This window comes from Silene latifolia, unplaced genomic scaffold (assembly GCF_048544455.1).
Source record: "Silene latifolia isolate original U9 population unplaced genomic scaffold, ASM4854445v1 scaffold_124, whole genome shotgun sequence".
Classification (NCBI taxonomy): domain Eukaryota; kingdom Viridiplantae; phylum Streptophyta; class Magnoliopsida; order Caryophyllales; family Caryophyllaceae; genus Silene; species Silene latifolia.
In genome coordinates, this window is record NW_027413129.1 from 108,877 (window position 1) to 171,817 (window position 62,941).

The 62,941-nt window shown below is 37.0% G+C and overlaps 1 protein-coding gene across 1 annotated transcript; it reads right to left on the reverse strand.

Annotated features, from left to right (window-relative positions):
- Window positions 1-39,018: 39,018 nt before the first annotated feature.
- On the reverse strand, window positions 39,019-39,819 carry LOC141637621 (protein FAR1-RELATED SEQUENCE 4-like). Its single transcript, XM_074447095.1, has one exon. It carries the CDS (start codon window positions 39,817-39,819, stop codon window positions 39,019-39,021), a length of 801 nt encoding a protein of 266 aa, XP_074303196.1.
- Between the last annotated feature and the right edge of the window lie 23,122 nt (window positions 39,820-62,941).

Genomic DNA, 62,941 nt, shown 5'->3' on the forward strand with positions numbered 1-62,941 from the left:
GAGGTGACTATAACTAGACCTTTATTTAAACTATCCTACTAATATAACCGATATGAGATAATTAGCGGGTCTCACTCCGCCCCTTCAACTCACAACAAGACAACCATGAGGTAGGATGCCTTCTTGCAAGGCAAGGTGGGTCTTGCCAAAATGGCAACATATTCAAACATTAAAGCACACAAAATCAAATAATGGATGCATCTACAAAAGAATAGCCACTTTCCTCATCTAAGTGGCGGAAATTATCTAAAGGGGAAGCAATTCAAGGGTACACACTCCTTCATAGATGCAATTTCTTCAAACTACTAAGCCTAGAAGGATACCAATAAATCACCTCCAAATTGTGTCAAGCTAGGGTACCTTTGTCCTCAATCGTTAAATGCTTTTGTCAAGAATAGACTCCCTATAGTGTTAGAAACACTGGAGGATCGTGGAATTCCCCCTCTTGCCTAGACAAGAAGAAGGGTCGTCCCCTCTCTACCATGCACAAAAATGGATACGATGGATAAAGGGATCGATAGAATTCGATTTTCACTTTGGGAGTTTGCTTTGTTGTTTTTCCCCCCAATTTCTTGTGGCATATAACATTTGAGAACACTTTCTTGCCATTTCTTTTGATTTTTGGCAATTCATCACTTGACAACTTTCAAATTTTGCATTTCTTTTGAACATTTTCAAAGTCACCCCATATGAAGTGAGGGTGGCTTATATTTGAAGCTTTAGGAGTCTATTTTTGCTCCTCTTTTCATTTGATGCATTTTGCAAACTTTCTTTCACTTTTTATTTCATTGAACTCAAATTGATTTCTTTTTGTGCACATTACCTTTGATGACAAAAATATGGTAGAACATGGATGATGGATGGATGCATGGTTTCAAGGGTCACCTTGGAATAAACGGTAGCCAAGGAGTTATCACACCACAAGGTACTCTTGACTAGGCCTTAATCCATGGGTCAAAGGATACTAGCATGACACATCCTAGGGTGTTTTACAAGTATTCTAACAAGCAAAGTCTTAAGAAGAAAAAGCATCTACTAGGGCCTATATACACTTGTCAAGCTTCCCAAGTAGACGGTTTCACAAAATTTTTCTAACATGCAACTACATGCCATGATGCAACTAGCATATAAACATCCTAATATAAGTGATTCTACCAACTAATATGACATATAAACTAAATGCAAGTCCTAAGTTCACATTGTTATACCGCATCAATCAAAATAAAGCCACATAGTCATTAACATAAAGAGGAAAAAAGAGATTGGAAAGATCATACCATGCGGTCTTCAATATCCTCATGTCTCGGATGTGGCGTAGTCAATAAATGTGAATAAGGATAGAACAAACCCAATATATACAAAACAATATATACAAGACTACACTACAAAGGAAATGAACTTGTTTTAGGTTTTTCAATTTTTCAATTTTTATGATTTTTTTTTTGTTTTTATGAAATTAAAAGACATATTTTTGTGATTTTTCGAAATTTTTCAATTTTTATGTGTTTTTGGAATATAAATTCCCATCCCCCAATTTATTTTGGACATTGTCCTCAATGTACATGTAGGAGTAGGAATAAAAAAAGGGAATACATGTTTTTGGATTTTTGAATTTTTGAAATAAAGTACAAATGCAATGATATGATATGAATGAATGTATGCTCTAACTAAATGCAATTTCTATATGACATATATAACAAATGAATGCAATCTAAACTATACTATATGATGAATGTTTTCTAGTAAGCTATGGTCACCTATGATCAAACCTCCCCAAATCGAATTAAACACTATTTCTAGTGTAGAAATGAATAGGTTTGGTCATTAGTAACTATGCATGAATTCTAATCTATATGCAATTAACTACATGAATCATGTGAGATATATTACAATGCAACTATACTATATGAACTAGCTAATGCAAATGAGATATGATACAAATGCATGCGAAAGCTATACTAAATGCAATGTATGTACAAAAGAGAGAGAGGAAGAGATAGGGGTATCATACAAATGGAGGTGGTGATGGAGGCCTCTTTCACTCGTCATCCTCCTCATCTTGGTAGCCATATTGGTGAGAGCTCCCGGCTTGGTCATACCCTCTTGGTTGGCCCCAATACCGTCCTTGGTCGAATTCTCCTCCTTGACCCGAGTACCCTCCACCTTGGCTAGAATGGCCTCCGACGTCGCGATCCCAAGCTTGGTTCCCTTGATTAGGGAACAAGTGTTGTGGTTGTGCCCAAGAGGGCTTAGGACCATTGTGGTCAACATACCCTTGTTGAGCCATGTTATAGTATTGGGGATAAAGGGCCAAGTAGTTGTCGACCCTCCCTTCATATACCCCGAGGTCCACTCTATTCATGAGCGCCATCAAATCATTAATGCCCGGGGTATTGGGGATTGCCGGTTCAAATTCGGTATATGGGGTAGGGTATGGTGGGACGGGTACATAGGAGGGTGGGCGAATAGGCCTTCCCGTTACTCCACGAGGTACTTGGCGGGGTGGCTCTTCCCTTTGAGGAGGATTGTCAAGAATTTGGATATCAAGGAGGTAGCTTGGTGGAGGCGAATATGGGCTCAATCTTGGGTCAATGCCCGGTATCCTCCAACCCTCAAGGATGATTGAGGTGCATCCTTTGGTGTACCATTCTACACTCCCATCTTGAGTGTAGTTGCACCACCGGTGATGGGTGAAGACGGTGTGCTCATCAATCAAAGTCCTCCCCTCAAGAGGAGTATAGGTCCCTTGGGCATTGAACCCGGGACAAAGGTTGTTGGCCAAAATAGTAATTAGACCTCCCATTACGAAGGTCTTGAGTTGGGTGGTCCCTCCAATTGATTGTACCGGCCACAAAACGCTCGGTGATTCGAATCACCGGATGTTGGATGGCGAAAGTATAGCATTGCTTTAGACCGGTAAAATTCCTCCCGGAAATAGCCCTCCAAAGTTGGTCCACATCGAAATTATCGGGTTTTTCGGTAAAGTTGGTGGGCACTTCAAGACCGAAAATGTAGGCAAATTGATCTAGAGTAAGACTATGGTCTAGGTTGCACAACCTAAACTCCATGCCCACATTGGTACGGGTATTCGTTACAATGCGAAGGCTACTCAAAAATTCAAGGGTGAAACTAAGGTACGTCTCCTCATGGGCATGGAAAAGTTTTCCAATCCCAAGGCCATCAAAGAACATCTCGGTAGGGTACCTTATCTTAAGGATTTCCAACACCCTAGTATCTATGAATTAAGTGGGTTCATAGTTCTTACCTAGCAATTTGATAAAGTTCTCGCGGTGGTCATCGGATTCAAAAAGCACCTCTTGGTAGTACTCAAGTTGTTCAATTCCTCCCCTCATTATGGGGTGGAAGTTCCTTGGTAGCGCTACCTCTCGCGGAGTTGATGAGGATGATCCCTTGCGCTTCCTTCCGATGGATTCAACCAACTTCTTGGCCTTGCCTTTGAGGTTCATCATCTTGAAGTTGAGGAAATGGGGGTTTTGTTGGCTTTTGATGTGAGGGGGGTGTTTTGGAGGATGGAGATGAGTGTTTTAGGGTTTGATAAGGTGAAGAAATGAGGAAGAAAGGGGGTGATTTTATAGAAGAAAGAAGAGAATGCGGGTGGATAGGGGTGGGGCCTGTCCGGTTTATCCGAGAAAAAGGGGACAATCCGAGCGTCTTTACTGCGGGACGGGCGTCTTCTGATAATAGGAGACGGGCGTCTTCTGATAATAGGAGACGGGCGTCTTCCTACAAATCCGGGCGAATTCTAATACAGGGATTCTGCTAAGTTGAGAGCAGGAAGAAGACGGGCGTCTTCTGTGCTGAGACGGGCGTCTTGGTCGGGACGGACGGATTTTCAAAAATCCGCTCGTATTTTCTGGCAGCTCAAAATCTTGTTTCAGATGACGTTCAGGACGGGCGTCCCGTGAAGAATACGAGCGTCTTTTCTCAGGACGGGCGTTTTGGGTTGAATCCGCCCGTCTTCTGAGACAGCGTTAACCAGTTATGTGACGGGGGTCCTGGACGGGCGTCCAAACCAAGAAACGGGCGTCTTTTGCTCCTTTTCTTCTTTTTCTTTCTTTTCCTTGCAATACCATACCCCTTCACCGATTTGCTATTCCTCCTTATCTTTTTCTGAAATTTGCTCATTAAAAGTGTAAGATGACTCTCTCTCTCACCACTCTCATGTAAGAAATTAAATGCAATTGCAATAATGTACAATATTATACAAAGTAAAGGGTCCAAGAAATATCTTACAAATGGTGGTTTGAGGTAGGACTCCACCAAACTAGTTCAAATTGTAGAAATTCTTATCCATAGAGCTCAAGGCTCTTAATAAGAGATCAAAAGCTTGTGAACAAGCTCCAAATAGACACAAGTATGGGTTGCTCCACTTGAATATGAAATTTGGCCAAGGAAGCTTGTAAAATGTTCTTTCTTTTGCTTCGTCCTTGGCATTAGAGCTTTCCCAATGCTTCCAACAAACAAGCCCATGATTCTTGTCAACACTGAAGGAAAAGTAGATCTATATACTTACATATTCATATATGTTATGATTTAATTTGTCATAAAATTAAAGAATGATCTTATGCATGCAAACTTTTAAACAAAAATAAAGAAGAAACATTGTTCTTATATTGGATTTTCGGTTTATAGGGCACAAGAGAAATCACCTTTCTCTCTTGTTCTTGAGCTTTCCTTTTGGATGAACAAAGACCCAAGTGTAAGATCTCTCCCAAGGATTTATACCCAAAGCACACTCTTAATTAAAATTAATACTATGAATACTAGACAATATTAATTTTGTAGAAAAATGACCCAAAATAATTTGGTTTTTAATCTCCCAAAACCGGTTGAGAGAGGAGAGATGATACGTGCATTTTATATAGTCCTTTTAGGCCTTTTTATGCACGTATTTCTATGCTATTATCGTAGTTTTATGCTACGAAATGCCTCGAATATGCTACTTTGGTGTATTTTGTCTTAATTGCAGGAATGGACCATAAAGTAGTGAAATCAAGCCTTTTACCGTCCATTTAGCATGCATTTGGAGGAAGAGTGAATTTGGAGCGGGAATTATAGCTGTCTTGGGATGCGTGAAGCTATTTCGGGAGCTAAAAGGACAAGTCAAAGTCAACTAACGTGAATTAATGAGCTGCTGAAGTTAGTTTCCACTCGATCGAGTGCTTTTCTAGTCGATCGAGTGGTTTAGGATTTAATAATTAGTCGATCGAGTAACTTATTCAGTCGATCGACCATTTCAATAATAGCCTTTAGTCGATCGAGTAACTATCTTGGTCGATCGAGCGGTTTTTATTTGAGTTTGCTCGATCGAGTGGTTTTATTCCACTCGATCGAGTGGATTTTGCTACGGGTTGGGCTTTTTAGGTTTAATTCCGTCATTAGGTTTAATAAACCCTATTTTCTTATAAATAGGAGTCGGGATGTCGATGTAACTCTCTCGGACTCTCTTCTTTTCATCCGGTGATCACATTACTTTTCTTCTGTCACTTTTACACTGTTACTTTGTTCTTATTTCCGGATCATTAATTTCAGTAATTCCTTCTTCCCTTTTCTCTCTTTAATTTAATGCTTTCTTCTTCTTTATTTCTCGTTTCCTCTTTAATCATGTCTAGCTAATTACCTTAATATGTTAGGATTAGGGAAGCCGTGGTAGCAATGTGTTATAATTGACTTGAATAGATTAGCCTTGCGATAAGAATTGTATTAGGCAATTTAATTGTTATCAGGTCGAATGAATGCATGCAGGAGACCATTTATCTAGTTAACCCCGACCTGGATCGAAAGATTGGAAGGGAAGGCTTGCTTAATTACAATAGGTGATACCTAATTAGGCGAAGGCTAAGTTAGGAGACCCTAGGGCAGTTTAAGGACCGAAAGGTGACGACCATAGCTCTTCTTATCAATAGTTTAATCGTCTCAGTAGACCCGATAGTATAGCTGCCACGGTAGACCGACTCCTAGCATATTCCCTTCTCTTACTGTTAATTTCTCGCATTCTTTTCTCTCTTGCCTTAGTCTCTTTAGTTTAATCAAATCAATCAAAACTCCCATTAGTGACATTCCGACAGATAGAATAGACAAGTAGATAGTACACCGCCTCCCTGTGGAGATCGACCCTACTTACCGCTGACTTCTGTTAGTTGTACTTAGGTATTTTATTTTTGGTACGAAACGACAGTATCAAATTTTGGCGCCGTTGCCGGGGAGGCAAATAATTATTTACTTGTTTAATTTTTTTGTTTTTAGCCTCGGGGATTTTTCCTTGAGGTCGTTCTAATCTTTCCTTTAGTGTTGTTTTGATAGGCCTTACAGGTACTACCTAGATAGTTCTAGGTGAAAGATCGTCAAAGGGAAGGCTTGAGTACCTTTGACCCATCACCGATGTCCCATTATATAGAACAGTAGGTGATTTCTTCGGGAGATGTGGTTCTCACGAACACAATGCAGCTGTAATTGTGCCGCCACATCCACCCTATCAATGGCCACCGCAACAAGATCCTCCCGATATACAAGAAGAAGAGATTGCGGAGCTGAAATCCTTGATGGAGACACTTGCATTCCAAGCGCAAGAATATGATAGACAATTCTTCTCGCGAGTTGATAAGCTCGAGTCGTAATTACTCGATTAGCAAAGTGAGATACGAGATAGAAGAGATCGCGGAGAGTGACATATTTAATGGGGACGCTTGTATCCAAAATACAAGAGAGTGATAGACATATGGACGCTCGAATCCTTGAGCTGGAGTCACAAATAGCTCGGTTAGCAAGTGAGTCGGATAATGGGCAACAGGAGAAGAGGTATACCTTCGAGAGCGATTTTTCCCATGAAGAAACCGTGTTGGCCAATGCTGAGGATGACTTTTATGACTCGGACGACGAGTTTCTATCACATTTCACCGCCCCACACGAGGATTTCAGCGCTGTGCAGAAGGAATCACTCGATCGAGTGACTAATATTGGTCGATCGAGTGATTTGCCAGGAGAAAGTGCTCGATCCAGTAATGTTTCTACTCGATCGAGTGGAAATCAGGAGGAAACTGCTCGATCGATTGACAATTCTACTCGATCGAGTAGTCTGGCCATTGGGAGCTTGGATTCGTCATTTGGGTTTGATTTAGATGACGATTTTGATGACAATAATCGATACGGTGAGTCTCCCCTATTCAAAGCCGAGTTGGATGCGCTTGAGGCTGAGATTTACGGGACGAATTCCACTGAGGGCGATGGAAGGACAGCTGAGTCGGTATATGCTCCTAGCACGGATGAGGTAATAAATTCCTCTGTCAGTGATTCCGACGTTGAGAGGAACCTACCTGAGGTAATTAGCGGTAATTTTATTATTGTTAATATTCAAAGTATGCTACCTCCTTTGACTCGTGCTAATTCTTATAATGATATACCCCCTCCCATGTGGACGTATAATTTGACGAATTTTCACCGTACTTGTCATGTCAAAATTTCTAATCTGAATCGGGACCTTAATTTATCAACAATTGCTCCCGCGCTCCTTTATTTTGTGGATAAATTTAGGAGCTCTCATAGGAAATTTGTTAGAATTAAATGTTTATATACTTTTATTTCCTATGCTTGTATTCCACTTTGGTGCTACTTATGCTTTTGTGTAGCACATGCGCAGATTTACGATCTCATGTTGCGCGCTTTGAGCTGTTTTGATTGTGATTAATTAGAGAGCCTCGAAGAAAAAGAAGGTCGAGCTGGGACCTGACTGAAGCTAGCGCTACCCGGGAGGCAACCCGGAGAATTTTATTTTGCATTTTATTTAATTTCAGTTGTAATAAATGGTTTTTATACCATAGACTATCTCAGTATGCGTGTCTAGTTAGTTTGCGGGTTGTTTTTAATTGCATTTTGCAGGAATACATTGAGAGTTACTCGATCGAGTAGTTTTTCTACTCGATCGAGCACTTTAGCTGATGGATTCACTCGATCGAGTGATTAATTTACTCGATCGACCACCTGCAGATAGAGAACTACTCGATCGACTGCTTTTCTCTTCGATCGAGCAGTTTTGGATGCCCATTTTACTCGATCAGCCACTGTACGACTGCTATCGAGTGTTATTGACTTGGATTAGCTTCCTGAGACGGTTTTCCAGGCCTTTAGCAACCTCCCATGTTCATGGTCGGTTTGGGGGGGTCCCTTTATTCGCGCTATCTTGTGAGTTTTTCCGCCTTTACTCTCCTTCTCTTTTAGTTTGCATTTCCTTTCCATGTTTTGGTACAATGGGGGCATTGTACGGTTTGGTTTGGGGAGGTTATGCATCCATATCTGTGTCTGCATATTGTTTTTATTGCATTTCTGTTATCACGTTTAATTTATGTTTGCATTGTTGTTTATTTTTTGTTTAAATTTAAAATCTCAAAAGATTGTAAAATTGATAAAATTCAAAAATTTGCACGTTTATTTTAGCATATAGGTTGAGTCGGAACGGTAGATTTCAATGATGAAATTGCACTATAAATTGTCTTTTTGCTTAAGCCTTGCATGAACTATTATCTTTTAGCTTTGTCTTTTGCATATCTACGAGTTAATGTTAAAATTTAGCTGAACATATAGACTTGACCTGAAATTTTGGCAACCTACTTATATATTCTAAGGATTAGAGCCGTATAAACTGGTGTCATTTGTGACCAGTTTAATGTAGGATTGTGAGTAGTTACTCCTTGCATAGCATGTTCATCAATTTGCACATATATGAAATTCAATTGCTTTTTGCCTTCATACATTCGGGTTAGTGGTTGGTGTCACATGCAGGGAGGTGCTTACAATTCCCTTTCTTTCATTTTTACCCATTTAACTCCACATTAGCCAAATTTGCCTGTTGACCCTTAACTACATCCAAATTTAGCCTGCCTTGTCAAGCTAGTTTAGATTGTTCTGCGGTATACTGTCTATTGTATCAAATTTTGGCGCGTATTCTGTTGATTCGGAGTTGGTATCATATGAAGAAAAGGAGGTTGATGAAAAAACGTGAAAAAGAAAAAAGATTTGAAAAATGAAAAAAAAAACAGAAAAAAAAAGAAAAAAAAAACATGAAGAAAGAAACCGAAAGGAATGAGAAAAAAATAGAAAAATGAAAAAAAAAAAAGAAAAATTCGAAAAAGAGCTTGTTTAGTTGACGGTTTCTACTCCTATGCTTTACTTATATCATTTGAGGAGTATTTTCAGTTCGGTTTGGTAAGTTTTGTGCCAAATGAAGGGCATGTGTTTAAATTCATAATTGAGTTGGAAATGGAAATTGTCATATGGTTTTGTTTAGGTACTAGCTTGATCACCTATACCTCCACATTCCCATAAATGTTTTGCCTTTTCTTACCCATTGCCTCACTTTACCATATTTTTGTAAGCCCTCTTTGTGTGGGACCTTGTTTGGTTGGAATGTATGTTTGGTAGCTAGAATTGTCTATCATATTAGTTACATGCATGTTTATGTGGGTCGTAGTTTAGGTGAGCGACTATTTTTCTTTCTCTCTTACATATATATGTTCGCCCTTTGCTTCATGAGAGAAGAGTGACCCGTGAGAGTCCATCATTAAAGGTCTTGCAAGGTCGACGGTTCAGCTTTATTATAAACATCTTACAACTCGTTTGCATTTGACTATTTGCTATAGGTGTTAGTTTGCTGCATTAAATTGGTTTAAGTGGGCATTTGTAGCTAGCTCTGAGTTATCTTTTCTGTTCCATTAGTTTGCATTTAGTTTACTCGAGGACGAGTAAAGGTTTGGTTTGGGGAGATTTGATACGTGCATTTTATATAGTCCTTTTAGGCCTTTTTATGCACGTATTTCTATGCTATTATCGTAGTTTTATTCTACGAAATGCCTCGAATATGCTACTTTGGTGTATTTTGTCTTAATTGCAGGAATGGACCATAAAGTAGTGAAATCAAGCCTTTTACCGTCCATTTAGCATGCATTTGGAGGAAGAGTGAATTTGGAGCGGGAATTATAGCTGTGTTGGGATGCGTGAAGCTATTTCGGGAGCTAAAAGGACAAGTCAAAATCAACTAAGGTGAATTAATGAGCTGCTGAAGTTAGTTTCCACTCGATCGAGTGCTTTTCTAGTCGATCGAGTGGTTTAGGATTTAATAATTAGTCGATCGAGTAACTTATTCAGTCGATCGACCAGTTCAATAATAGCCTTTAGTCGATCGAGTAACTATCTTGGTCGATCGAGCGGTTTTTGGCTGAGTTTGCTCGATCGAGTGGTTTTATTCCACTCGATCGAGTGGATTTTGCTACGGGTTGGGCTTTTTAGGTTTAATTCCGTCATTAGGTTTAATAAACCCTATTTTCTTATAAATAGGGAGTCAGGATGTCGATGTAACTCTCTCGGACTCTCTTCTTTTCATCCGGTTATCACGTTACTTTTCTTCTGTCACTTTTACACTGTTACTTTGTTCTTATTTCCGGATCATTAATTTTAGTAATTCCTTCTTCCCTTTTCTCTCTTTAATTTAATGCTTTCTTCTTCTTTATTTCTCGTTTCCTCTTTAATCATGTCTAGCTAATTACCTTAATATGTTAGGATTAGGGAAGCCGTGGTAGCAATGTGTTATAATTGACTTGAATAGATTAGCCTTGCGATAAGAATTGTATTAGGCAATTTAATTGTTGTCGAGTCGAATGAATGCATGCGGGAGACCATTTATCTAGTTAACCCCGACCTGGATCGAAAGATTGGAAGGGAAGGCTTGCTTAATTACAATAGGTGATATCTAATTAGGGCGAAAGCTAAGTTAGGAGACCCTAGGGCGGTTTAAGGACCGAAAGGTGACGACCATAGCTCTTCTTATCAATAGTTTAATCGTCTCGAGAGACCCGATAGTATAGGCGCCACGGTAGACCGACTCTAGCATATTCCCTTCTCTTCTGTTAATTTCTCGCATTCTTTTCTCTCTTGCCTTAGTCTCTTTAGTTTAATCAAATCAATCAAAACTCCCATTAGTGACATTCCAACAGATAGAATAGACAAGTAGATAGTACACCGCCTCCCCGTGGAGATCGACCTACTTACCGACTTGTTAGTTGTACTTAGGTATTTTATTTTGGTACGAAACGACAGTATCAAGAGAAGAGGAAGTATTTTTATCTTTCTAAAATTCTTAATTTTTGATGAATGAATAATACAACAACAACTAAAATGTTATGTATATGATAATGAATAATATAAGGCAAAAACCACTTGTTTTTCCTTGAAGAAAATCCGGACAAGAGGAGGGGGAGGGGAGCCAATGCATGCACTTATTTGTCTTCACAATGCACAATAGGGTTGCATGGCTAGATTAGTAGGTAATCATCATGCCCTCCACTAATACAATCAACATAATATTAGCTTAATCTTCCTCTAATTTTTGGCACATTAGATAACATGGATTCCATATTATTTTTGTCAATTTGTCAATATGTTACATGTCACATGTCACATAAAATTGCCATGTATTTTTAACCTATTAAAAATCAACGTATTAAAAAATACGTCATATACAAAAATCGACTTAGTAATTCATAATTACTTGTACCAAAATATTTTACCAATTATAAATCACAACAATTTGTATTTATAATAATTCATTCAATTTCAATTGTTTCATTAAACAATAATTTCATCTGAGTAATGATACAATTCGATTACTCGGACCGTATCTCATTTAATTAAATTCCAATGCGATACGTAAATTTTACTTCCAAAATCGTCCGTCAATTTTCAAGTAATTTAATTAACTCGTAACGTTCTACGATTAATTAAATGATCAATTAAGAGTGTTGCCCTATAGGTATGACCTAGGGGATCAATTGATCACCACCGTCGCCGCATGACGTAATGTCAAACTCTAGTCAGCCAATCATTACCGATATATGTTGATCAGTTGACAGTAAAAATATTACTTCCCAATTGTATTCTTTATAATGAGACTTAAACATGTGATCATCATGATCAACAGTCGTGATCGCATTATTGTCGGAGGACACATATTCCAACAATCACCCACTTGTCCTCGACAAGTGTGCGTCACCAATTCTCTTGTCCTATTACTATCTCCCACTCAATGCAAAGTGTCTTTCAGGTCGTACTTGCAAGTGATCATATCGAGAGTGGTTTCCTCGATCTGGAGAATAACTGATTGACCGGATTTATCTATCATAGATACCTTCCGAGCGTGGCCACGCATTTCCAGTTCATTACTCCTCGAGTGGCCCTGAGATATTTTTATAACCCTGACTAGGGATGGACAATTCCTATCGCACTCATTCCCTTCGACTAGCCACAGCCATCATAACCCAAAATATGCCCATTTGACCCCATTTACGAAGGTCGTAGTAACACAAATCAAAGTTAATCTGAAACTGTGCCATCTTAGGCGAATAGTCTTTAGTCAAAAGAATCGACTCATTTGAATACTATAGCAGCTCTTGCCACGACCAGGCTATATAAATTTGCCAGAACTCTATAAGGGGTCATTAGGCCCGACAAAAAGTTCCTAACAGTCTGCCTATGTGATCGACTAATCATTCTCATATGACTCTATGGCACTTGAACTTGCCATCAATCGCATCACACTCTAGTCACTTCGAGACGTCACCTCATACAAGTGACTATGGGCAAATACTATGTTAATCCGTCTTCACTTTAACGGGGTTCAATTGTCTCCACAACCCGTTTGGATGTAACAAAGTATAAGGTGAGTTAATAATAACTCAAACGACAAATGTCGACATCACACTCGGGTAGTCAATACCATATTACAACCTTGTGATGCATATCGTAAGTGTAAACACTTATTGATTGCAATAGAAGTTTAACATGCCATGTGTCCATGTGTTCAAACTTCTTATACTTGCATTTTCCTTTACATTCATGTGTTGGGAAATGTGTCCTCAACAATAGTGCGATCACATGATTTAAATATCATTATTAAATCTCATTTTAAGAATACATGTGGGATGTAATATTTTACAGTCAACTGGTCCACACATATCGGTAATGATTGGCTGACTAGAGTTTGACATTACTGTCGTGCGACGGTGGTGATCAGTTGATCCCCTTAGGTCATACCTATAGGGAAATACTCTTAATTGATTATTTAATTAATCGTATACCGATACGAGTTAATTAAATTGCTTAAAATTGACGGATAATTTTGTGAGTATAATTTACGTATCTTATTGTAAATATGATTAAATGAGACACGGTCTAAGTAATCGAATTGTTTTATTACTTAGATGAAATCATTGTTTACAGAAACAATTGGAACGGAATGAATAAATCATTATAAATACAGAATGTTGTAATTTATAATTTGGAAACATTTTTTGGCACGAGTAATTACGAATTACTAGTCAATTTTGTAAATGACATATTTTATGAGTATGTTGATTTTTAATATGTTAAAAATACATTACATTGTGACATGTCATGTAACATGTTACATGTGACAAAATTGACAAATGACAAAATAAAATGGACCATCCATTTTATTATGAAAGTGCCGAAATTAGAGGGAGTATTGGGTTAATATTGTGTTTTCATATTAGTGGAAAACATGATGATTAAAGACTACCTACTAGCCTTGCAAGCCTAAGCTTTTGAGAAGAGCAAAAACAAAAGGCATTGGGCATACTACCCAATGCTCTTTTTTTCGGCCATCCCACAAGAAAGAGAGAAGAGCTTTTCTCTTTCATATCATTATTCATTCTTCCCATCTAATTTTCTAGAGTAAGAAAATGCAAAAAAAAACTCTCTACAATTTATGATAAATCTAGAGAAATAAACTCACATATACTCCCTCTTGACCGAGATTTTCAAGAGTAAAATGCAATTTATTTTGTGTCAATTTTATAGTAAAACTAATATTATTACTAGATCTAAATAATATTAGTTATTAAGAGATTTCCTTGGGTATATGCTTTTGGGAGGGATTCTATACTTGAATCCTTGTTCTTCCATTTGGAGAGCTCAAGAACAAGTGAGTAGGTGAACTCACTTGTGCCCATAAATCCGAAAATCACAATGTAAGATGATGGTTTCTTCTTTATATTGTTTATTAGTTTGCATGCATAAGATCACTCATTAATTTTATGACAAATTAAATTAAAACATATATGAATATGTTAGTATATAGATCTACTTTTCCTTCATCATGTTCTCTCTCATAGCATGAATCTTACCAAGTACACATCAAGGTTCCCGACCTTGGTTTCTGTTCTTTATCTTGAAAGAACTTCCTTATCGATTATCACATAACGAACGAATTTGTGGTGAACGATACAACTTGTACTGAACAAGTGCTCCATTCACACACAATGCACTAGGTATATGTTTTGCAGAGTCTTGCAACAATTTGTCAAGATGATTGACCTAGTACTTCTCACAAGTCCTAGTATATTAGGAAAGATTAGTTTTGAGCAACTTCTTATTCAACTAAGTATCTTTCCAAAACTTCTTATTTCTCTTTCTAGCTTAAAAGGTTTGGGATTCTCATAAATCCTTACATGTGTTCGGATTTTCATTAATATGTGCAACCTCTTGACACATATAAGAGTATTCTGACAAACAATGAAATCGCTCATGGGATTCTCCTCGAGAATTCATGACGTTTCTATTATGGTTTACCAATGAATCATCATGCTCTTATGCATATGATTCACCATTGGACATGTGCATGATTATTCTAATGGCGGAAACATTAGTTACTAATAATCATGAGATCAACCGTTCATAGGTTCAATGAATGACCATGACTGCTAATGGCAATTCCATTTTCATCTATATGAATAACCTATGTGTATGTTGATATGATGTGTATCTCTTAATACTAATCCAATGTTTCTTGACGTAATTGGATTCATCATAGTCCAAATTCATCCAGAATTGAAAACTCAAATACTTCTTTGTGAAAGAAGATATTAGCTCGTCATTCCTAATGAGTAATGAGTTGTAAACATTCAAAGGATGATAGCTCCCACTAAATTCCATGTCTTCACATGATAATTTCTAAACTCCCACTTAATTCCACATGTTTCAAAATTTATTACTTAATCGAAAGCATTTCAAAATTGGAATGTATGTTGCTTTGCAAAGTTATTAAGATGAAGCCATATATGTTCCCATCATATCCTTTCAAAATTCCTATTTCGAAGAGGTCTCATCTTAACCTTATGGAAAGAGATTTTAAATCTCTAACACATTCATGTCATAATGATGTGTGGCAATGTCATTTATTAAATATGAGTAATATCTAATACACATCCCCTTTTAGAAGGAAGTTTACCAATTCATTTTCATAATGAGGTTAAGTAATGACATCTGCGTGGTTTAAAACTTTGGTTATTGAAGATATCGGTATATCAATCCTTGCAACCTCTAGTCATAAATATCGCTTATTACTAGGATGTTACATTGATTCATTTAGGCTCTTAAATAAATCTCAAGGTTGAAACTATTGGTCAAAATTTTTCATAAACTTAGTCAAAAACTCTTGTTAAGACTTTATATTAGTCATTTTGTTCCAAAACTTTCTTTTGGTCTCCTCGTGTAGTTATCTTGACAACATACTCTAATAATTACATCACTTGGTCTCTTAAGTCATATAGGACTTACTTGAGACCATAGATCTCATCTATTTGGGTATACTATGTGAATAGATATACCTTCATTCAAATCATTCTTTCTTGCGTAGATTTCATTTACACAAGTACGCAAACTTATCTTGGTTGTGTCCTCATTCTTCTCCCACTCTATCTTTAGAATAAATACACTATAGATTCAAAGATAGCATATGAGACACAAATAATGATGTTGAAGTATAAGGAGAACTATCTCATATATTGACTAATAGTTTTAGATTTCGTAAGTGTACTTGGTGATTGACATTCTTTTGATAGAGTTCATAGACTCAAAATCACTTTATAAATGATCATACACAAGCCTTAAGCATGTGGACATATAATGAATCCCGTCATTATATTTGTCTATTAGATCACTTTAAGTGAATAATCATATGTTTCTAAGAGCAAGCATTTAAATACGGATTTTAGAACAAAAGGATAAAATGATAAACGGGTGACTTGGGTTGCAAACCAAGTCACCATTATCCAAAATACAACCAATTATCCAAAATACCTTTCCATGTCGAACACGGAAACTTAAGGTTCTAAAATCCAAAACATAACTTAAAATAAGACAATAAAAAGCGAAGCTCCATGAAAGCTATTCCTAGCTCCTTGATGGTTTCTTAAGCTTGCTTTTCTTTTCCTTTGTCTTTGATTGGTGGAGGCCCTATTTACAATAAAAAGGGAGATACATTATCACAACTTTGTATCACAATACCATAGTTGAATTAGAAACATAAAAGAAAGGATAGTCATTTACCTACTGGAGTAATCTTTCCAGCCTTAATATCACCAAGGTATTTGGAATAATTTCTTTTCCAATGTCCCATACCATTACAATAATGGCATTTATCAAGAGGACCCTTCTTGATTTTTGAAGTGCTAGCATCATTAGGCTTAGCTTTGATGAAAGTGGGAGCTTGCTTCTTACCCTTCCTCCTATTCTTCTTGAACTTCCCCTTACTCTTAGTGCTTATGTTAAGCACATCCTTCGGTGGGCTCACATTTAACCCCATGTCCCTCTCGGCTTGCACAAGTAACTTGTGCAATTCTTCAAGAGACACATCCTTGTCTTGCATGTTAAAATTCACCCGGAATTGAACATACGCTTTGACTTTGGACAAGGAGGGTAGAATCCTATCTACAATGAGTTCTTTGGGGATTTCAACCTTTTGAATTTTCAAGGTCTCGACAAGCTCCATAAGTTTGAGCACATGAGGGCTAACCTTTTGGCCCTCTTTGAAGTCGAGATCAAAGAATGTCGCGGCCGCCTCATATTGGACGATCCGCGGAGTTTGTGAAAACATTGTCACAAGCTTGGAGTAAATCTCATTAGCATTGCCCATTTTAAAGGCTCTCCTTTGGAGGTCCGCCTCCATAGCAAATATCAAGACGTTTTTCATTGCGGCGGACTCCTTTTGGTAAGCATCATATGCTTCCCTAGTGGCGGCGGTCGACCTAGTAGTAGGTTCGGGTGGAGAGGCCTCGGTAAGGTAACGAAGCTTGTCGTCACCTTGGGCGGCTAGTTTGAGTTGGGCATCTCAATCGGAGAAATTTGACCCATTCTTTTCAAGTTTACATCGATCCATGAAGGATCGGAGCCACGATGAATTAGCGAGAGGCGTGGCGTTAGGGGTTGGTGTTGCCATTTGTTATGAGAAAAAGAAGTGGTCTACAAAACAAAATAGAAGGAGTAAAACAAATGTCGTTTTAAAAATAATACTCGTAAAAATGTATAATTTAAACAAGTTTTATGCATTTTTCTAGTGACCTCTACCCAACTAGATAAATTATTCCAAGACCAAAATTCATATTAACTTGGGCATGGTGTGGCCGATACATCCCTTATTAATATAACTCGGTGGATTAACGTTTTAATCGATTCTACTTTTAGAACTCTTGGTCGATAACATTACATTAACATTTATCTTTAGCCCAAAACACATTCAACAAGGGGACGGTGTGGCCGATAAAACCCTTATCGAAAAACTTTTGTTGAGTTCAATCCAAATTTCGAATAAATGTGTCCATTATCCAAACCCATATTAACTTAGGCACGGTGTGGCCGATTCATCCCTTATCAACATGAATTCGGTGGATAGACATTTATCACCCACTTCCCCTACGTAACAAGGTTTGTACCGGCCGAGTGCACTCCCTCACGAAATAGGTTTTCATGGTTTCTACTATTTGGTAAGGCTATGTCTCAATTAATTGTTTTAGCGAGAGGTCATGTCAATATATTATCTATCACGTTTTAAGTGAACTAAAGCGGTGAACTACGATAATTTTAATTGACATGGTCGATAAACTCGATGAAAAAAGATGCATGTTTTAGTTATGGCGATTTAGCGATGCATGCGACATATAAATAAAATGCAAACATAAAATAAATCCTAGTATGGCCTTCCTAAAAATAGAAAACTATTTAACTATTACATATTCGGAAACCAACTCCATTGGTCCCTTGAACTTCGGTTGTGGCACGCATCTCGAGGTAACACCGTCTTTATGTATCGCCATCTTGAAGAAATCCGTCTTTGGGAACTCCGGAATAGATTAAATTACATAGCAAATTACATAATTTCCTATTATACATTTGTAACTAAAATAAAATAAATCTATTAAATTACAAAACGGTGATACGAGATCACAATAAATTACAACCGAATCGATATTCCCATACATTTCGGGAAATACCAATTAAAATCTAAGGCCATACTAAGTAAAATTACATAATTCAAAAATTACATAAATTAAATTATGACAATCATAAAGAAAATGCAGCATTATAATATGTATGAACATGCCCAATTTTATGCTAAATCGCCTTTAATTAGCCAATATCGTATATTACTCGGTTTTCACGGATTTGCGTGATTTCAACATTTTACAATCACAAAAATTACATAAATTCATATTTATGCATAAGTTAATTACCCTAACCTCTTAGGACTCAAAATTTAGTCTTCACTAATTATTTGACCATAATTAACTCATATTTCTAAAATTGTTCATTAATGGACCAAAAATTACAAAAATAAGATATAAACTTCAAATAAATCACAAAATTTCAAATAAATTCAAAATTTGAAATTTAAACTCATGAACATTCTGGAAAAATACCATGACACTCATAATGTTCAAAAAACTTAGGTTAAAAATTTCGAAAATTTTTTCGGAAAAACAATGTTGCGGTTTATCGGTTTTTAACAAAATAATCATAAAAACATGAGAAAAATTATATTCATTAACTTTTAAATTTTATATCTGAAAAAGATAATAAAATTCAACATATGATGTTTTTCATTAGTCATAGAGTATGTTTTATTAATATTTCACTAATAAAGTCACTATTCATGTCATTTTTCTTCAAAAATCCATAAATCATGCAAAAAGACTTCACTATAGCCCATTATTTTACACACATCTTGTAAAATTGCATGTGACAACATACTAAATTTCTATGACCAGATTCGAAATTTATCTCATATTAACCTATTTTTCACCTAAAAACGATTTTAATAATGAAAAATCCATTTTTCGAGCATAAGAAGTACAAAAATTATGAAAATTTACAGGTTATCTCAAAATAATATATGTGACAACATATCCAAAAATCACTGCAAAATTCGAAGTATAGCTATTTTTAGTCCGAAAATGACATTTTATTCATAAAATCATATTTAATGCCATTATTATGTAATATGAACAATAAAAATCCATAAAATAACCAAAATATCCTAAAAACATTTTAGGACCAGAAATTTAACATGCATAAATTAATTTCATGATATATCATAATAACACAAATTTTATAAGTTTTATATGTTAATCTTTATAACTCGGAAAAACTTTTAACCGATTTGCATGCAAACAACCATGGCTCTTGATACCGATTGAAGGAAAAGTAGATCTATATACTTACATATTCATATATGTTATGATTTAATTTGTCATAAAATTAAAGAATGATCTTATGCATGCAAACTTTTAAACAAAAATAAAGAAGAAACATTGTTCTTACATTGGATTTTCGGTTTATAGGGCACAAGAGAGATCACCTTTCTCTCTTGTTCTTGAGCATTCCTTTTGGATGAACAAAGACCCAAGCGTAGGATCTCTCCCAAGGATTTATACCCAAAGCACACTCTTAATTAAAATTAATACTATGAATACTAGACAATATTAATTTTGTAGAAAAATGACACAAAATAATTTGGTTTTTAATATCCCAAAACCGGTTGAGAGAGGAGAGAAGAGGAAGTATTTTTATCTTTCTAAAATTCTTAATTTTTGATGATAGAATAATACAACAACAACTAAAATGTTATGTATATGATAATGAATAATATAAGGCAAAAACCACTTGTTTTTCCTTGAAGAAAAACCGGACAAGAGGAGGGGGAGGGGAGCCAATGCATGCATTTATTTGTCTTCACAATGCACAATAGGGTTGCATGGCTAGATTAGTAGGTAATCATCATGCCCTCCACTAATACAATCAATATAATATTAGCTTAATCTTCCTCTAATTTTCGGCACATTAGATAACATGGATTCCATATTATTTTTGTCAATTTGTCAATATGTTACATGTCACATGTCACATAAAATTGCTATGTATTTTTAACATATTAAAAATCAACGTATTAAAAATACGTCATATACAAAAATCGACTTAGTAATTCATAATTACTTGTACCAAAATATTTTACCAATTATAAATCACAACAATTTGTATTTATAATAATTCATTCAATTTCAATTGTTTCCTTAAACAATAATTTCATCTGAGTAATGATACAATTCGATTACTCAGACCGTATCTCATTTAATAAAATTCCAATGCGATACGTAAATTTTACTTCCAAAATCGTCCGTCAATTTTCAAGTAATTTAATTAACTCGTAACGTTATACGATTAATTAAATGATCAATTAAGAGTGTTGCTCTATAGGTATGACCTAGGGGATCAACTGATCACCACCGTCGCACGACAGTAATGTCAAACTCTAGTCAGCCAATCATTACCGATATATGTTGATGGGTTTGACGGTAAAAATATTACTTCCCAATTGTATTCTTTATAATGAGACTTAAACATGTGATCATCATGATCAACAGTCGTGATCGCATTATTGTCGGAGGACACATATTCCAACAAACACTAGGCATGAAGTGTGGTTCATTTTCATCCGTAGACTTCCACTCACCAACTCCTTCTTTAATCTCGGTGATGATGATAGCATTTTGATTTTTCAATCCTTCCAAGGTGGAAGGAGAATTTTCATGGCATTGATGATTGAGTTCTTTAGAAGTTGTCATCGTGGGTGCCAAATCTTCACAAGTGGCCTCACGAGCAATTTTCTCTTTGAGCTTTTTCACCAAGTAGCTCTTGTATGATACTTTGGCCTTTTGAAGAAGGTCCACCATATCCTCTTCAATGATCATTGACTCCATGATGGGTGTCAAGTGGTCTTCATGAGGAATCAGGGAAGAACGTTCTTCTTCATGATAGGGTATCTCAAATGTCTCAAGGATAGGCTCCTCAAGCAAGGTGATATTACGAGTCCATCCCTTAGGCTCATCATCATTGTTGCTATCTTCATACGAATCATAGATGGGGGCTTCATTTAACTCTTTCTCCAATGTCTCAACATTCACTTCAAAGGACACACCCTCATACTCACAAAGGCTAAGAGTACTTGGCTTACTCAACCTCATGTCTTCCTCATCGAACACAACACTTTCATAGTCACAAGAGCTCAAGGAGGTTGGCTCTTCCCATTTCTCATTTTCCATATCAAAAGTTACTACTTCAAATTCGCATTCATGCTCAATGTCCAAACGGTGGTGAGGAGTGGTTACTTGGGATTCTTTCAATTGGGCAATTTGAATCTCCAATTCCTCACCTTGGGCAACAATGCCTTGAAGAACATTATCCCTCTTTTGGCTCTCCTCTAGCATTTGTTTGAAGAAGTTTTGTTGATCCCCCATCATTTGGAGAATCACATTTTGAATGGGTTCATTTTCTTGTTGTGGGTGTGTGTGAAAGTAGTTGTATTGTGGCAATTGAAACTCATTATGAAGTGGGTATTGGGTGGGTGGTTGTTTAGGATATTGGATGTGAGTGTTTTGGTTGGAAAATTTGGGGTAGTAGTTAGGATTTTCATTGTACGAATAATAAGGTAGGTTTGTATTGACTTGCTTCTCAAACTCCCCATACCAATAGTCATACTCAAAAGATCCACCGCATACTCCATATGTCAAGTCTTGAGCCATCATAGCTAAGACAAGGAAACAACTACAAGCATGGAAACTATACAAAAACGGTAAGAACAATCCTTGAGGAACAAGTTCCTCAAGGTGAAAGCACAATTAAAATAGACAAACAAGTAAGAACTTAATCACATAGCACCATCCCCGCCAACGGCGCCATTTTGATGGGTGATGTCGTCGGGTCACATCCAATCAAACACATTTATAATACTCAACAAACTACTAGTTAGCGGTAAGTCGAGGTCGATCCATGGGACGGTGTGCTTTGGGTTCTACGTCTATCTATCTCAATTTATGCTAGTGTCACAATTTGTTTGGGTTTGTAATTGTGTCTAGACTAATGCAAGCAATATAATAAACCAAGCAATAAAAGAAGGATGTAATCAATTAATTAAAGATGCTAGGATATCATGGGGACATAGGGGGTTCATGGTGTTGATCATACAAACATGTTTACAATTATAAGCAAGCAATTAATGTTGTGGAGGAACCGAGTTGGTTTATATCTTACGGTTCTTAGGAAGAGTTGGGTCCCGGAGCCGAATCGATTAGATTGTACAACACCTACAAGTCGACTTACTTTCCTCCTAATCAACTTCTATGCATGGTCTAACAAGACTCGAGTTGGTTTATATATTACAAGTCAAGTATAGTAGATAAGAGATGGTTGTAAATGCAAGGATTCATAGGCTTAGCATTTCATCAAACATAACATGTGCATAAAGTTGACATCACAACAAGCAAGCAATTTAATCATGTGAACATATTTGATTAAGCATGAATCAATCCCATGTTGGTTTCCCTAGTTACCCACTAATCCTAGCTAAAAGACTACTCACTCATTATCATGGGAAACATGTCATTAATGGTGTCAAACATCACAACAAGTATAAACATGATAATAGAATGAAGAAATGAACAATAAAGATTAAAGAGTAAAGGAATTGTACCAAACTTGAGATGATCCAAATAATAAAGCAAAGAATAATAGAAGAAACTTGATTGATTGATGAAGGGTTGTCAATCCTCCAATAATAACCCAATAATCTTCAATTACCCAATAATAAACTTGAATAATAAACTTGAACAATAATTAAGGAGAGATTAATGTGAGATTTGTGGAAAGATTAAAGTGTAATCTATTCTAATCTACACCTAATCTAATCTAAAGAAGGATTTGTTTGTAGCTAAGAGAGATCCTCCACCCTTTGATTATTACAAATGGGGTATTTATAGTAGGGATTCACTAGGTTAACTAAGGCTAAATTAGTAATTACACTTTTGAGTTTTAAGCAGGGAAACGCTAGTCTTTTTGAAAGGATGGACATCCTTCACGGAAAAAGAAAAGACGAAAGTTCTTTGTAAGAGAATCCGGGCGCCCAAGGGGAAAGACGGGCGGATTGTTGAGGTGGTGCCCGGGCGTCTTCATGGGAATTCGCTCGGATTCTTTGGAGGAATCCGGGCGTCTTCATGGCTGGGACGCACGGGTTGTCACTGCAGGACGGGCGTCTTGTGGATAAGCCGCTCGTCTTCTGTGGCAGCATCCTATTTCTTCACTTCCTTTTTATTCTTGTGGGATTGGTCTTTAGTTCTTGCTTCCTCTTCATACTAGTCCATCAAATATCGTCAAATAGCTTCTGAATACGCACGAAAGACGGGAATTTCCGCCTTATTATCTTCTTTCCTATAAAACATATGAAATGCGATAGAAAAGCAAATAGGAAGGTTTCGACTGATAAAATAGCCATAAAATGTTATAATAGTATGCAAAATGGGCTCAATTAGGAGACTAAATGTGCTCAAATAATGGTCACATCAGCTGTTGAGATGGATACTCCTTCTTCAGGAGTTTGATTTGCAAATAAAAGATAAGAAAGGTGTTGAGAACGTTGTCGCTGATCATCTATCAAGACTATCACAGCAAGAGGGAGAAGATTCCTTACCTATTGATGATTCTTTTCCTGATGACTCTTTGTTTGCTGTTTTGTCTTCTATTATTAACTAAGATCCTTGGTATGCAGATTTGGCTAATTACATTGTCAGTGGCACGCTGCTGCCTAAACTTTCTCATCAGCAGAGGAAGCGTTTTCTGTATAATGCTAAGCAGTACTTCTGGGATGACCCTTATTTATTTAAGGAGTGTGCAGATGGTCTTTACAGACGGTGTATTCCGCAGTGGGAGACCAAGGTGATCTTGGAAGGCTGTCACTCATCCTCTTATGGTGGTCACCACGGTCCATCGCGCACCGTGGCTAAGGTACTTCAGTCTGGTTTCTACTGGCCTACTTTGTTTGCTGATGCTAAAGCTTTTGTTTCAGCCTGTGATGTATGCCAATAATCAGGGAATATTTCCAAGAGACTTGAGATGCCACAAAATGGTATCCTAGAGGTCGAGGTTTTTGATGTCTGGGGCATCGATTTTCAAGGACCATTCCCATCTACCAAAGGTAACAGGTATATCTTGGTAGCTGTTGATTATGTGTCTAAGTGGGTGGAGGCAATTGCTTCACCCCATTATGATGCCAAGATCGTGATCAAGATGTTTAAAAAGATTATATTTCCCCGATTTGGTGTCCCTAGGGTCGTCATTAGTGATGGGGGAATTCACTTTAAGGAAAAGAGACTAACTTCTATTTTGTCTAAGGTTGGTGTTCAACACCGGCGTGGTTTGGCGTATCATCCTCAAACCAGTGGGCAATTTGAAGTCTCTAATTGTGAGATTAAAGAGATTTTAGCTAAGGTAGTTTCTAAATCACGGAAGGACTGGAGTCTTAAACTGGAGGACACATTATGGGCTTATAGGACTGCCTTTAAGACACCGATTGGTGCATCACTTTATCGGTTAGTTTATGGGAAGTCATGTCATTTACCTGTTGAGTTAGAATGTAAACCTTGGTGGGCAATTCGTGAACTTAACTTTGATCCTAAGTTGTGTGGTCGAACGTCTATTGTGAGCTAGATGAACTGGAGGATTTTAAGCTCAACGCCTATGATAGCTCACGTATCTACAAAGAAAAGACGAAAAGATGGTATGACAAAAGGACCTTACCTAGAGAATTTCATGTCGGGCAGAAGGTGTTGCTGTTTAATGCCCGCCTGCGATTATTTCCTGGCAAGCTGAAGTCCAGGTGGAGTGGCCCTTATACAGTGACATAGCTGTCACTAAATTTGGGTCTATTGAGCTAGAAGGTCCCGAGGGAAATAGGTTTAAGGTGAATGGGCAATATGTGAAGCATTACCACGAGGCAAATGATGCAGAAAAGCGTGTTGAAGTCTTGTACTTCGACGAGCTTGATGAGCCAGTTAGTTGAAGCCATAAAGGTCGTGCGGGACCTCTTAAACCTGCGCTTTCCGGGAGGCAACCCGGACTGTTTTGTTGTAATTTGGTTTAAACTTATTTTCTTTCTTTTAGCTGTGTGTTGAACTTCGAATGCCGAACTATGCATCTCTCGTCTTTCCTATACTTTTTTTATGCGTTTTGTAGGTGATGTAGCTCGATCGAGTGGTTTTTCTACTCGATCGAGCAATTTTGCTAAGAATTCTACTCGATCGAGCCTATCTATGCTCTCGATCGAAAAGCTGCAAATCCATTTCTCTCGATCGAGTATAACATCTTCTCAATCGAGTCCTTTTGACACCAGATCTTCTCGATCGAACTACTCTGATCTTTTCGATCGTCGAGCAGTTGCGTGGTCCTGCTGCTATTTCTCGTCCGTTGAGCTGCTGTGTGGCTACCTATGACCTCCCATGTTCATGGTCAGTTTGGGGAGGTCCCTCCTTACTCTGTCTTGTAATTTTTCCGACTCCCGCTATCCTTTTCTCTTTAGTTTGCATTCTTCCCTATTTTTGGTACAATGAGGGCATTGTACTATTTCGTTTGGGGAGGTATGCATCCATATCTGTGTCTGCATGTTTTCTTGCATTTACGCTTAAAATTCAAAAAAATAAAATTTTCACGTTTAATTTGAGTCGGGACGTTTGAACTTTGACGTTACTTTGATTCTTTACCCTTGCCTTGCATATTCTTGACATTTTGTTGGCGTGGTATTGTGCATAATCTACGAGTTTTTGTTTCTCTCTTATCTGAACAAATATACTTGACTCATTTATTGGCGAACTACATGACATTCTGAGGTTAGAGCTTTTTAAACTGGTGACATTCATGACCAGTTCATGTAGGATTGTGAGTAGTACTCTCTATAAGGCATTTAACATCAATTTCCATAAGTATGGATCTAGTCTTCTTAATACCTGTATGCATTTGTTCTGTGGATGGTGATACATGTTAGAGAGCGGTTCCTTTATTTCATTCTACCCATGAGCCTCACATAGCCGAATTGCTTTATTTGCCCTGTTTAGCTACAATCTATAATTATGCCTACCCTAGCCAAGCTAGTAATTAGTAGTTGTTTGGAAAGTTTTGTTGCAGTTTGGTTACATATCCAATTTGAGAAGTTGGTGGTAGAATTGAAGAGAATGAAAAGAAAAATATATGGAAAAATTGCTGTAAAAAAGAAAAAAAAAATAGAAAAAGAATTGAAAAAAAAGGAAAGGAAAAACTATGAAAAATCATGAGCCGAAGTGTAATATATTGTGATTTTCCTCCCATATTCTATTTGTATCTTATGGAGAGTTAACAATTTATGGTGTTTGGTGAGTTTTGTGCTTCAATGTAGCACCGATTTGTATTACTTGATTGAGAAAGAAGTTTGGATGTAACTCTAATTTAGACCCGTTGTTCTTTGGCTAATTGGTCGCTAACTCTACATATCCAAATTGCCTTAGCCCCTTCTTACCCAAAGACCTCACCTATCCAAATATAAGTCATCGGCATGTGTCTTGGTCATCAGTTGGTGAGAATGCGTATGTACGGTTGTAGAGATTTTGTTCATGTTAAATTGCATGCATGTCCTTATAGGTCGAGTTAGGTGAGTGTCTTTACTTCTTTCTATCTTTCACTTATATACTCACCATGTGCCTAATTTGAGTGATGAGTGACCCGTGAGAGTCCGATATCTATGAGTCTTTCAAGGTCGACGGTTCAGTAAGTTTGAGACATTGATTTAATTCGTTTGCATTTATCATTTGCCACTTTGTTAGTTGTTGAATTAAACTGGTTTGGGTGGATGATTTGTAGCTGATGAGTTGGTTCCGTTCCACTATTTGTTCTTAGTTGCATTCATAGTTTGCTTGGGGACAAGCAAATGTTTGGTTTGGGGAGATTTGATGCGTGGATTTTATATAAGATTTTTGCCTCATTTTTACACGCATTTCCGTACTATTTATGTAGCATCTAGCTACAAATACCCCCGAATAGTCTACTTTGGTTTGTCTTGTGTAAATTGCAGGTACGAACCAGAAAGAGGATAAACCGAACCTAAATTTGTCTCATTTGCATGCATTTATGGAGAATAAGGAATCAGAGCTTGGAATCTATCACTTAAAAGACGCGTGAGCTGACCTCGGAAGGTGTCAAGAAGTCATATGTGCTAATATAGCTCGATCGACCACTTATTAGTCGATCGAATGCTTTATCCTCTGAAGATTCACTCGATCGAGCTGCATTCGATGCTCGATCGAGAGGTGATACAAGAAGTCCACGATCGAACTCCATTTCCGTTCGATCGAGAGGAATTGCTAGATCTGTCCTCGATCGAGTGGTTTCATTCCAATCGATCGAGAGGTTTTACATTGTATACGTGTTTTTGCCTTATTTCGAGTGGGCTTTGTTATTAGGATTTAATTAGGTTAAGTACTACGTGATATTACTTCCTCTTCATCTCTTGAACTACGACATCTCTCTTTCTTTCTACTCTCTCATACTCTTACTCTGAACTATTGCTTGGATCGAAAACTTGTAATCGGTATCTCTTCCTTTAATCTTAATCTCAATCTTTTGCTTCTCTTTAATTCTTTCTTTCTTTATTCACAATTGTTATCGTTTATCATTTGTGGCTTTCTATTATGTTTAATCCTTCTTGTTTATGTATGATTGTTGCTATCCCGATAATTATGCATAGCTAATTTCCCTTGCGAAGACATATGGGAGCCATTATTTTAAGGGAATTGTAAATCGAATTATTAGGTTTAATGCTAGTTTAGTTTATGTTGTTAATCGTTACATTTAATTGTTTCTGCCTAATTGAGTCGATGCAGTTAGTCATTAAAAACTTGATAAACCCTGACCTAGATCGGAACATTGGAAAGGGCGAGACTTGTAGCGAACATTAGGGCATGTAGTGAGGGCGGAAGCTAAGCTATCTGTGCTTTAGGGAGAATTGAGACCAGAAGGAGATATTCACTGCCTCATAGACCATACTTGCATTGACCTGAGACCTAGATTGTATGACTGAAGAATCATGGTGAACCGACTGTCTTAACTGTTTTCTCTCTGTTTGCTTAATTTTTACTCCTTTGTCTTTTCTCTCTTTCTTGATCTTATTAGATTAGAACAACCCTTTCAAACCCCCAGAATTGGTTACCTAGACGGACTTAATTACGGCTGACATTTTCCCATCTTCCTGTGGAGATCGACCCTACTTGCTGCTAACTTCTGCTAGTTGTATTTAGGTATTTATTTTTGGTACTTGACGACGGTATCAGCGACATTATCCCAGGTGGCAATTTTCTTGTGTTCCAAAGAGTAAAACCATTGCTTAAGAATGGTGTCGAGAGATGAAGTAAAGATCCTTAAGAACATCTTAGGTTTGATGCCTTTGATAGACATGTAGTCTTTGAAAGCACGAATGTGGTTTAATGGGTTTTCATGCCCCTTGAACATTGGGATGTCAGTCATGTTGATATTGGTTGACAATTGAGCATTCACGGCCTCATACTTGCGATTATTCTCCTTGTAGATGTCATCTCCCTTAAGGTACATTAGTTGCTCCTCCTTGGAGTCGCTTTTCAGCTTCAGTAGGACCTAGTGGGGGGTTGGTTTCTTGTTATCCAACAAAAGGTGGGAGGTTATCATGCACGGTCTCGTTAGGAATATCATTCTCTACAGGAGGAAGCCTAGTTTCAACAGCAACAATTCGGCCTTCAATAGCGTTGAGGCGAACATAAGCTCGGTCTTGGCTTGTTTGGAGACGGACGAGTGCTGCTAGGATTATATCATTACCATTTCCGGGTTAACACTTGCGTGACTAATCCCAGACATCTTGAAAACTGGATAAGAGATCGGCGACGAATCAAAACACGATCGACCATTCTAGCACACTTACTCAAAAAGACTCAACTTGTGAAGTGGGCGTGTGCCACTGTGTTAAGTGAGGTTTGAAAATGACAAAGCTTTGAAATGTTTGTCCTAAACAACTGTAGTGTAGTTGTAGGAGTGCTGACTCGAAGTGAGGTTTTGAAATGGGTTTTGAGACCCGAATTTTGAGTGAAGATTTGGACAGAGTTTCGACTCGTTTAGCGCTAATTTTGGCCATCTTTAAAAATGTTCACATTTTGAAAAGATTTTTATTTTACAAAATTTCGTCATAGTTTTATTTACAAAATGGTGATCACATATGATACAAGCATACATACAAGCATTATAACGATATGCTGAGTGCATATATACGGGTTTTGGCTTAGAAAGGTGGGTTGCCATACCAAGCAATCAAACCCCGGGTCCGTGGAGAGGCGTGCCAAACATGAGTAACGTCGGTTCCTAGTCCATTTCCTCGAGTAGTGAAAGGCCTTGATACAAACAGGAGTATGAATCACGGTATGGTTGACGTCAATCGCTATCTATCTTTAGGCCCAGATAAGAATTTGGACCGTCCAGACGGGACGATTGGTCGAAAGGGTTTGGTTGGGCCTAGGAAGGCCGAATAAAGTGACCTAAGAAGGTCAAGTAATGAAAACCGACAATTGTCTCATATAAACTATTCCCTAACCTTGTTCGAGTTTTACCCTGGGTAACATGTAAGTGTATGATCCCCAACGGAGTCACCAAACTGTGGACACGGGGGCGCTTTGGACAAGCGTTTGCATTTGTGGAGTCGCCACCAATTTTTATGGGAAATTGGAACCGTTCGAATACCTCGTGTCATGTCAAGACACAAAGTAATGACATGAACACTAAGAACTCATTACCCTTAGCATTCTATGTCTAGAATTACTCTCGTGGATGCCAATGAACACGGATGTTCAAAGAGATCTGGAGTAAGGGGTGAGGGTATATATTAGGAAGTCCTTTTACTGAACATATAATCCCGCCCGCCTCGATAGCGGCCTCTAATAATGATTATTAGGGAATCGTTCGTACTTGATATGTTGTCGATGTAATGCATCCAATGCAACACCCAACGTTTTGATCCTAACATGTGAATTTAAACTAAGTCAATGGACAAATAATTAGCACTTATTAATGTCGAATTAGGATTTAGAATTAATTACATGAGAAAAACGAATAAAACATCCATGATAAACACAAGGGTTTTTTGTCAGAAACTTCCTTTTATTTAGAGTTATTTGTGAACAACTACCTTTTATTTTATTTTTGGCTTTCAATTACCTTTCATTTATTCATTTTGTAAAAGACTACCAAAAATCCACTTCTGGCGAAAAAAAAGTCAACTTTCCGGCGTTGACTTACCATTTCATGTTGAATCTAACTCTTTACTTCATAACCTTAATAATCGACGATAAAGATTGATTAAACCCAACAATATTCACCTAAATTTGTCTATCTCTTACCTGAATCAAAGTCCTAATCATCGAAACAAAATCATCATTGATATTAATTATCTTAACAAGGTAAATAATTTTTCAACAACAATGATCTATTATGGTTTTATTGGCAAAATTAACTCCTAGTGTTAACTGTTCGAAAATAATCATAGATTCACTCTTAGGATCACTTGTGTGCTACTATTTCATTAGTTTTCTTATACCTACCATCTTACCCTGAAGAGAGAAAAAAAGTACTTTAATATGACTTAGATGGACAGTAGCTTGATGGATCATGAGTAGTCTATAAGGTTGTTGAAATGTAAGGGTGAAGGTAAAAGTGATAGTAAAGGTGACGACGGAGATGGAGATTGAGATGGTTGATACATTGGTATTGATTTCAACAAACTTTTGATAAGGTGTTGGGGATGGAGAGGAGCTTTTTCGGATTTTGTTGGGTGATCAAAGGGCGAAATATGGGTTATATGTGTGAAAAAGGAGAAAAGAGCAAGTCAACGCCGGAAAGTTGACTTTTTTTTGTCGGAAGTGGATTTTTGGTAGTCTTTCGTAAAATGAAGAAATAAAAGGTAGTTGAAAGCCAAAAATAAAATGAAAGGTAGTTGTTCACAAATGACCCTAAATAAAGGGTAGTTTCTGACAAAACACCCTAAATACAATAAATAAATAACGATAAATGAAATTACATTAAATTACAATGAATTAATTGATTTACGTCAAAAATATACTTAAGACGGACGATTTGAGAAAAAGAAAGAAAAATAAAATAAGGTTAGAAAATATGGACAGATTAAGGGTGATATTAGGCTAATAGTCATTAATTACGTAAATAAAGGATTAAGTCAAAGCAAGAACGGAAATTCAGAGACATAATTTATCCCGGAACTGGCGTAACACTGCTGCGTCCCTTGGAAAAGGCGCAGCTTTCACTGTGTTTGTTCCTGAGGTGAGTTCTGGCTGTGAAGTCAGAACTCAGAACTGCGAGTTTGTTAATTTTCATTGGTATGTTAATGATTGATTATCGATATTGGACTCAAGTGAAGGTGATTTAACATATTAATTACATACAAAACCGTCATGAAAGCAATAAAACGAATTAAAACGGGTTAAAACGGATTAAGAGCGAATCAAAACGAATTAGGACAAATAATAAAGACGGAAACGAGTTGAAAGATGTGACAAACTGGAAATAAGCGGTAAAAACATGTACAAAAGGCGAATTCCAGAAACTTGATATGAACAAATCGAGCTTCTAACATCCGGGTTTGATTTAATGGCGAAAACCCGCAAATATCGATTGTTAGGGATTTAAACCTTAAATAAAATATGATATTTATTAAGAATGTATTAAAACTTATTATATATGAAGGAAAAGGAAGAAAATAATAAAAGGAGGATAAAAGGAACGAAATAGCAGAGAACCAAGGAAGAAGAAGAAAAGTAGGAAATGCGGCAGCCTCTGGAAGAGGCGCATCAGTTGTCGCATTACTTCTCTAGGTCTGTTTGCTGCTGATTCGTAAAAACAGTGTAATAATAGGGTTTTTAGAGGTCGGTTTTAAATATATTTTTGACATAAATCTTACATTAATTGGTATAAAAATAAAATACAATAAAAAAGATGGGATTTACACCCTCAGACTTACTTGTTTGACGAAACCAGATTAACTAAGTTAACGTATAGTGATTGCTCCCTCGAATGTATGTAGAAAGTGCCCTCTTAGAGGATTTAGATTAAGTTGATTGATGTGTAGTGGTCAAATTGGCCGGTCATGCAACGTGACTGGAACTCAGAATGATCTGAGCTTACGTGGTCGATTGATCAAGCACGTACGCGTCGAATGCTTAGAGCACGGTCTTAGAATGCAAAGGGAGAAGAGAAGGGCGGACACTCGCGTGAAAAATATGTGGAACGAAGGTCCCTATTTATACTAAAAAATATGGAGAGTTATGGAATGACTCAAACTTTGGAAAGAATCACGGAATAATCTGAAAACTGGCAGAAAAGAGCTGGGGAAGAGACACAGCAGCTACTGCGATCCTTCGAAGAGGCGCAACATCTGCTGCGTCATTTCTCCAGAGGTTTCCTCCTACGGAAGAAAGAATTTCGCGTTTCTTTTAAGGAATTGCGGTGAATCTCTACTTCCTTATTTCGTAAAATAAGATTTATAGGATATATTTTATCAAAAGATATAATTTTAATTTATGGAATAAATATCCGAAATATTCTAGGACATTCCGACTCGGCATTTTAAACGGTTTCTTTAGAAAATGAAGCGGTTTTTGACCTAGACTCCAAATGAACTATAATTACTGTCAAAACAACCGTATTGGCGCATAGATGACGTCCAAGGGGTAGACACAAGTATTTGAGCTATCACTTGATGATAAACTTACGGACTATCATAAATCGTTCCATGTACCAAACATGCGGCCTAATTATCACTGGGTGGCTGGCGGGAGGTGCAAAAATGAGGTATCTACAGTGATCTAACCCCACCTCACACCACTTTCTACCACCCACTAATCCACCTGTATTGTCACAACCACCAATCGTCCATCTCAGCGAAAACCGGCTAACCAACTGTATGCAAACCCGTGCACAACCTCTCTCCATCACGTACCACTTTAAGTCGCCCTTGCCACAACGTTGATGCCCCCCCCCCCCACACACACACTCATCTGCACGGAAATTGTATTTTTTCTTTCATTTTTGGGTAAAATTTACTTCTAAATACTTAATTTAATTATAAGCTAGATCTACAAACATGTAGCAAGGATTTTGTGGGAATAAGTTCTACATTGTTATTATCAGTGAAAATAGAACCATATAACTACTCTTTGGACGAGATTATGGTGCGTATCGGAGACTCCCCGTCAATCGTCGACGGCGGTGTAAGCATGGCACAGAGATGGTAGATAGAATGGAGAAAGTTTAGTTTCTTTGTCAATACCCTCTCTTCCATTATCATTGATGAGTATTAATCAAATACATGCTCAACTTAATTGGAAAGTTGATGATGAATATCTTTGATTTGTATTATTCTTTAGATTGTGATATGTGAATATGATGATGAATACTCCGTATTAGTTTGAAAAAAGTTAATATTATGATTATAGGTAAATTATAATGTTTCTTTGTAGTATTTTTTATTCTTCTTTTATGACTACTACCTAAATCAATGATTAAATATTGGAGAAATGTACAAATTTAAGTTACAAATTTAGGTGAGATAAATTACAGTTGAAATGGAAGAGAGATATAAAACTTGGAAAAATTGGGTAAAGGAAGAAGATGAAGAATGGTGAAGGAGGAAACAAGAGGTAAAGAAAAAAGATGAAGACTAAAAGGAAGAAGATGAAGACTCAAAAAGGAGAGAAAAATTGGGCACAAAAAAAAACAACCAGTTGTAATAGGTTAACAAAATAACCAATTCTAATAAAAGTGGTGGGAGACATTAGTTTGATTTATTGGTATTTAAAATAGAGTGTGGAATATTTTAGGGTAATTTCACGGGAATAATCCAAACTATTACCCTTCTTCTCAAAATAATCTCAACTATATTTTAACTCATAATAAACCGAACATTGAATACCTTATTCTCAAAATAGTCTAGGTGACTGACTACTTGTTTAACAGGTCATTTCGACCAAACATAAAATTTACATATCTCCTTCTCCCTTCACCATTCACCAACCCAACCATCATTTTGCTACCAGATCTCAACACCAAGCTCTCATCACCGGTGACCACCACCTCACCATTATGGTCGGCGGTGCTAAAAGGAAGCAGAGGCACAATTGCAGCAAAGCTACGTTAATAAATCTAGATGCTGCCAATAACACTAATAATCATGGATTTCTGCCATTGTACCTTATATAGTTATATTAGTATTAGACCTAGATTCTGCTAATCTAACAGGTGAATGTCGAACAAAAATCAACACCAGTCATGACTTTTGCTATTGTAGTAATAACCATTACAATCTTCAACTATTCACTACTGATTTCTTTGTAAGGATTGATGGCATCAAAATTTCAGTGAGACAATCCCATAATTTGGGGATTTTATCAAACAAAAAAACCCTTAATTTCTGACTAGTGTTTGATTTTTCTGAGTACGGAGGAGCCATCAGCATAAAACCCACTTAAAATCACCATTCAATACAACAAATTCACCAAATAATCAACTCTAAACACACGCAAACCGTATCAAAATTAATTACTCCCAACACAAAGTAAAATCTCAACCTCTAACACACCTACCAAGATGAAATTCATGTCCACAATTGATGCTTAGCCCATGATCTCCCTCTCCAATTTTAATTCACGATAATGTGATATGTACAAAGAACAAAAATTCAGAAAACTAGGTGAGATTGTTGGGGGAAAAAATGGAGAAACGGGTTCTGGAAAACAAGAAAAGATGAAGATGAAATTAAAAATGGAAGGTATATGTTAGGTCGTCGACGATCGGTGATTCTGATGGCAGTGTTATGGTGGTGGTCCGATGAGGGGATAGTGGTGGCAGTAAAGGGGTCGAGAGAGGATGGTGGCAGCAGACTGGCAGTAGATGAGTGTCGATGAGAGACGAGGGTGGTGATAGGGATAATTTACAATTATTATTTTTGGTTACAATAATAATTTACAATTATTGATAATAATAATAATGCCATTTCATGCCAAATAAGCGCCACCTCATGCCACGTCATTGACAGGATAGACACTAACCTGAACAATAGGTTAACAATAGGTCAACAATTGAGTGAGTCTATTATGAGAATAACGTATTCAATGTTGGGTTTATTCTGAGTTAAAATGTAGTTGGGATTATTTTGAGAAGAGGGGTAATAGTTTGGATTATTCCCGTTAAATAACCAAATATTTTAAGCAACACACCTATAGTTCAGAGTATTCCTATCAATTAGTCCTAAAAAAACATGGTCATATTATTAAGCAAATGAAATCATTTTGACTGAAAATCAACTAATTTTGTATGTAGAAAGTAACTATAAAATCGACTAAAATTACATCAAATAAAGATTATAAAATAGGAGAAAGAAATTGGACTATAATTAGAGGGATAGTTAACCAAAAATCATAAAACAAGTCACAAATCTCACGATAATTCACCAGGGTGAAATGAAATGTCTAATTACCTTAAAAATAGCAAATGACTTCCTAAAATCATGAAAATTGGTGACAATTAAGTTTAATGTGGGATCTAAAACTGAGTAAAATTTGGTGAGATTTAAGTGAGTCTAAATATTTTTAATTTGCTCTGCTAACAGACTCTTCTGACAGATGGAATGAAATTGTTCTAAGTGACTGCGAAATTGATAGAACCTTACTCAAAGCTCAAAACCAATGAGAAAAGGGTGTGAATTAGGCTCCAGCACACAGTAAAGATCCTTAATTCACCCTCCCAACATTAAGCAAATGAGTAATCTCAAGTGCACAACCAAGAGATGTGGTTTTCAGAAACAATGTTTCAGAAAATCTGAGTTTTAATCAAAGTATCATGTGTTTCTCATTGATGATACTATGGATGTGGGAAATCGATATATCCACGAGGTGCTTTGAAAAGGATTCGCCACCAAATTTAAGGAAATTCGGAAACCATTTAGAGAAAAAGGTCCGTGTGTGGGTACGTGTTAGGAAGCCCGTTAATAAGACACCTAACCTCGCTCGTCGCAATGACAACCTCTACTTAGAAAAATAATGGCTAGTCGAATGAATTGTATTTGTTGAGGTGCAAACAATTTTTTAACCCTAACATGTGAATCCCGTTCTATGTCAACTTAATGCAATTAAATCGTCGAGTAATTAAGTTTAGCTTGTGAGTTCATTAGCTATTCTAGCAAAGCAAACAATAAAGAGAAGGAAAGAGATACTCTTACTCTTTAAGATAAGATAGACTCAACAAACATTAGTGGTTATATTATAAATATACAACATAAATTATAAATAATATAAATTAAAATTTAGAATTAGTTAAACGAATAAAAATAAAATTAAATAAATATTGTCAAATAAGAAAAGCACACAAAAACATATTCTGGATAGGCCCGTGCACGCATTTGCATTCTCGGGAATGTCGAAATTGGTCAAATAAGACTCGTGCACTACACGGATTTTGCATAAAAACAATATTAATGGCGAAATAAATACTAAATCAATGAAATAAACTACGAAAATCAACCTAAATTAAAATTATAAATTATAAGTTTGGAAAATCATCACAAATTAACTTTTACATGGATAAAAATAAATAAATACAAATTAGATCTAATAATATGCTACATAATTAAACAATTAAACGAAACATGTGAAAAATCATAAGAACGACTAAAACATGGCAAATCTAATAATAATTTCATTCAAATTAAATTAAACATCAATAACTTCCAACTGATAATTAAAATTATCGACATGCCAAAAATTATTCGTAATTAGTCATTAAAACATGCCAAATTTGTTATAATTAATCATATGATACAAATCTAATCTAATAGAAAATAGAAACACACACAAGGGCCATACGCTGTAGGAAATCTTGGCTTGGAATAAGTGTATTCTTTGTAAATGGATTTGGGAGATTGAGAGACATTCTGCTAGCTCTTGGGTGGTTTGGAACTACACTTACAATATTAAAAGAGATGAGTTTTGGACCATGGATGTCAAAACTTATCACTCTGAGAGCTGGAGAAGTATCTTAAAGGTGTGTGATGAGTTACTGGATAAAACTGGGAATGTTGCTAATGCCAAAGCTCTCCTGCAAAGTTGTATCAAGCATGGCAAGCTTCAATTAGCAATGATGTATGATCAGTTCTGACAGAAAGGGGTCAAAGTCAGATGGGCAAATGCTATTTGGAATAGAGCAGTTCTACCAAAACACAGCTTTATTGTGACTCTGGCTATGCAAAGCAGGTTGGCTACTATTGATCAACTCACTAATAGGGGTATGTACCTGATAAATAGGTGCATTTTGTGCAAAGCTGCTTTAGAAACCCATCAACATCTTTTTTTTTCGCCCATATCTTTGCAAATGACTTGGCAAAGCCTTTTGTTATGGATGAAGATAACAGGCCGCACTATGAACTTGAGAAATGAAATAAAATGGATAGCCGGTAAGCCTATGAGGAGACATTGGAAAGCTCAGTAGTTCATGAGTTGTTTAACTGCTATGGTCTATAGTATATGGGAAGAACGTAATCTCAGAATTTTTCAAGGAGTAGAGCATGACATACCTTACATAATTAGGCGAGTACAATACCTAGTTAGTGTAAGATTAATTCATGTAACTCATTCTTCTCATAAGGATGAGATAGTTTAGCTTTTTAATGTTTAAAGGTCTAAGTTATTGGTTATACTTTGTAAGATTTTGCCTATTATTCCCTATAATGGATGAATAAGATGGCTTGCCTTTCTTGCAAAAAAAAAGTACTAATCAGGACGTTTAATCTTGTGCGAGACTATTTTTATGCTTACAAGAAAATCGTTGAGTCTATTATTGAATGAGAAATATGATATTTTGTCGACTTAATTCTAAATATGCACCCGTTTCATCTATATTTTGTAAATTTCTAAAAAGAGATGACATGTGTTTTCCTAATTTCTATACAAAAATATACAATGAGGCATTGTGACCATAGTCTCGGGTTCGTATTCCAAAGGATGTTTAGTTGTTCACTAGTCTTGTTGTGTGCTAATTGTTCATGTTGTTTGCTAGATTAGACTCGAACAAATGACATTATAGGTCATTTTTTTGCAACATGCATCATATCTTGAGCATAGTGAAATAAGCGATTTGCGTGGAGTAATTTTGAGGTTCAAGAATTCATTGAAATGATGTTGAATCCTACCTTTTGGCTTTCTCAATTTTTCGGAATCCTACTTTTTTGAACTGCTAGATACACTCCTTCAGTTGGCTACATACACTTTTTTGAACTGCTAGATACACTCCTTCAGTTGGCTACATACACTTTTTTGGACTACTAGTTACACTCCTTCAGTTAGCTACATGCACTTTAGCCAGTCACTAGAATCACTTTACTCACTGAACCTGAGCATTCAAGCACGTCAGCCCATCTCCCCATCGAACACAACGTATACACTAACAATACGCCCATCAAAACAATATCACGAAATTTTTCATTTGTTCAGCAAAGCAAGGGTAACACCCTCTATACTCCACGAGTCCATAGTCAGTAAAAAAAAAAACAAAAAAAAAACAGTAGCCTAATACATAATTAAAAAAAAAAAAGTTGAAGTTCATACAAAACCAGTCTTACATGAACCAAATAAACCAAAAACCCACTTAAATCAGTTTCAAGTGAGTACCATAACATTACAAAGCATAACACAGACTTTTGAGTGACATCTACAAATCCCACTGAAATCAGTTTCAAGGGAGTCGACTCGGGCAATTTCTACTATCATGGTTACTCATTTCATTGCAAGCACGACATTTCCTCAGAGGCTTTGCATTTTCCAAGACTGCCTTTTCCTTGTTTGATGTTATCCTCTTTCCCGATCCCTTATTCTTGCACTTTTCTGGTGGTAGAACAATAGCTTCAGTTGGTATTTTTGACCTAAGAAGCATTTCAATCTCATCTTTCTTATCTTTTGATTTCCCAAACTTAACTGAAATAATCAACTTTTCATCGAAACTCCGGAGCAATTGAAATAGCGCATCATAATGTTCCTCATTATCCTCAACAAGTAAGACTGCATTAAATACCTCCGACCATAATTCACTTATATTGTTCTGGCGGCTTTCGATTGACACACAATCAGCTAGGACAGATGTTCCAACAACATTATAAAGAGGGTAGGAGGTTCCAGATTTGCTCCATCTAAGTGCTAAATACTCTTTAGGTATATAATCAAATACCCTATCCTTCAACACCCATAAAACGTGCCTACAGAGTATCCCGATTCTTTCAAACATCTTACAAGAACAAGAAAACTTATTATCACTTAAATCAACTTTGTATTCCTTGTCTTTTTCACGGTCAATTATTGAAATATGATCATTATCAGAACCAGTTGTGTTTGGTGATGGTAAATGGCCACAAGTATAACATGCAACTTGGACTTCTACTTGGAAAATATAAAATATGACGATTGTGTAAAATTCAGATGCTTGCTTTTCTAAAAGGAGAAGGGTTGTCAATTTTGGATAACAGTTCTTATCATTAGCCATTACCTTAGAATATTTCTATCTCTGATCATCCATTGCTGTTTAGAAACGCATCCAAAACTCGACGAGTATGACATGTGGGTTGGTGAAGTTTCCAAAGAAGCTATTTTCAGACTCTGGCCTTGATGTTGTGCGCAAAATCCCGCCCAAATATGTGTCTCTAATGTAAGCAGGAATTCAAAGAGCACGGTGCTTAAACATTTTCTTCAACCACTTGTTATCACAAAGCTCATATGAGGAAATTATTGAATTCCATTTCGATTCAAATTCTTCTGGAGTGATCTCTACATCCCAAACAACTGAGTTTATTTCCTTCAAAAAGGTTGTGTCTTGGGAAATCGATGGACCAACCTTGTCAGGAAACTTCTTCATTATATGCCACAGACACAGTCGGTGGCATGTTTTGTCACCAAACACACCTTCAACAGCTTTTTTGATGCCTCTACATTGATCAGTTATTATAGTAATAGGATAGCGATCACCCATAGAAGTTACAAAATTTTGAAACAAACACGAAAATGATTCTGCATTTTCGTTTCGTATCAAACCCGCTGTAAAAATAATGCAACCTTTATGGTTATCAACACCCATGAAAGGGACAAACACCACTTTCTATTGGTTGAAGTTATAAGTGGCATCAACAGAAACAACATCACCAAAAAGGGCATAATTTTTAAGTGATATTGGATCTGCCCAGAAAAGCTTAGTTATTCTGCTTTGATCATCCACATCAAAGTCAAAATAGAAAGATGGAGACATAGCCTTTTTTTGCATGAAGTTCTCTATTAACATCTTGGCATCATATTCTTTGATGTATTTCTTAACATCCCTTGAAATTTTTTGAAATCTTTTAAAGAAGCACCCACATTTTTGTATCCCTTCACATACTGTTAGAACATCCTAAATGTTTGCACCGGACCATGGTTTACATGGGTATTGTCCATTATCATTTTTTTTGTGAACCAAGTTTAAATCCCTACACGGTCTCAGATGTATCATAGTTGCTGGTGTATTCATAGCATGTGAGTGAAGCTCAATAAAATCATAAATCTCATATTCACCCGTCTGAATTCTTCTAAATCAAACTTTAGCCTGACAACCAATTCGCGTAAGGGTCCTCTTCCTTTTTGTACCCTTGTGATTACTTTTGCCTTGTTTATTACACACACACACTACTTGTGTGTAATAACCCCATCAAGCAATTTTGTTGAGTCTAACCTTGTAAAAAACCCACAAACCTTGGCATATTCCTCGTAAAAATGTATGCCTTCTTACAAAGTTGCAAATTTCATCCACAATGCTGGTTTTAATTCTGCTGAGCGTCTCGGCAATCCCACTATTGGATTATCAAAAACAACTTCTGGGGTGGCTACAACAACAAAAAAAAAACAAAAGAAAATGATTGTAATTTTATCCGTCATAACCTACTCAAGCTTATTAGACAATACAATTATTAATAACAAGCTACAATTTAATACCTGGTACATTGTTCGAAGAAAGTTCATGCGGTGCATTAGTGACAAGTAACTGATCTCCTTGTGAATTACTTGAAGACGACTGGACATTAGTAACTTGTACAATGTCTGCACATAAAATCAATATCTGAGCTAAGGGAAATAACTCAGTTTACATCATAAGCATGAAGAGAGGAATCAAACAGAATCCCGGAATCCCTTCGCCTCTCTTTCGCTTTTATTTTTCTAACTAAACAGAATCCCGAAATCAAAACAAGGCCTTAACATCTAAGTCGATGAATACGGAAACTCAGTTTAACTTCAATTACAAGGATCATCCCCCACTTAGACAAGGGCAAACAAAGATGATATTGAAATCACTGACTAACCTAAGTAATACTCCCTCCATCTTCACAATCATACATTATTTCATATTGGCAGAAACACATCTTCAACTACCTGGATACACATAACTTTTAAAAGCAACTTATTTGGAGTCTCAATTAGCAGCAAAAACAAAATAAGGTATCGTAATACATTAATCCCCTACCTCCCTCCAAATTAAATGTAAAAAACGTTGGTTTAAAGACACATTCTTACATCTACATACATACACATATTTAACTTCTGCCATAACCGAATCTTCTTCTTCAATTATTACCATCTAAAATAAAAAAAAATCATTCTTGTTAGATTATTACCAAAATCAGATGGTTTTATCAACAAAAAAACTCTAATTTTTCGATCACAATAATGTTAATCAACTTATGAACGAACAAATCTACAATCAAAATGACAAAATACCATCACAAATCAAAAATCAGCAAAACCTAATTGTTTCGAGTTCAAATTGTTAAGTAAACCCTAATTTTTCGAATTGCATTTGTTTCGAAATCTGGATTAAAACTTACCTTGATTGTATTTGAGACGATTCAGAGGTGCAAGAATGGAGTTGGATTGAAGGCGCATCCATGGTGTCGGAAAGAGAAACAAAGAAATCAAGATGCACGTCTTTTATTGGATTACAGTAAGAGGAAGAACTGATGAGATTTTGTGTCTTTTATTGGTTGGGTTAGTTCGTACGGTTCGTACTAAACTTTGGTTCGTAGGTGACCCTGGCCCTATAAATAAATAAATATATATATATATATATATATATATATATATATATATATATATATATATATATATATATATATATATATATATATATATAGAGAGAGAGAGAGAGAGAGAGAGAGAGAGAGAGAGTCAGGTTCAGATGAGTCCACAAATTTGGTTGAGTCCATAAGTCCTATTCTTAGCAAATCATTTTCTGACTGTAACTTTACTACTTGATAAGTGTAACTTTAGTCATTTATTACTTTATGAGAGTATTTTTTACATTTTAAAGTCATTGTGTATATAAAATTTTGAATTTAGAAATTTGATTTGTGAAATTTTAACAAAAGAATATGTAATTTTATTGTTTTACGAGTGTAATTTTAGTCGTTTAAGTTGTAACTTTAGTTGTAGGGTGGTTTTATGTATAAATTTGAATTTATATACTTTTATGAGGGTAACTTTAGCCCTTTAGAGTATAACTTTAGCCGTTGAAGGTGTAACTTTAGTTGTATGATGTTTCTAAGAAAAAATTTGAATTTATAATTTTTATGAGTGTAACTTTACCCCTTTTAAGTGTAACTTTAGTCGTTGAAGATGTAACTTTAGTTCTATGATGTTTCTTAAGTAAAAATTTAAATTTATAATTTTTATGGGTGTAACTTTACCTACTTTTTAAGTGTAACTCTAGTTGTTGGAGTCGTAATTTTAGTCGTTAGAATCATAACTTTAGTCGTATGGTGGTTTAAATGTAAAAATTTGAGTTAATATACATTAATATTGTAACTTTAGTCCTTTCAAGTGTAACTTTTATTTTTAAAGAATGTAACTTTAGCCATGAGTTGTTAGTTTAGCCAACAAAGGTGTAATTTTATTGTCCTACTAGTGTAACTATAGTCCTTGAATTTGTAACTTTAGTACTTAAATTTGTAACTTAAGTCCCGAAAATGTAACTTTATACTACTAACTTTCTTTCTCAACCACCACCACCACCACCACTACCATCATCCTATCACCTCCTGTCCCAGCCACCACAGCACCACTACCACCACCACCTCCAAACCACAACAACCAACAACCACCCAAGCCACTTATTATTTCAGATCTGAAAAAAAAAAGAAAAAAAAAAGATTGACGCACCTTCCCCCATGCGGCCAATAAAAAAAAAAAACTCGAAAAACCCACCACGGCACCACCATCAACAACACCACCTACATTTGAAAAAAAAAAGACAAAGGAGGAGGGAATAGGCGACAGCCAGATCATTACCCACCACGACTGAAACCACCGCATCACCAACCACCACCACCAACAAATTTTTTCACATCTGAAAAAAAAATTAAAAAAAAAAACGAGAAGGGAAAAGGCGGCGGTTGAGGAGAGGAGGGACGACCACGGCGAGGGAGGACTGTTGTGGTTGTTGTCGGTTGTGATAGGAAAGAGAAGGTGGGTCGTCATCTTTGGTGGTCCGTGAACGGGGGTGGGTTGTCATCTGGGGAGACTGGCGGTGCCGGGAAGGAGAGATAAGGAGGTGACTTGTGGTGGTGCCGTGAAGGAGGGAGAAGAAGAATGAGAGTGGCGGCTGCGAGGGACTGGTGGTGACGGCCGGCGGTGGAGTCAGAGGGAGACAACTTTTTTTTTTGTTCATATGGAGAGAGAGAGTGAGAGGTGAGAGGTGAATGAAAGAGTGAGAAGTGATTAGGGTTTGTGTTTCTTTTATATCTAGCCCATTTATTTTGTTTTAATCTTGGCCCTTCATTTGTTTGATCTAATGACATGGATGAGGACTCAAGGACTCAACCAAAAAGTGGGATTTAGGATCGTATGAATCCTCCTTCTTTAGTTGAGTCCTTGAGTCCTAATCTAAGCCTTTGGATCATTGATAATGGATGGTTGAGATTAAAAGACAAAAAAACACACTAATCACATTCCCTAGACACTAACTAATTAATTTCCATCATAAACTAATTTCCTATACACTGTTTAATTCACTCTCCTCTCTCACATCAAACCAAATCCATTCAAAATCAAGCATATGTTGGAGGAGTAGGTGTCCTCAACAATAGTGCGATCACAGGATTTAAAATCATAATTAAATCTCATAATAAGAATACGAAAGCGATGATAAATAAATAGTCAATTGATCAACATTAATCGGTAACGATTGACTTGCTAGAGTTTGACGTTATTGTCGTAGGACGGTGGTGGTCATTGATCCCTTAAGGTCACACCTAAAGGATGATGCCCTTATCAATAAAGTTAATTAGTTGTATATTGATACAATTTAATTAATTCCTTAAATAAGAACAATTTATATTTATGAGAAAAAATATGTATCTTATTATAATGTGATTAAATAAGATTCAATTTAGTGAATTAATATGTTAATTTACTAAATTATGTTGAGGTTTTATTAATATTTCGAGGTAGAGCTAATTAGTTATTTACATTTACAAGAGGTTGTAAATTTAACTAACTAACTATTATGGGACCCATTATATGTTGATATAATGATAAAATATTACTTAATAAGTTGAGTGAATATATATTTATTAATTTGTCACATAATTGTTGTATGATCAAATTATAATTATGTAAGATAATTAAACGTAGGACTTATAAGTATTTGTGGGACAAATATTATAAGACAAAAATGGATCCACAAACTATGTAGGGCACCGGTTTTTGGACAATATAGGATACTTGTCATAAGTCTTCTATTTTGTCTAAAAACCTTATGACACAAGCATAAAAAGTGAGGTTGCCTTTATATATTATTATACTACCCATAAAGCAAATGCGGAAGAGAACACTTTTGTTGTTCTAAATTTTTCATGTCTTTCTCTCTAAAAAGAAGCTTACATTCATCACATGCAAAAACCTCATTCATTCATAGTTTTCCTCTAAAAACTTGAGAAGTTTAATCTAAATTATTCAATGAGTATTAGTAATCAATTTTAAGGTAGATTACTAAATAAATATCTAGCTAATATTATTTAGTAGAGATGAGGGCTAATCTTGGATGCAATCAAGAGGAGGATCTCTATATAATACTCTTCATAGCGCAAGAACAAGTGAAGGTAGATGACCTTACTTGTGCCATAAAACCGAAAATAACAATGTAAGAATCATTGTTTTCTCATTTTATTACTTATTTAGTTATGCATGCACTAGATCTAAAGAACTTAAATTAAAATGTTAATTAGTTCACTATTAGAAGTGTCTCTAATAATAGGTATATGAACCTAACAACATAAACTTCCTCTTATCAAATCAGAAAAAAAAAATCCACGATCTCTCTCATCAAATCTACCATAAACATTCAGTTAAATCTTTTTTTTTTTTTTGTCAGGGCTCCATCTTCAAACACGATTCAACCATTAAAAACTCCACCATACTCGTTATCTTCTAAAAAGAGTTAAGAGTTTTGCACAACCAATTGAGATCTAGAAGTCTAAGAGCTTTTATCACACAATTATGTATTTTATTCCTTGTTGTCTTATTTAATCTGTTTTGAACTTGATTCATGTGTTTTTTTTTTACTGAATTTCGATGGTTATTTTCTATATTGCTTGATTTTCTTAAAAATTGCATTTTCTTGGAGTTGTATTTCATTCTCTTTATTATAATTTTATTTTTGCTAAAATGGCTAGTTATCTCATGCTATTGGCACATAAAAAATTGGATATTGATAAACGAAAATAATACCGACCTGTACTGAAATTTTCGAAAATCCAATGGTTCACAAAAATAATACCATTACGACGGGCTCAAAAAAATAATAAATTTACGCTTTCATTTCGCCTTAATCGGAGTCTGTATGAAGATTTACGAACCTTTTTAAGAAAACGCTTTTATTTTACGCGGAAATGAAAAATTCAGATTATAAAACAATCGTATTACTTATCTTTTCAACTCTAGTTGAATTTCAGGGTACTATATTAGTAATTATATTTTTAGAATACTATTATATTTATCTTTTCATATTTCTTGTTGGAGATTAACATTCGTTTGAAGTTTGAACTATAGGTCTGGAAGGACGGTTAACAAGCCCAAATTGTTTTTGTTGACTCTTTGGCGGTATAGATTGACGATGAAGATGTGAGATTTGGATGGATGGATGAAGACATGTTTTTTTTATGAATACAAATATTATTTTGAATTTTTGTAATTTTAAGATAAGTTTATGACACTTTAATTTAGTATTTTACGAGTGTAAGTTTAGTCTTTTACAAATGAAACTTTAATCCTTTTTAGTGTAATTTTACCCTACAAAATGATTTTGACGCATATCATTTCGAATTTTGGTAATTTTAGCATAAGTTTAAGTACTTTTAGCGATCTACGAGTGTAACTTTACTCTTTTAGAAGTGTAACTTTACTCTTTTACGAGTGTAACTTTAGTCTTTAATAATGTGATTTTGAATATATTGATTTGAATTTATGTAACTTTAAGACAAATTTATGGAACTTTAGTATTTTACGAGTGTAACTTTAGTCTTTGATAATGTAACTTTTGTCTTTTATGAGTGTAACTTTAGTATAATTTAATTAATGAGTAAATTAATTATTTAGTTTCAAGTAAAAATGGTGTAACTTTAAATGGATATGGTGTAATTTCAATTACGATATAGTGTAGTACGAGTGTAACTTTAGTATTTTACGGGTGTAACTTTAGTGTTTGATAATGTAATTTTATACTACAAAGTGATTTTGAAGCATCTTATTTTGAATTTTCGTAATTTTAGCATAATTTTTTTAATTTTATTAATTTATGAGTGTAAATTTAGTCTTTTACGAGTTTAACTTTAATCTTTAATGAGTGTAACGGTAATGTACCACTTGTGACACTTCAACAAAAAGTGTATACAACAGCCTAGAGTTATTCTCTAGTGTTACCAATTTATATACAACATATAACTTATCTCGGAGGGAAGAAAACAAATAATCCCCCTTCTTTAATATGTACCTATAAACGGGAATGGTGTAATTTCAAGTAAATAGGTCATACCTTCAAACAAATAAGGTGTAACTTTCGAGTAATTAGCAGTACTCAACATTTCGAAAACTCAATAGTATACGAAAATATTACCATTGCGTTGGCCTCAAAAAAATAATAAAATTAGAATTTTATTTCGCCTAATCGGAGTCTGAATGAAGATTTACAGAGTTTTTTACGAAACCGCTTTTATTTTACGCGGGTATGAAATTTTTTCGAAATCCTATATTTTGATATTTGAAATATAATTGTAGCATATTAATTTAATAAATTAGTTGATAAGAAAGAGAAAATAATTTAATTAGATAAATTGGGAATTGAAATTGTGTGAGACAAAGCATTTATTACATGTTGTTGAGTGTTTTTTTTTTTTTAATCTCCACCCTTCATCTTGTAATATCTAATGGTAGAGATGAAGACTTATGGACTCAAAAATTTGTGAACTCATTTATATATGTATGTATATATATATATATATATGTATATATATATATACATATATATATATGTATATATATATACATATATATATATACATATATATATATACATATATATATATATATATATATATATATATAGAGAGAGAGAGAGAGAGGTGGGAGTAAGTGAGAACGAACATTCGGTGCAAACGGTGAGAACGAACTACAACCAGTCCATTATTAACTAAAAACACTCTCGCCCATCTTATTAAAAACACGACATAACCCCATTCATTATAAACAAACATACTAAAACCAAAACCTCATTCATCCCCATCTACCAACACTACTAGAATCCGCGACGACCACCACCATCGCCGACTTGAGCTCCGGCACATGTCGCCGTTTTTAAATGGTTGGCGAGAGAGATCACAATCGACGCAACTCCGGCGAGTCCAATGAGCATAACCAGCCTCCGAATTTCCCGATCTGCAAAGACCGGTGTCGATTCTCCTTCCTACGATTGTTGCCGTCGATGAGAACCATCGGAAAAGCGGCGAACATCAACGATACCGGTGACAGACTCCGGCGAGACCACGGAGCATCACCAACCTCCAAAATTCCCGATTTCGGGAAGCCCAGATCTGGATTGTCCTTCCTCCTCGACCACCCTATCTCCACCAACATCTCGGCAAAGCATCACATACCGGCGAGCTCTCCGCGAGCTCTCCGTTTGGGTAATGGCTCGATTATGGAGTTTGAGCTTGAGTTGTGGCGGTTTCAAAATTGATGTATCTGGTTACTATAATGACGTATCTGGAACCAATTTTTATGAACCTAGTGATTAATTTTGTGTATCTATGCTAAGATACATTAAATTAGTGGTTAGATACATCAACAATTTGTGTAGATACATCGAAATAACCCCAACTATGACCGATCGAGTTGATATCTCACGAGTGGTCGAGTCAAGAAATTAAGTTGAGGGGTACAATTACTGTAACAGAGGAGATCAGCCCGACGAATTATGTTGGGTTGTGGTGGTGTGACTCGTCAAATGCGCGAGATGGGATTCAGAATAGGGGTGACGCCGGTGGTTGGTGATGAGTGGTGGTCGTCAGAGTTGGACGACGGTGACGAAGTTGGATTGATTTTTTTTTTTTTGGTTAAGGACAAAGTTGGATTGATGGTGGTACTGGAGCATTGATGAGTGATGAGAGTGTGTATAGTCGTGTCTGCGTGTTTGGTTTCATTTTGTAAACCTTTATTAACAAGGTCGTTCTCACCGAGTGTTCGTTCTCACCGGATCCTAAATCTATATATATATATGTATATATATATATATATATATATATATATATATATATATAGGCGCGATTAGAATAAGATCAAAGGCTGATATTAATTGAGTCAGAAAATAAAAGCCCAAAAAGTGGACTTTCTCGCTACTTTCTCCATGAAAACAAAAAGCAAAACTCAGTCTAACTCCATCACTAATCCAATGTCATCAATCTCTTCTAAAAGGTGCGTAGTAATCAAAATCGGAGACTCGACACCCTGCCATACCGATGTGCCACCCAACATCATCACCGACATCACTACCACCGTACAACCATCTTCATCACCTTCATCACTACCACTGCCATCCCATTCTTTTTCTTAATTAATCAAAGTAGTCTTATTCGGCTACTTTAGTGTCGGATAATCGTACCTTTTATCGTGATTTACGAGTTCTGTTTAGAATCTAAATCTACCATGGGAGTCGAGTTCGCTACTAGTAGCGTTCGTGTCGATAATAAAGTTGTTAAAGCTCAAATTTGGGATATTGACGGACAATAATCGGTATATTTCTCTCTATATAATCAATTTTGTTGTTTTTATGATTGATTTTATGTGTAATTCAAATGTATCGAATCTGACTTTGTTGCGGAATTAGTGATAATTGATCAATTTAGTCGATCAATTATTTGCTGGCTAATTAATTTAATTGATGTTTGGTTTTAATCGGATTTGTTCTTCGTTGAAGTATATGATTTTTATTGATTTCATTGATGTCAGAATTTATCTTGATTGGAATTTTTACGGGTGTATTTTATGTTTAAGCGATACACAATCATGAGTTTACGGACTTTCGCGCATTAATGACCCTAGCCACGACAACACAGGTTTACAATTCTTGATTTTTAATCAAAGACCAAGAGTTCAATAGTAATACTATGAGTTCTGCTTGATGTGTTTGACTTTGACTTTCGCATCTAAACATTTATACTTCTTAAAGGTTTGTAATACTCGTATTTATGGTCTTGGGGTACTCTATCGAGTAGCCCTTACTCTGTCAGTAAGGGTATGTTGCGAGAATAAAATAGTTTCGACTGTTGGGCACTCGATCGAGTAGTGGGGCACTCGATCGAGTAGGGTACTCGATCGAGTACCGTGGGTACTCGATCGAGTGTCCGGTTTTACGGGGGAGTTTTCTCGGGTTTTGTTAATTACGCGATTAAGGTATTTAAACCAATTCGTCTTTGTTCTAGATCACTTTTTACAAAACCTAAAACCTGTTTAAGAGAGAAAGCAACTTGTCTTCTTCCTAATCGCGTTCTTGACAATTCCCGGAGTTCAGACGGTCGGTTTGCATCGTAGTTTGTGTCGTTGGATTCCTTGCGTCGAGGGTAAGCTTTTAATGTAATTTATATAATGTTTTGTTAGGATTAGTGAAACCCTAATTTAGGAATTGGGGGTTTTTATGAATAGTAATTGCATAGTAGTATCTATGTGTTGTATGGTAGGAGGAGAGTTCATAGAAGAGGCGTTTTGAGACATTTGTAGATACCGTCTGCGTGTTGTGCTTTCGGGTAGGATTTCCTACTCGGTATTAGTCCCATAATGGGATATTGGTGATGTCTTTGTAGTTAGTTGTTTGATATGATGATTGTGATTGTGATTGTGATTGTGGTTGTGTTTGTTGATGGTTCTCGAGATGCGTTCTCGGCTGAGTGGGGTCACTTGCGGGAGTGATCTCACGCCCTAGTTTCGCCCTTCGTGGAACCCGCCACGAAAGGGGATGTGCACATTAATGGACAGGGTTATCGCTCGTACGATGAGCGGGGCTTAGGTGGGAACGGCTGCGGTCCCCCACTGGCAGGGCTGGTCCAGTGGACAGTCAGTATTGAGATGATGGGAGTTGGTGGTGTTGTGTGTGTGTGGCAGTTCAGCTGTCTATTTGTCTCATTGTTGTCTATTTTGATTGTGTGATTAGTACTGACCCCGGTGTTGTTTTGTAAAACCTGCGGTGATCCATTCGGGGATGGTGAGCAGATATTGAACAGGTATAGAGATGAATCTTTGGGATATTTGGGATGGCCACGACATGACGATAGAGTCTTCCGCCGTAGTTTAGTTTCATTTACATTTCGATTGAGAAGCAGACGGTTTGGAATAATGTATTGTACTTTGGTTTGGTTTCGAGGATTGTACTTATTCATTAAATTACTTATAATAAATGTTGTTTCTGTTTTGTCTATTTGATTATCATACCTCGGGCAACCGAGATGGTGATGTCTTCATACCTGAGTGGTCCTGGTAAGGCACTCGGAGTATGGGGGTGTTACAAATGGTATCGAGCGACGATCCCGAAACCTCGTAACCAATGAACTTAATGAACATAGGGAGTCAATTAAAATGAACCCGGGGTAAAAGTTGTAGGAGCTAGTGCAAAGGCTTGGGAGACGTCCTAAAGTCGCGGGGGTCGCCCTACAACTTTGAACCGGTCACATGGGAACGTGTTTGTTGAGTCGTCTGTGTGATTGTTTAACTTGTGCAACAAAGTGATGAAGTGTGTTGATTGTTTGGTGTTGAAGTAGGAGGTTGAGCATGTGAAAGAGAATGATTATATGTTGAACATGTTAATGAGTGATAACAAGTTGAATTATTTACGATGTGGCTTTTAATAGCGTAATGAAATGATTTCGTAGTTAGTAGAAGGATGCGTAGCATATTTATTATGATATCATGTGATTTTATAAAGTTAGCATGTTAGTATACGACGTAATATGCGGGTAGCTCTTACGTATTGGGGGTACTTGATCGAGGGAGGCTGACTCGATCGGGTAGGTTTTTGGCGATTTTGAGTCCAGAATCGAGTTTTGGGGCACTCGATCGAGTAACTAGGGGTACTCGATCGAGTAGGGGGTCACTCGATCGAGTAGCCTAGATACTCAATCGAGTGGGTTAGAGATCAGAAGGTCTGTTTGGTTCTGGAGTTTGGGTACTCGATCGAGTACATGGGGGCACTCGATCGAGTAGCCCGTTACTCGATCGAGTGGGTTTGGATACTCGATCGAGTAGGTTCTGGGCAGCGCGTTTTCGTGTTTTGAGGTTTAGTACGCGTGTTTATGTTCATTCCTTTCTTATATAGCTTCAAGATGCCGCCCAAGAGAAATGCTTTGTACGCGAGAGCTGAGGTTATGACTACGGATGACATCGTTAAGATGTTGGAACACCGGGACGCTCTTCGAGACCCTGAAGAGAGTGAATGAGGACAAGGATAAGAGTAAGGAGAAGGAGGTTGACCATGCTAAAGTCAGCCTCTATATTGCGAGGTTTAACCCGAAGGAGTACAAGGGAGTTGAGGAGCCTAACCATCTTGATAGTTGGTTGAGGGAGATGGAGAACATCTTGGATTTAGTTATTTGTCCCGATGAGATGAGAGTGGATCGGGCTGCATTCTATCCGAGGGAGGCGGTGGCAAATGGTGGGATTCAAGTAAAGTGAGTGCCAAGGAGATATATACCAACCGGGGTTACCCGCTATACCTTGGGAGGAGTTTCGTAGGGTGAGGAAGGAGTTCGTACGAGAACATGTGAGGAGTAAGTTGAGAGAGGAGTTCGACAAGTTTAAGATGACGGTGAGATGTCCGTGGGTGAGTACTACAGCAGTTCAATGAGAAATCCGGATATCCGAGGACATGGGTTTGAGTGAGGAGAATCGGCTTTGAGGTTTGAGAGAGGGCTAACCACGAAAATTATGGATAAGTTACCCGTGGGAGTCCTTACCGATGTGAAGGAAGCATATGAGAGGGCCGGGAGAGCGAGAGGCTAGTGGAGATGGCTCGGGAGAGGTCGGGTGGAGAGAAGAGGAAGTCCGAGAGCGAGGGTGGTGGCCAATCTAATTTCAAGAAAGGCAACCACAATCAATCTAAGGGATTTTCTTCAGTTCGGGTTTAGTCTTGGGACTTCCTTTGGGCGAGGTCGTGGGAGTGTGAGCAACACCTGGGAGTGACTGCTTTGGTTGTGGTGGCGTAGGCCACAAGAGACATGAGTGCACGAGCGCACCGGGATCTTTCGAGACTGCGCAGAGCTTTGCAAGCAATGCAGACCAGGTGGATCATGGCCAAACCGGGAGGTCGAGCTATCGAGTGGAGGCAACCGCAACGGCGGTAATTCTTATCCGAAGATACCGATGAACAACAACAACAATCAAGGGTCGGGTGCTAAGCCGACCGCATCGCCTAGTACTTGTCCGGGAGGTGGGCGGAAGACCGATGGCAAGTTGTTCATGATGGACAAGAAGGGTGAGGAGGATGCGCACGTTATCACCGGTACATTCCTTGTTAATGGTATTCCTACGTTTGTTTTGTTTGATTCGGGGGCTTCTCAATCGTTTGTGTCTTCGAGTCATGTAAAACAATTGGGTTTGAGAGTATATGAGTCTGTTAGGGAGCAAGTTTTCATACCTTCAGGTGAGTCTGTATCGTGTGGGAGGTTGTTTAGAGATGTATCTTTGATAGTTGGGCAAGTCGATTTCCCTGTAGACTTGCTAGAGTTTCCTTTTAATGGTTTTGAGATGATAGTTGGGATGGATTGGTTAGGAAAGTATAAGGCTAAGATAGACTGTCATCAAAAGAAAGTGTCCCTAAGAGGTCCTAAGGGTGTAAGTGTGTCTTATCGTGGGTTTCTAGTCAAACCCAAAGTTAAGTTGATTGCAGCTGTCACTTTGAAGTCGTATCTGAGGAAGGGATGTCCTCTGATTTTGTGCCATGTGAGAGATGACCGGATAGAGAGCCCGGCAGTTGACGAGATACCAGTGGTGGGAGAGTATGCAGATGTTTTTCCAGAGGAGATTCCGGGGTTGCCACCAAAGAGGGAGATAGATTTCACCGTTGAGTTGAAGCCAGGGACGGGGCCAATCTCTAAGGCACCGTACCGTATGGGTCCTAAGGAGATGGAGGAGCTTAGGAAGCAGTTGGATGATTTGATAGAGAAGGGATACATTAGACCAAGTGTATCGCCTTGGGGAGCACCAGTTCTTTTCGTGAAGAAGAAGGATGGAACTTTGAGGTTATGCATAGACTACCGGGAGCTGAACCGTGTGACGATAAAGAACAAGTATCCTTTGCCAAGGATAGATGACCTGTTTGATCAGTTGAGTGGTGCAACGGTCTTTTCTAAGATCGATTTGAGGTCGGGATACCATCAGGTGAAGATTAGAGATGTGGACATACCGAAGACAGCTTTCACGTCGAGGTATGGCCATTATGAGTATGTGGTGATGCCATTTGGGTTGTCTAATGCGCCGGCAGTGTTTATGGATTTGATGAATAGGATCTTCAGACAGTTCTTGGATCAGTTTGTAGTGGTGTTTATCGATGACATCTTAGTCTACTCTAAGACTAAGGAGGAGCATGAGGAGCATCTGAGGATCGTGTTGCAGACTTTGAGGGATCATGAGTTGTATGCTAAGCTGTCCAAGTGTGAGTTCTGGTTGGAGAAAGTTGCTTTTCTGGGGCATGTAATCTCTAAAGATGGGGTAGCTGTGGATCCGGAGAAGATTGAGGCAGTGACAAAGTGGGAAGCACCGAAGAATGTTGCTGAGGTGAGGAGTTTCTTGGGTTTAGCTGGATACTACAGGCGGTTTGTGAAGGATTTCTCCAAGATAGCTAGACCGATGACAGCGTTGATGAGGAAAGAGAACAGGTTTCGTTGGGATGAGAGTTGTGAGACGGCGTTCCAAACCTTAAAGGAGCGTTTGACCACAGCTCCTGTCTTGGCCTTGCCTGAAGGGAGCGAGAATTTCGAGGTCTATACAGATGCCTCGAAGAATGGGCTGGGATGTGTGTTGATGCAGAATGGTAAAGTAATTGCTTATGCTTCTAGGCAGTTGAAGCCTTATGAGGAGAACTACCCTACTCATGACCTGGAGTTGGGTGCAGTGGTGTTTGCTCTCAAGATTTGGAGGCACTACCTTTATGGAGCAATCTTTAAGGTATTTTCTGATCACAAGAGTCTCAAGTACATCTTCACGCAGAAGGAGTTAAACATGAGACAGAGGAGGTGGATGGAGCTGATTGGTGATTACGACATGGAGATTATCTACCATGAAGGGAAGGCCAATGTTGTTGCTGATGCTTTGAGTAGAAAGAGTGTACATTCCTTGTGTACAGCTCTATCTTTGATGAGGCCGAGGGATGAGGTAGCGAGCTTTGGGATTCCTATGATGCAGAAAGGAGATGCTATGGGTGATATGACAGTACACATGGAGTCCCTAAGGACATAGTGTCTGACAGAGATGCGAGGTTTATATCAAGGTTTTGGAAGGAGTTGCAGGAATCGTTGGGAACAGCTTTGAAGATGAGTACAGCATTTCATCCTGCGACAGATGGGCAGACTGAGAGAACAATCAAGACTCTTGAGGATATGCTGCGAGCTTGTGTGATGGATTTTGGTGGTAGCTGGGAGCAGAGGTTGGATTTGATAGAGTTTTCTTACAACAACAGCTATCACACCAGTATTGGTATGGCACCGTTTGAGGCTTTGTATGGGAGGAGATGTAGGAGTCCGATCTGTTGGGACGATAGTCGAGGCAAAGTGGTTTTAGGACCAGAGATGGTACATGAGATGGTGGAACAGATTAAGATGATCAGGGAACGGATGAGAGCAGCCCAGGATCGACAGAAGAGTTATGCAGATCTACATCGTCGGGACATAGAGTTTCAGGTTGGGGACAAGGTTCTTCTGAAGGTGTCTCCTATGCGTGGGGTTATGAGATTTGGGAAGAAAGGCAAGCTAAGCCAGAAGTTTATAGGGCCTTATGAGATCTTAGAGCGAGTTGGGGAAGTGGCTTATCGTTTGGCTTTACCTGCTGCTTTGGAGAGAGTGCATAATGTGTTTCATGTATCGCAGCTGCGGAAGTATGTGAGTGACCCGTCACATGTGTTGGAGGCAGAGAGCTTAGAGCTGGATGAGTCTTTATCGTACCTTGAGATGCCTAAGCAGATCCTAGACCGAAAAGTTAGAAAGACCAGGAGTGGTGAGACAGTTTTGCTTAAGATCCTTTGGTCTAACCATGAGACTGAGGAAGCTACATGGGAGGCAGAGGATATAATGAAAGAGCGTTACCCTTTCCTTTTTGATCAGGTATGTATGGTTACGGGGACGTAACCTTGTTTCTTTTAGGGGGGTAGGAGATGATCGCGAGAGTTTTTAAGAGTTTTTACACCCCTTTTATATATGTTGTGTCGGTATGTTTGTCGGGATAAGTTGGGTTAGTAGCATGTTTTACGTTGTGTTTATTTTGACCTTCGAGTCGGGAAGCTTATGGGAGTACCTTTGTTTGGTAGTGGTTTGAACTTCGGGGACGAAGTTCCTTTTAAGGAGGGAAGACTATAATACTCCGTATTTATGGTCTTGGGGGTACTCTATCGAGTAGCCCTTACTCTGTCGAGTAAGGGTATGTTGCAGAATAAAATAGTTTCTGACTGTTGGGCACTCGATCGAGTAGTTTGGGGCACTCGATCGAGTAGGGTACTCGATCGAGTACCGTGGGTACTCGATCGAGTGTCCGGTTTTACGGGGGAGTTTTCTCGGGTTTTGTTAATTACGCGATTAAGGTATTTAAACCAATTCGTCTTTGTTCTAGATCACTTTTTACAAAACCTAAAACCTGTTTAAGAGAGAAAGCAACTTGTCTTCTTCCTAATCGCGTTCTTGACAATTCCGGAGTTCGACGGTCGGTTTGCATCGTAGTTTGTGTCGTTGGATTCCTTGCGTCGAGGGTAAGCTTTTAATGTAATTTATATAATGTTTTGTTAGGATTAGTGAAACCCTAATTTAGGAATTGGGGGTTTTTATGAATAGTAATTGCATAGTAGTATCTATGTGTTGTATGGTAGGAGGAGAGTTCATAGAAGAGGCGTTTTGAGACAGCTGTAGATACCGTCTGCGTGTTGTGCTTTCCAGGTAGGATTTCCTACTCAGTATTAGTCCCATAATGGGATATTGGTGATGTGCTGTAGTTAGTTGTTTGATATGATGATTGTGATTGTGATTGTGATTGTGGTTGTGTTTGTTGATGGTTCTCGAGATGCGTTCTCGGCTGAGTGGGGTCACTTGCGGGAGTGATCTCACGCCCTAGTTTCGCCCTTCGTGGAACCCGCCACGAAAGGGGATGTGCACATTAATGGACAGGGTTATCGCTCGTACGATGAGCGGGGCTTAGGTGGGAACGGCTGCGGTCCCCCACTGGCAGGGCTGGTCCAGTGGACAGTCAGTATTGAGATGATGGGAGTTGGTGGTGTTGTGTGTGTGTGGCAGTTCAGCTGTCTATTTGTCTCATTGTTGTCTATTTTGATTGTGTGATTAGTACTGACCCCGGTGTTGTTTTGTAAAACCTGCGGTGATCCATTCGGGGATGGTGAGCAGATATTGAACAGGTATAGAGATGATACTGGGATAGCTGGGATGGCCACGACATGACGATAGAGTCTTCCGCTGAAGTTTAGTTTCATTTACATTTCAGTTGAGAACAGACAGTTTGGAATAATGTATTGTACTTTCAGTTTGGTTTCGAGGATTGTACTTATTCATTAAATTACTTATAATAAATGTTGTTTCTGTTTTGTCTATTTGATTATCATACCTCGGGCAACCGAGATGGTGATGTCTTCATACCTGAGTGGTCCTGGTAAGGCACTCGGAGTATGGGGGTGTTACATCAGCTCCGTCATTGTATTGTGATAGAATAGTGTTCCTGTTTTAAAGACTGCAGGGTCGTTTACACATGTATTTTCAGCTCACAATCTGGAATGGTAATGTGAGAAAGCGAGGGTGCATTTGTGTTTGAATGATCTGGAATAGTAATCTGCAATTTGATATGATACATTGATACCTACCTATTGAGCGGGTTTCATTTTATAAACCGATGGATTTACATTAACTTGTGTATTTATCAGATGATTTTTTTCCGTCAAGAGTGGTATTGACGATTTAAAAGTTAATAATCAAATTATCAACTTTTAGAGGCCTCTTTGCTCAACAATGGCAATTTTTACACTAGTGAGCTTTTTATTCCTGTTTGTTAGTACCACACTTTAATGAATTTCAAGCGAAACTAAGGAATTAGGGATCGATTACTGTGCAATGAAGAATAAAGAGTAACACCACAATAACACTACAATAACAGCAGAGTAACACTACAATGACAATGTAATAACACCAGTAACAACACAATAACATCATAATAACGGCAGAATAACAGCACAATAACACTTGGTAAAAAAAAAGAAAAAAATTAAAGTAAAAAAAATCAAAGTGGCACCGGAATAACATCACAATAACAGCACAATAACATGCGGGAAAAAAAAAGACAAAAAATCAAAGTAGTAAAAAAATCAAAGTGACACCGGAATAACATCACAATAAAAGCAGAATAACAGTACAATAACAGTACAATAACACGTGGTAAAAAAAAGAAAAAAAAATCAAAGTCGTAAAAAAATCAAAGTGACAGCAGAATAACATCACAATAACAGCGGAATAACAATAATAGCACAATAACATATGCTAAAAAAAGAGAAAAAAAAAATCAAAGTCGTAAAAAAAATCAAAGTTAAAAAAAAAAAGCACAATAACAGCATAATAACACGAGGTAAAAAAATTCAAGTAAAAAAAAATTTCTGGTACAAAAAGAAAAAGAAAAAAAGGTAACATAATGAGAAAATTAGAGAAAAACATAAGAGGAAAAAAAAATCAAAGTGGTAAAAAAAAGCATAATAAGACGAGGTAAAAAAAAGAGAAAAAAAAAATAAAGTTAAAAAAAAAGAGTAGCACTAGAAAAAAGAAAGAAATAAGTAAATGACAGTGAATTTTATATAACAGTCGACAGGTAAGATTAAATCTTGGTCATTCATCTCTAATATAATCTAGTGGCTGAGATTTTCCAAACTCACAACTCACCATAAAAACCAAAACTCATAAGAACCTAATTATATATATATATATATATATATATATATATATATATATATATATATATATATATATATATATATATATATATATAGTAAGGATCTAATGAGTCCCTTACCTCATTTGAGTCCTTAAGTCCTTATAAGGACCCTTAGATGGACAACATCTATGGTGGAGATTTTTTACAAAATGTAGGGCAAAAAAAAAAAGGGAAAAGCTTGGCTATGAGAGAGGACAACAATTCCTGCAAATTGTCCTTACCAATGATAATTTCCTGCGGACAAAACCATATATCCTTTGTACTATGTTTCCACTTCCCACATTCTTCCTTCCTGAACACACTTAATTCCAACCTTTTTCTTTCTTTCTTCTCTCTAAAACTGGGTGCTTTCATCTCCAAAAGAAGCTAAAGTTCTCTCTAAATCCTCCAAATTAGCGTAAACATGCAAATAATAGATGGCATCAATGGTATTTTTTCATTTTATTCATTGTTTTTGATCACGTTTTCATATTTTTGAGTTGAATAGGACGCATTTTTACATTTTTGCATTTTGCATTCAGCTAAAGTTCTCTCTAAATCCAACAGTTTTGCATTTTTGCATGTCATCGAATTTGTTCATTCTTGTTTTGATTATTTGTTACTGGGTTTGAAATGAAGATTGTTAGAATTAAATCTTCTAGCTGGGTTTTCATTAATTTGAGTTTGGATTAGCATGAACGCATTCTGACAACATTTACATGAACATTTTAGCTATAGTTTTACATTTACACTTTTTATTGATATATTTTATATGTGAATTAGCATTCTGACAACATTTACACTTTTATTGACATTTACACTTTTAAAGCCTCACATTTACACTGCATTACTGCTCACGTTTACACTTTCCCTGTACTTTTAAATTTACACTTTTTTTATTGTTATAGTCACCTTTGCATTTTAATTGTTATATTTTTTATGTGAGTTAGCATTCTGACAACATTTACACTTTTGTTGACATTTACACTTTTAAAGCCTCACATTTACACTGCATTACTGCTCACGTTTACACTTTTCCTGTACTTTTAAATTTACACTTTTTTATTGTTATAGTCACCTTTGCATTTTTATTGTTATATTTTTTATGTGAATTAGCATTCTGACAACATTTACACTTTTGTTGACATTTACACTTTGAAAGCATCACATTTACACTGCATTCCTGCTCACCTTTGCATTTTAATTGTTATATTTTTATGTGAGTTAGCATTCTGACAACATTTACACTTTTGTTGAGATTTACACTTTTAAAGCCTCACATTTACACTGCATTCCTGCTCATGTTTACACTTTTGGTGTTCTTTTACACTTTTGATGACATTTACACTTTCAGACTTCGTTTGTTGACATTTACATTTTTAAAGCCATCACATTTACACTTCGTTTCTGCTACACATTTGGATGTTTACTCTTTTTGCTATAGTTTTACATTTACACATTTTAATTGTTATAGTCACCTTTTAATTGTTAATATTATAGTTTTAATTTGAGTTAGCATTCTGAAAACATTTACACTTTTGTTGACATTTACACTTATAAAGCATCACATTTACACTGCATTTCTGCTGACATTTACACTTTTGCTGACATTTACACGTTCAGAACATCACACTTACACTTCGTTTCTACTGACATTTACACTTACACTTATGGATGTTTACTTTTACTATAGTTTTGACATTTACACTTTTGATGACATTTACACTTTTAGAACAGCACATTTACACTTCATATCTGAGGACATTTAAATTTACACTTACACTCTGTGCACATTTGCAGACTTGGTAAAACAGAATGGGGTTCAACCCGACAGGCGGGAGAGTGTGTAAGGAGGTGGAGAAGAGGTTTACACCGTACATCGGCCAGGAGTTTGGGGGGGTTGAGGATGCGGTGACTTTTTATAAGATATACGCCATTGCTTGTGGGTTTGATGTACGTAGGTACACAACAAAAAAATGGCGTGGCGGTGAGATCAAGTCAAAGCTCGTCGTCTGCAATCGAGAAGGTTTCGCTCACAAGACGCCCAGAAAAGATCAGGATGACGGACTGGATGGGGAGAAGTCACAGAGGATATTCAGGGTCACTAGAGTGGGGTGTAAAGCGAGGATACGACTATATATGAAGAATGGTTTTTTATTAATTGACCGGTTCCACGAGGGTCACAATCACGAGCTTATCTCACTTAAGGACAGAGAGTTCCAGAAATTGTCGCGTAACATAACAGATTATCACAAGATGATAATCGTTTCAAACTCAAGGGTTTGTAATACATAATCAGTCTCTATACTAAATACATTATTCCATTCATGTTATATTTATATGACGTATCTTTTAATGATTGATTGGCAGCTGAAGATAGGAGCAACAAAAACATACAGAATCTGCAAAGAACAAGTGAATGGATACGAAAACATTGGAGCAAGCTTAAATGATTTTAAGAACTTCCATAGGGATGTTAAATGTTTCATTCACGAACGGGATGGTCAGTTGTTTGTTGACCATTTCAAGGAAATGACTGAAACAAGAATAGGTTTCTACTTTGACTATGACCTTGACGATGATGGCAGCCTACGTAGGGCCATATGGGCGGACGGTACCGCCCGAGATAATTACAAAATTTTTGGTGATGCGGTGTCATTCGACCCTACTTACTCCACCAATAAGTATTCTATGGTATTCACACCATTCACAGGTGTTGACCACCATAAACGATCTGTGACGTTCTGTGGGGCTCTAATTGCAAGGGAAGATTATGAGTCGTTTAATTGGGTTTTCAGCCGGTTTTACAAGCAATGGGGGGTAAGGAACCCGAGTACATAATTACAGATCAGGACCCAGGTATTATCAAATCTGTCCCTCTTGTTTTCAAGAGGCAGCGCCATCGGTTCGTATGTGGCATATAATGAACAAAATGCCAAGTAAGTTTGGCGTCTCGAGAAGCGATTATAATGAGTTCATGTGTAAAATTAATGACATTATATGGGACGATGAGCTTGAGGCAGCAGAATTTGATGGTATCTGGGAGCAAATAATTCAAGATCATGGTGTTGGCGTAAATGATTGGTTTGCAGATACATATGCTATAAGGGGACAGCGGGTGATGGCGCATTGCAGAGACTTGAGGATGGCGTCGATTATGAGGACAACTCAAAGATCAGAGAGCGAAAATAGCTTTTTCAAGAGGTTTGAGCACAAGTCAGGAACATTGGTTGAGTTTTGGATGCGTTTTGAGAGCGCTATGGACCAACAAAGACATACACGAAGCGAGCTTGACAACATGGATAAGCACTCGTCCCAACAGCGTCAACACATCTGGCATTAGAGATTCATGCTGCAAAGGTGTACACCTATTCAGCTTTCAACAAATTCAAACAAGAAGCCATCTTCTCAATTGATACATGTAGAACAGGAGGTTTCACTGAGAGAGGCGAGCTAGAGGTAACTACTGTCAAAGATTCAACCAGAAAGAAGAATTTTGAAGTTGTGTACAGTCCAGGTAGTTTACACTTCCTATGACATTTACACTTTCTGTTTTTATCTCATTTAAATTCCTATAACTTAACATTTAAACTTCTAATAACTTAACATTTACACTTTTTATTAGTATACATTTACACTTCCTATTAGTTTGCATATACACTTCTAATAACTTAACATTTACACTTTACAATTGATGACATTTACACTTTACATCATATGACATTTACACATTTAAATGCCTATAACTTAACATTTACACTTCTAATACCTTAACATTTACAATTGATGACATTTACACTTTACATCATATGACATTTACACATGTAAATCCCCTATAACTTAACATTTACACTTCTAGTACCTTAACATTTACATTTCCTATTAGTTTA

What these genes read in the sequence shown, in the direction of transcription:
- LOC141637621 (XM_074447095.1), bottom strand. Translation starts at nt 39,819, where the DNA reads ATGGCTAATGATAAGAACTGTTATCCAAAATTGACAACCCTTCTCCTT.